Source organism: Alosa pseudoharengus, unplaced genomic scaffold (genome assembly GCF_046254945.1).
Source record: "Alosa pseudoharengus isolate Yale_2024_CS ecotype anadromous, Long Island Sound unplaced genomic scaffold, YU_APseudo_1.1 YU_APseudo_1.1_scf_2, whole genome shotgun sequence".
Taxonomy (NCBI): domain Eukaryota; kingdom Metazoa; phylum Chordata; class Actinopteri; order Clupeiformes; family Clupeidae; genus Alosa; species Alosa pseudoharengus.
In genome coordinates, this window is record NW_027468663.1 from 20,087,602 (window position 1) to 20,159,690 (window position 72,089).

Here is a 72,089-nt window from a genome sequence, read left to right on the forward strand (position 1 = left end):
CATGTAGGAGTGGTAGCCGCTGCTGAAGAGGCAGCCCCAGTAGAAGCAGCCGCTCCAGTCGTAGAGGAGGTAGCAGCCCCTGCTGCTCCAGAAGAAAGTGCACCTATGGAAGAGGCCCCAGCCGCTGCCGAACCCGCGGCGGAGGAGCCGGCAGCCACCGAGCCTGCCGCTGAAGCCGCACCCGAAGAAGCGCCTGCGGCCGAGGCCGAAGTGGCACCGGAGCCTGCCGCTGAAGCCGCGCCTGCCGAGGAGGCCCCAGCCGCCGAGGCTCCCGCGGCAGCAGAAGAGGTGGCTGTGGCCGAAGCCGCACCTGAGGAGGCACCAGCGGCCGAGGCCGCACCTGAGGAGGCACCAGCGGCTGAGCCCGCAGCGGAAGCTGTCGTGGAGGTAGTGGCCGAGGTCGCCGCCGAGGCTCCGGTAGAAGCGGCTCCAGAGGCTGCTGCAGAGCCTGCAGAAGAAGCCCCCACAGAGAGCTCTGGTGAGGCGCCAGTGGCCGAGGCCCCCGCAGCAGAGGCTGTCGCTGCCTGAGCCGGTCTGCACTCAGACAGGGAGGGTGGTTAGAGCCATGGTCCTTTCCCCACTCCCTACACCGCCCCCAGCCCCCTCTACATTTTACAATAAGCTGCAGTTGTGGACTTTTGATTCATTTGAATTTCACATTTGAATGGCAATTTCAGGGCACCTCATTTCCTTTATATTTCCCATACAAGAGAAATTGGGATGCTCGCTCTTGTCTCAAAATATTCTTTCTATACACCGGTATTTATCTTTGGGTGGGAGAGGCGAAGAGGAGTTTTAGGGAGAAAGGGATGTTTTTATCAGAACAGTACACAGTTAAACAATATCTAGGCAGTTTTGTTTTTCCACTGAAGACTAATTTCTGACTGTGTCAGAATGAATATAATGAATAACTAATGGCTTCTTTGGAGAATACAAACAGGCTTATTAGGATTGGGATGTGGTACAGCCTAAATGCTAGTCTATATCTATGCACTTCCACTTTCACAGGATTCTCTGCCCTGAACATGCATCTGAAGTAAAGTTTGGGTGTGTAAACATCCTAGACAAGTACTTGATATCAGATGATGAATGTGAAGAATTGATTGTGTGGCTGCACAATCCTCTGCTGCATCTTACTGTAAAAATGTGACCAAACGCTGTTTTCCCTGTTCTGGCTTCCCTGCTCCCTCCTGTCTCCTCTCCTGTTTCCTTGTAGAGTGCTAATTTCCACGATACCTCAAGTCCTTTCTTCACATCTGGACACACAAGCCAATATTACTGTACACCAGACTGATAGTAGTGAACTTTCTTTTGTAAAATCAACTTTCCGCTAGCCTTACCTCTCAGGAGCCAAAATGGTCGCTCTAAGGAGCCAAAATGGCCGCTCCTTACTTCCCACTCCCAGGTGTCCACTACCAGTCAAACGGCACCGCGCCTGCCTAAAGTGGGCTAAACAAACCTTGTCAGGCCTTTGTTTCCAAAGGACAACCTTTTTTTTGTTTTCAGTTTTTGAACCTGAGTCCCATGTGTCCTCCACTACAACCTTGAGGGCTGGAGCCATATTTTTCTTGGCGGGTGTGGAACTGTTACAGTGTCAGCAATGTCTTTCTTTGTAAATGTGAAGTCTGATGAGGAAAGATAATGTCCAACCACACGCCACTTCACATTGCTCAGCATAGGAGATTTTTGTACTGTGCCGTCTTTGGTCCTCACCTCGGCCGACTAACTCTAGATTATGATAGCCTGTTTGAAAGGCCAATGTTAAATCTTTGAGTGATAAGGGAAATTCCATTGATTGTTCAATAAAGTTGTTAATGTCAAATTGTTTTTTGACTATCATTTTTGTTTTAGTCTTTCTACATTCAGTAATATTGACAATTTTTTTTTTTTTATGGATTTCCACATTTTAAAAGTGTACACTTTTTACCCACTCCTTCCCTCACCTCCTAGGTCCTTAGTAGGATGTAATGCTGTGGTGTGTTAGTAGATTTACCTCTAGCTTTAATCCACTGCTCTGCTTTGCCTCATCCTCAGTAGATTTGAGCTACAAAGATAAATGTACTCCATGAGATGTGATTTGGGGATACACGGTTTTCCTACTCGTGTATCAACTGTATAGCTTTAAACTAGGGCTGTCAAAATAACTGATTCATTTTGATTAAATTAATTTGAGCTAAAATTACTGATTAAAAAAAATAACGCAGATGAATCGATTCTGTATGACCTTTGACACCGAGCCGTTCTAGTCAGTAATCATTAGACTGTAAAATGAAGGAGAGAGAAGAAAATGTGCTGCCTAGATTATTGATTGGAACATTTACTTTTAAAAAACAGCCTGATGTTGATTAAAAATAAAGTGCTCTGCAATGTCACCAGAGTTTGTCAACTCTAAAGTCGGACATCAATGCAAAGAAATAGTGTGAATATTCAGGGGAGTGTTAATTTATTTTCATTGTGTCCCCTCAAGGGCGTAGGTTTGGTCTGAGCTTTGGTGGGGACACTACCCACTAACACCCCCCCCCCCCCCCAAAAAAAAGCCACTCAACTCTTTCACCAGCCACTTTAGATATATAAAATGATTAAAATGTGCTACTGTACAACTACTATCCATCATTAAAATGTGCTACTGTCCAACTTGATCTAACTATACTGTGTAGCCTACATAATCTGATTTTAATATACAGATATGTAGGCTATATTTAACATTTATTTTCTATTTGGTCTGTTATGAAATCATGCATTGACCCATTTAAGCACAGCTCAGTTTTAAGAAACTTAAATACATGCATGCTTAGCATTTTGTGAAAAGAAATCATTAAGGCTACATTGACAAACTCTTAACCGTGAGCTGCCTGTATATTCTCTGATTCTAATATTTACAGATATTTAGGCGATGTAAGCGCAGCTCAGTTTTAAGAAATGGTTAAAGCCGAAAGACCATGTTGAATTTTGCTACAATTTATTTCAAAACCGGATTACTCTGGAACAACTAACTATACACGGGAATGCCTTTGTGTTCGCTAAGGTCTGCTGTTTATTCTGATATATGGCTTGTCATGTGTTGCGTGAAGAGTGTGTAGGCCTACGATATTCCACCGAGATGAATGGATGTGGAGATGGTCGCAGAGAATAATTAGGCTATATATGTTATTTTTCTCGCGAACTGTTTATCACAGCAAATCGTGGCTAGCTAGCACCGTTTAAAAGCTGAGAAGGCTCTTTCATGTGACACATGTGTGATGAGTAGCCTACTTCTCGTTCAACAGAGAAGAATGGGTGAATTTGGACGCACTTCATATGCCTTGTAAAGCTGAAGCGCTGCGCCATGCTGCGCAGGAGACTGCAGCTCACTTGTAGTTATTATAGGTAACTTCAAATAAGCGCGATTTACCCTTATAGGCTACTGCACATTACACGATCTGTACGAGATGATCCGCAGCACTGAAGTGAAAAATTATTTAACTCTTTGTGTAGAGCATGTGAGCGCTTTTTCCCCCATTTCAACCTGAATATTGGTGGGGACATTTCGGTCGTAATTTGACATTGGACACGTCCTTCGGTCCCCACGCAAATCTACGCCCCTGTGTCCCCTAGGTTATATCTGTGGCCTGAAATGCCTTGTATGTGAAAAAAAAACTCTTCCCGAAGCACTTTTGAATTGATTTCCTCAGCATATTAGGTCATATCATAGATTATTATGGCCATTATTTAAACGGTGAAAATAATAACAGAAGAGTTTTTTAACTTTAATGTCACTAATGCTGATTATTTAATGATTCATTTGAATTTAAATATTTAAAATACTTTCACAGCAAAAATTATATATGCGATTAATTTAGATTAATTAATCACAGAGTATGTAATTAATTTGATTATTTTTTTTAATCGATTGACAGCCCTACTTTAAACGTGATCCTACAATTTAATACAGTTTTAGACGACAAATATTCAGTGTTCCTCATATACTTTTAGTAGTTTAATATAAAACCATAAACAAAATGTAAGGCATGTAATAGATTTTTATTGGGAACATTTTAATATTTATAACGACAGTTTTGTTGATACTGATGGTGCCTCCCATATGGGGTTGTTTCCCTAGGAATAGACGGCAATCATATAGATCTATTGAAGTTGTATAATGGCTGATCTCAATCCCCAGAGTTCTTCTAGGAAGCATCTTGTATATTGGGTGGGATTTAATCCTTTGCACAGTGTAACTGTATTTTACCCTGAACTGCACACAAGTGAACTGCCTATAGGTCCAGTTTACAACAGGATGGAGTCTTACCTGCTTCTTTAAGCAGATGCTGGTGACTGTCTGTATTGTGTAGGTTGACCAAGGAGAGGCGTAGTAGAAATTCCTCAGTGATTTGATTGCAGGATGAGCATTTGAGGGGCGATGGGTTGACTAGGTGTGTTTAAGTTGGTGGTAGGTTGAGTGAGTGGAAGGTGAGTTTAAAGTAATTTATTTTCCAATTTAAATATGAAGTGATGGTCACCTCCCAGAAGTTTCCTTCTGCTAAATGTATGTAAGTTCACATGTGTCTTGGTGAATCTGGGTCTTCAGGGGTATTTTGGGAAATTGATATCAGTGTACATGATGCCGTGATTTCAGGACTGGTAAAAATTGAAGCTCGGCGACCGTGCTAGTGTTAAACAATAAATACTACACTGTCACCTACTGAAAGATTATATTACAAAAATACACTTTTTAAGTTGCAGTCTTCATTCTCACAGTACGGTGCTTCTGCTGTATATTGATCAGCAAAGCAAATCAGAATATTCTTCAGTACAAGGTTATGGGTACGAATAGTAGATTTATTTTTGGAGAGAAATTCAATTTTACAAAACATTACAGTATTTTTTTTTTTTTCAAAGTAGTATTTGTTAGTTATTGATGGTGGGAGGAGCATGATTGACACTTGGTTGAACCAATGTCCTTGCAGGGCTCGAAATGTCTGACCTTCTGAGTGCTGTGAAACTCATGGCTGGCTCTACAGCGGAGATCGCGGCGGCCTCTGTAGGAGACGTGCGGATGGTGGATGCCGTTCATATCCTGGAGGAGGAAGCCGCACACAGGGAGGAGGAGGCCGCTGAGGCCAAGGATGGACCCGTTGAGGCTGAAGAAGAGGACAAAGCTGAGGAGCAGATGGAGGAGGAGGCACCTGCTGCCGAGGAGGCTGAAGCAGACCCTAGCAGCCCAGAGGAGAAGGCGGCAGAGCAGGCACAGGAGGCGCCTGCCGAGGCCGAAGAGAACACGGCAGAGGCTGAGGAGGCCCCGGTAGGCATGCAACACCTGGCAGCCGCCTCTGCCACGGATGAAGACAAGGAGGAGGAGAATGCGAGCGAGTCCTGCCATTCCTGCCATGGCCAATCAGAGCAGGTGACGGCCAGTGGTGAGGCAGATGGAGATGCCCATTCGGAAGCAGCAGCAGAGGAGCCTGAGGCCACAGAAGAGGGCACGCCAGCTGATGAAAACGCTGAAAGTCCAGCAGAGGGCACAGGAGAGTCTGAATGATGGGCCTGCATTCATTTTTGAAACACAGAGCCTTCATCAACTTATTATTTAACTGAACTACCAGTGACTGACAGAGATAATCTGTGAACAACTGGCACAGAGTCACCTAATGTAGCAGATACAGTATATGAGACAATCATAGAAGTAATGGAGAAAATTGTATCCAAACAAGCTAAGATTGTTTATCGTGCAGCGCAATAACATCTGTTTTTCCAAATATAACCTACTGGTAAGAGTTCAAAAATGGCTGCTGTGTGATGTACATATCCTGGTAAATATGGCATAAGATGTTGACAGCCACATAAGGGGAAATTAGCATATCTTAATTCTGTTGCATGACATGACCGCCCTCTCTGTTGAACTCTCATGCTTCTTCCTGGCTTTCATTGTATGACTTTTTCTTCAGTGTTATGAAGCAAGATATGAAAGGATAGTTCTGAAATGGTGTCTGTACAACTGTGAGGGAGATGTGCCTTTTGGAGAATCCTTGCCATACACTGAAATCAGTAAGGATGCACCCCGAAGCACAGTTTGGACCCTTATGTCATTGCCCAAGTTAATGTTTTAGGGCCTATCTTCTCAGGTGATTGTCATCTGTGTGGAGATTATCAGCTACACAAGTCTACTAACTATGATGGTTTTCTGCTTTTATGTATAATCCTTAAAAGGTGGTTTATTATACATAGGTGTAAAGAGTAACTTACTTAAAAGTGTGATGTTGCAAACATTTAGTATCAGGATTTATGTCAACATATTCCTCAGTCTATGTGATTTGCACATGATTAATTTGCACAGACTGCAAACTGTCTCTAGAGACTGAATTAGCCCTCCTGGTCAAATGTACTTTTCATCATTCAGACCGAAGTCCTCAAGTGGACACAGTATTGTTTAAAGGTGTTGTACACAAGGTTAAAATACAAGGACATGTTCAGTATTATTAGGCCTATGTTGAATTTCTCTGATTCAAAGGGAGACGAAGTAAGATTAGGAGGAGATAATCAAATAATACATAGCCTAGTCTACTACCAGGCCCAAGATAATATACACTACATTAGCAAGTAGTGGTATGAACACAATTATGTGCAAGCAGGTCTAGTTTTCTTTGGAGCAAGATGTAACATCATGAAATGTGCGTCTTTTCATGTTTTGGTATTTTTTTGAGTTTTTCGATGACTTCAGGAAAAAGGTTTTTGGGTGACAACAGGCTCTAGGATAACTTTTTTTTCTTTAAATAAACGAGACTGAATTGTGGTTTGACGTTGGTCTGTGTTTCTGGATAAAACTGTTTGCAAAGGGTCTCAAAGTCAATGCACTGGTAAGCCTGTGGATGTACAGTAGATGGCGCAAAATAATCATAGCAGGCTCAACAAAAAGTGATTATCATACTCATTATTCAGCAAAGCGTTAGAAAGTCAAAATACCGTCTGTACATCAGAAAGATTATATCACTAGTCATAATAGGCCTAATAATTAGAGTAGCCTAAGCCTAGGCCTAACCTTAACATTACCAACATGTGCATTTCACTCGATTCTCTATAGTCAAACTGGTATGAAACCAAGTTATATCCTAAATGCGTATGTTTGGTAGTTGCAATAGATTAAAGTTAGATTGGGCCTACTACAACTGTTCATTTTGTCTAGTAACGGTGTGTGGTGGTGGGGGTGCTATTTGATGTGACGTCACAGTTTGTGTCACTCTTCGCCTAGCAGTGGGATTTTGACCTGAATGTGAAGCTCAAACTGATAAAACACGTTTCACGTCCCCTCGATATCACGAATGTTACCATTTGTAAAAACTCACTACTATGCTTGAAAGTATAAATTTAGTGTGGTTAAGCTACTACGCCGTGACCGCCAATTTACTAGAAAGCTGTCATCTAACGGTAACGTCAGTATTTCCAACGCTAGCCAGCTAGGCTAGCATAAACAGCTAACGCCAGCTAGGATAGTCACTTGTTCCCGTTCAGGAGGTTAGACTAAGGGTTGTCACAAGTAGACGGTTTCAGCCAAGGAATTGCATATCAGCAGACACAACGGGCATTAACTAGGCATTGATACGATCTATTAACTGCTCAAACACAACTCTAAAAGGTAAGCCTCTGCTGATTTCGGATGTTTTATGTGAGTTGTTTAGCCTACCCGAACGGGTAAATATCTAACGTTAGCGCCAAGCTGATAGCTAACCAAACACCTCTAGCATAGCTAGCTTGCTAACTAACATTACCTTGTCAGCTAACGTAATATTAACATATCAGATAGGCTGTGAGCTTGGTAAAGTAATATTAACTCAACCTAGACTTGAACTAGTTCCATCAACTTTGTTTTAAACGTAGGATAGTGTTAGCATGTGTTAACTGACGCGTAACAGTGGGTCTCGATTGTTGCGGGGCTAAATCAAAGGTCCACTGCGTCTGCGATATGTAATTAACATTTTGGCTAGCAAGCCATCATATGAATGTCTTCATGCATTGTTAGCTTGATAGCATAGCGTTGATAGCTATATAAATGAGTCGAACATTTTGTCAACTTGTTCGAGCTGGCTAACACATGCCTCTTTTAATTTGCATTCACGCAGTGTTAGTATTATCTGAGATCGCTAACCGTCCTGTAGGTTAACATGCTGTTGATGGATGACTTGTGGGGTTCTGCAGTTGAAGTTAGCCATCCAACATTCACTTTAATGTTAGATGATTAGTGTTGTTAGCAAGGTTTTCCACATCAGCATGGAATTAAGCACTATTCACCATTACCTGGCTAAACTAGAGACTTTAGAAGGGAGCAAGCTGAATTTTGAGTGTATTGCTTTTAGCACAGTGCTTAAATGCATTGCCCTTAAAGTCTGTGTGTAGCTAGTTAATCAGTAATAGTTTCTCTGAAGTAATTATATGTACGTCATTTAAGACAGCCTACATAACTCCACTGACTTTACTTTGATAAGTAGGATAGTTAACCAGGTTTGACAAGCATGAGCTTTGGTCTCAAAAGCCGTCACAAACGTACACTTTAAGCGACCAGTTTTAATTTATGGTTATAAAGTTAGCCCAGTTCGTGTTTGTGGCGCTTTCCTCGGGGCATTCAAGTTACATTTCATTAGCGTATGACACGAAATGATCAACGGTCAGCAGTTCCTTGATGTTGTGTGGATACACTGGCCGTGGTGGATTTTAACCACATGTCATCTCAGTATTATTTACTCATGTTTGATGAAGCTAGCACAGCAGCTTGTCCTCATCACTCATCCTCGGTGTGGGCTATTGCAGATGTTGCCAAAACACTGCTCAAGGGGTCAAACCAAGTATTGTGACTTTTGTTCCTGGCGAACTGTTATGTTTGCTTATCAGGATCTTTCATGTTCTTGTTTCAACCCCCCCCCCCCCTCCCAGGTAGCCATTAACAAATCTTAAGGTTTAAAATCCACTTAATCCATAACATTTTTCAGTTGTCCTCTGCCTAAACCCTTCAGTCATCCACTAGATAGATAGATAGATAGATAGATAGATAGATACTTTATTGATCCCCAAGGGGAAATTCAGGAAATTCACTTCATCATTGTTTGCTTTGCTGTGGAAAACTCACTGCACCACCCTTGTGGTGATGCTGTGTAGGTGACCTGATTGTATTGTTGCAGCTCTGTGCAGTTGAGGGGAAGTGCCATCCGTCTTAATTTAACCCCATAAACCAGATTGCACTGGTTGTCCAGGTGATGGGGTAGGGAGGAGGAGCAGAGGTAGGCCATGTGAGAAGAAGGGAAGAATGTAAGCACTGCCCAACCTCAGAGGGCTAGCCAGCCTGGTTGGTTGCAAATACATTATGGGAGTAGAGTAGTGATTTTAACCTTCCGAAACAGCATTCTGTGTACGAAATGTCCTCTTATAAAATCCTAGTTTAGCATGTTTAGACTCTTAGTTTATCGTGGTAAATCTTAGTCCATCTTCACACTACATATGGCTGTTTAAAGGGACACTTCACCCATTTGCATTAAGTTTAAGCTTTGTATCGTTAGAAACCCAGTCATGTTTTTGAATTGTCGTGCATCATTCCCTCATTTTCCCCTCAGATGGGAGAAATATGTATTTCAGTGTTGCAGTTCCTGCTTATGGCGCGTTCCAGTGCCCATACACACTAGTGGGACGTGGGACTTATCCTGCCTCCAACTAAGAAAAGTGCACAGGAATGCCTGTTGAAGTGGAACCTTGTCTATATCCCACCCCTTCTGCAGCAAAACATCGACATGTGAATACATTAAGCCAATCATGTGGTGTGTTGTGAAGACATCGTGCCAATCATGTGTTGTGCTCTTGCCCCTCGAGCAAGATTGGTGTCGTGAAGCCTTGCGCACGGGCATTTCTGCCGAAATAGATGCCCGATAAGTGCCCAAAAAGCGTTGCAATATGGCCGCCAAGTGGAGGGACTTGCCTAAAAGGACTGCTAAAAGTAATATCCGCCATCTTTTTTTAAGCTAAGCTAGCAGACTTGCTGTGAAAGCTGATAAGTAACAACGATGGTGGATGGTAAACTAATATGGCTAATGGGGATTCTGAAGATCTGGTGTGCGAATCTGATGCTCGTGATGAGACGCTGAACAGTTGAGGCACTGGTGCTGGGGATCTGTCTCCCTGGCTGGAGCTTAATGTTGGATATGCTAGCTAGCCTATATTGTCAATTCGCGGGACATCTGACATGGAAATATGTAAAATACTTGATTTACGGGCGAACAAATTGCAAATGCTTTTGGACATGTATCAGTTGCTTTTTGGTGTCAAGACTTCTCATTTTGATGACACTGGCAGTTTCATTGACATGAATACTTGCTTTTGAGGAATGGACTATCCATTTTGAGCAAGTGACGTGCTTTTGCTGGTTATCCACTAGGTTTTGCAGTTTGCACTAATTGTTTTGAGAAATGCACTAACTGCTGTGCAAATGTTAATAGTGATGTGAGAAAAGCACCAAAGCGACTGAGAAAAACTGTAATGCCAAAATGTTACATTAATGAGTCCCTCTGTGCTTGTGATTCAGTTAGGCTTCCTGGTGGAGTGGCTTGGTAGGGCAGCGGAGAGCACTGAAAGGCAGGGAATTATGGGAGTTTGGCTTACATCCACATGAGCAAATTTTAATACAGATTCATCTTCCCAGCGGTGAAATGCTCCTTTAAAGTTAAAGTTTGCTTCGACCTTTTATATTGACACAGTGTTATACTAGCATCGGTCGGAAATTATTATCCTACGTTGGATTGTGAGTTAACCTATGATCATTTCTTACCGGTCAAAGTCTGAATAACAGGATATAAGGCTATATCTAGGTCTTGGGACATTTGAGTGAGAAACTGAACTTGAGTTTCAAGTCAAGTAGTGTAGGTTATCTGAACAGTGTTTGTGTAAGGTTTAGATTTCCTTATGCTTCCTTGGATTTCACCAACTCCTATTCAAAGGAGAAGGTAGACCTATTCTGTGTCAGGGTATGGGAATGGTCTTCTGCAATGTGTCTCGATTAATATCCCCACTGTCTTTCACATGCCAATTTCACTATGTCCTTTCCAAGGTTAACATTAATCTAATGCAGTGTGTGTACATGTACCAAGGTTATGGTTGTATGCATTTTGAGGGATGGTCTAGCCTTGAACCAGTAGAGCCCATTACAGACACAAAAGCTCCGTTGTTGCAAGAGCATGTGACACATGTCCTCCTCCCTGACCATGTGACCAAAATGCTGAGTCGCCGTCAGAAAAGCCACCTCACCCACGGTGTGCTTGTCCAAGACAGGGAGGACCGAGTGAGCAACAGCCAGAGGCAGTGAAAGGAGGAGGTAGCGTGATGAGGATAGTTAGGCTTGCAGATGGACGGAGCAAGACGGTGAAGAGAGAGACAGAAAGAGTGGGAGATAGAGGAAATTACTGCACGACAGGGAGGAAACAAATAAGAGAATGGAATGGGGTGGATGAAAGGCAGGCTCTCTCTCTCTCTCTCCTCTCTCTCGCTCTCTCTCTCTCTCTCATATTACTTTTAAAGGTGGGTCAGCATGAGCCTAAACCATAAATTTACTTGGATTTTCTTTTTTTGCTGGAGAGATCCTTTAACAGAGTGGATTAATCAGAATGTTACCCAGCAGAATGAATGACCTCATGGAGAAACAGTGCCTCATTGGAACCTTGCTTTGGTTAGCCATGGTAGTGGCTTCTGTTGCCTCTCGCCATCAGCTTGTGTTTGACATGGTGGTAAGTGTCGAGGTGATACGGGTGATATAATCGTGTCTTGGTTTAATAATGGAAACAATCCAGCTCATGTTGGTCTGTATTAAATATTGATACAATGCAGAGAACAGTACACTCTGTGGCACAAACATAAAAGTATGTTCTCCAGATGAACATGGAGAAGTGTTTTTTTTATGCTTGTTTCAATAGCATAAGGTAATTTGTTAGTGTCTGTGTGAGTGTGTGTAAGGGAGAAATTTGGAGGGAAACGTGCATTTGTAGTTGTTCTGGCATATGCTTTTCATGCTGAGTCACATGGACGTGCCACTCCTCTTTGCTCAAACTCAGAACTTGTGACTTCAACCTCTGATCGGTCTCTGACAACTGAGCTTCTCTGAAAATGGAGGGAACCTGAATTTGATGGTATGGACAGAATTGAATTACCAGTGCTATGCTGTGACAGATGTTATAATTTAGTGAAACATTAATCTATAAGCCAAGTTTGTTATGATGACCCTTGGAATGACACCCAAGTCGCTTCAGCTAATTTGCATTGGAATTTGTCAACTGAACTGTGCAAGTCAACTCATGTTGCTGACCTTTTAACGATTATCAGTGAAACAACCAACGGCCAGTAGACCTGTCACTATCTTCCCTTATTGTTGAAAAAAGTGAAATTACACAAATAGCAATATGTCATGAAATCTGTAGTAATCGTAATGCTTATCTAGTTATGACCAAGTGGGATAGGCTTACAGGAAATCAGACGTAGCTTACTGACTGTACCTCCAAGTGATGTAATATTCAGATTATAGGTGTTATAGAGAATTATAGATGATCTTGTAGTGATATTTTGGTTGGCACTTATTATGCGGTGTATCTGAGTAAAGGTCAGATTCCTCATGTGAACTCGTCAGAGTTCCTGATATGTTAGCTAAGAGCTCGGATGCAGCCGATCTGATTGTTCAAAGCAGCCTAAAGTGCAGGCAGTGAATAATTCAGGAGAGCACCAGCCGCTGTGTTCATACCCTCTCCCGTCTCACATGAGACATAGCAGAGCTGTTGCGTCTAGCAGCCTGCCATGGGGTCCTTTGCAACTCCTCTTCATAAATAGGAATTTGCTGTTGCCAATATAAGGCTTACCATTTGTCTGTGTTCATTAACATGCCTGGTTTGTGTGAAAAGGGAGCGAAGGGGTCTTAAGTTGTTGGGGTTTCTGTTTTCCGAGAATATGGTTTAGGTGGGATAGGCATCCTTCTCAACTCTATCAAGAGTCAGACACTATGGAGACTAGCATTGGAAACCAAACTCCTGTGACCTTGGAGCTGCATTTCTATGGAAACAGTTTCCCTTACAAGTTACGAGTTTGTGTGTGTGTTTAATTGAACCTTTTCCTGATTTGGTTCTGAGTTCCTCTTTAGCCTGCTAGAGAGTATTTCCTGTAGACATGGGAGGTAGACGGAAAGGGGAGGACCTCTGTGTTATCAGTCTTTTGAAGTTTCTCTCTGTGAGATGCTGATTGAATGACCCTGAACTTGGGGTGTAAGAACCGATCAGTACATTTGAGTTTTGAGTTGTTTTGAGTTTTGAGACTGTATCAGTTTTTTAAGTATATTTCTGCTAGTTCTTGCCCTCCACTGAACAACAGAATGTTTCAATTCAATGCTTAGTCTAAGTTTTCTTTCTTTTTTTGTTTTAAGAGAGACTGTCCATGTCTTTCGGCTTTTGGTCGTCTTATCTAATCATCTAATCTAATCTAATCTTCTCTAATCTTATTACAGTATCACAATGCATTAAGCGAAACCCCTGTATTGTGACATATTGTGTTACTATTTGCTTGGCAGTGATGTTTTATTTGACATCTTTAGGGGTGCTGGAGGGTGCCGTGCGGAGCTGCCAGAGTGCGGACTGGCCGACGCTGTGAGGGCACGTGCACATCGCTCCCCGGGGCATGAGCCATGACGTCAGTGGTGCTGGTGGACAGCGGAGGATCGGTGGTGGAGTATGTCACGGTGGTGGACGACTCGCAACAGGTGAGTGAGGGTCTCATCAACGAGTAGTTTGTTGTTGATGAATAAGCAGGCCAATCACATGGGTTGGTTGTTCTGCTGTATCATCATTCATCGTTCATTTTCGTAATACACTATACTTCACTCTTCAGAGTTGATTTTATTTGCTTGAATTGTTTCCTTTAAACTGAGAAAAGTTGGTGTGTAGTACTTGTTGAATATTTTGAATGTATGTACAATTTATTGGAGAACATTTTGAGGATTACTTCGACTTGTATGAATCAATAGCTAGCGTTGTCTTTGCAATTTTATATTGGATTTTGTTTTAGATATTGCATAACATTTCCTTATCTAAAAGCATGGTTGAACCATGAAATACAAAAATGTCTATCAGCAGCTCTCCTTGGTTTATCTGATGCTAGTTGTCAAAGTTTAGCTTGATGATGCCAACAGAACCTCTCAGTTTAAACTTTGTACCTAAAACCAACACCAAGGCAAAGCTGCATAACTCTGTCTGTAATGAACGTTTTGATGTAGATGTGGTGTGCCATCTGCAGCACACATTTGTACACATTTTGCGGTGAGCCTACTTCTTTGTAACTTGTGTCGCATCATATGTACCTATTTTTTTCCCCCCAGTGTGTTCAGGAGTGTCACAACCTTAATGACGTAATCAATCAAATGTAAAATTTTAAAGACTGCAGAGTGTGTTCAGGAGTGTGACAGAAACGTAATGGCTTAATCAAATCCCTCTCTGGTCTCCATCTGTGCTGCTGAAGGAGGCCCTTTGTGAGGCCGAGGCGGAGTTTGAGACGGAGGGAGATGGGGAAGTAGAGGAGGAGGTGGAGACGGAGTACCCAGCCGTGATCGTGGAGCCTGTACCCAGCGCAGGACGCCTGGAGCAGTGCTTCGCCGCCCAGGTGCTCGTCTACGATGACCAGACTTACCTCATGCAGGGGGTCGCCCAGGAGCAGGAGGTGGAGACGGAGATGGTGGAGACCGGTAAGGGTTTTTCTCCCCTGCTCATTGCACTGGTTTCTCTTAGGTGGGGATCATACTGACCAGTGGCAATTGGCAGATTGTCTGGTTCAACTTTCAGAACGTAATGTAAGGGTCATCAATGACTACGTTTCCATGCACACCATACTCCGCTTTTATTCGGAATAATGACAATATTCCAATTGTTCGTTATGTAAACACTAGGCCTGTCGCGATATTCAATAAATCAATTAATCGCATGATAATTAAAATTAGCTCGATAATTTTTCTGGCCGCGATAAATGCCATTTGCATGCTTGTTTGTTTTCCTCGTCTCTCTCTTTCCCTCTCTCTCTCGGGTCCTTAGAGTAACGATGAGTGAACCCTCGTGTAGTCACTTGTCAGTCGCATGGTGTGTGGGGAGGCAGGACTACTGGCGTAGCCTACCACAGAGTGCAGCTAAAGGGCCGCGTGAGAAGTAGGCTATACCAGTAGGCACTAGGCAGAGAGAAAGCTAGTTGCGAGTTTGAGTAGGCTACGCCTAATAAAGACAAAAAAGATGGAATTGGTTTCTAAGCCAAACGCGACAGCTGCAGTGTGGGAGCATTTCGGATTACACTCACAGACAGTATAGTTTGCTTCATTGCTAAAGAGATGCTTAAAGAAAATTATCTCAGAACGACAATATTATCGCTTATCGCAATAATTTCTGAGACAATTTATCGTCCAGCAAAATTTTTTATCGTGACAGGCCTAGTAAACACCTTATTCCAGCTGCCATAACTCGATTAAGCTCATATTCCAAATACTAAAAACTGGAATAACACACCTAGCATATGCCTCTTTTGACCGGACTATTCTGGCATATAAACACATTAGTCGGGAAATGCCCCTTTCGGAATATTACATTCTGCCTGTGTATGTTCGTGCAAGGAATTTTGGTAGCTTGGTTTAATGCCCTGACACGATGCTATAGGCCTACTTCTACTGCATGCTGCTGATTTATTCAGCATTATTCATCTGATTAACATGGAAACATAAACAGGAATATTCCGTTTCTGCTACACATGGAAACATCTTATTCGGAATATTGGCATAACCATGGTGTGCTTCCTGCTCTTGGACACTGTATTTGTAACCTTAAGCTAACATGCCATCCTGTCTTCTGGGATTTTAGCACTTTCTATTATCACTCTCCTCCATATGTGGTTGGAGTAACTCACATGTTAGGTTTAGGGATGCACGATATATCGGCGGCCGATATATTATTGGCCGATAAGTGAAAAAATGTAAATATAATTATCGGTCCGATAACAGAATTCTGGCCGATAATTTGCGCCGATATTTTTTAAAGTCCTAATTTAGGCCAAGTAAGTAGGGGAGAACCGGCACAATTGTAACACTTTTTTATTTTTCCAATTCAAACTCGATTTACACAAAGACGATAGACTTGAGAGTTTTGAAATTTGACCAGAACAGAGTCGTACATGTCTACTCCATGAAAGTTAAAACAGAATTTAAAAAATATGTTATAGTTTGTCAATAATTTAACTTAACAGCCATAAAAAAGTGCGGTACAGTTGTAACAGCAGCGTCATGAATGTAACAGTGCTAAAATCGTGAATCCTATAACATATTTTAACACAAAACACTGCTGGGTTAAACAAAGAGCATCTGTTTTCATATAAAATCAAGAAAAAAAGTCCAAATGTATGACTGTTAAAGCTAATTTATTGCATTATTGATTAGCCATTGCAGACCATATTACGGTGTTATGCTAGCTCACAATAACCTTTAAATATGCTTATTTTGGCCATATCCACTTGATAAAACCAGTAAATATAGTTGATAAACTGCTTATTTCTTACATGTCTGAAGCATTTGGTCCAACAGTGATATTTCAAGTTGCTGTGTTAACTTTAATTGGGTGATGGCGGCACAAAAATCATAATCCATAACTCGCAATGAGAATGTTCGCGCATGCGCGATAAAATCAGTTCATTTTGCCATAGAGACTGGTGTTACAACTGACCCGCACAGGTCATGTTTTTATTTAAATTTAATTGCATGTGCTGTGACTACATAAATCAAATGGCACTCATGTTAACTTGAAACAGAGGGACTGAACATATGAATCACATGTGATTGAAGTCCACACGCTCAAATTTCACAAAGCAAACTTAAACAAACAGTTGCGGTTAAAAAAAAAAAAATAAATTGCGATGCTTGAATTTTGCACCTTTTTGCTTAATATCTCTGGTCGTATTTATAGTAGACCATTCATATTTGGATGGCTGTAAGATTATACATAATTACATGAAATGTGTCTGTTTACGTTTCTGTAGCTACACCATATCTTGAGAATAAAACACTGTTACATTTGTACCGCTGTTACAATTGTACCAGTTCTCCCCTAGCTCAGTGTCTGGCTACACTGAGCTACTTGAGCTTGGTTGGCTATACTTTTTTCCTCAATATAATGTCAGCGGTGTGAATGTATTTCACCACTCTAAGAAATATGTGGATATGCGTTCATTTTGGGAATCTGTGCATCTCAAAATCCTCTCGTGAATGATCCGCCATTTAACCTTACCAGAGCGGAGCTCAGCCCTATCTAGAGTCGTCTTGTGCTGATGTGTTTGCACTTTACCGCGCTGGTCGGGGAAACAAATAAACAAACTCGTTAGTGGGAACATAAGTAGTTCTGAGTACATAAGTAGGCCTAGTTCTAAGTTGTGTTTTAGTATTATATTTGCATTACTTTAGCTTGGGTTTTGTATTATTACCTAGAAATATGCTTTCTATATATGCTATATGCTAACCATTCCTGCTTCAGTTCCAGACAGGTCATCATAATAAGTTATTGAAACCTTCGGGGCTAACCCCTTTCATTTCTGCTGCAGCAGGTTGTGCGCAACAGAGTAGACGGACATAAGATACAGTCTGATGAGTTGCAGCTTTATTCAGTTACCCGCAGTTGAAACTAAACCTAAGTTTCCCTCACAAACTCTGATTTGGTCGCTATACTGTAGCTTATTCCCAGCTGAGCCGTTTATGAGTGTTTAGTCCTAAATGAAAACGATTCATACTCTCTAGCCACTCACTCGCAATTCACTGACGTCATGTTCACTTAAAGGAGCCACACATACTGTAGGGCTAGGCTACTGTTATGTTGACTGCTGTACTATTGAGGACTATTATGAGTTCTGTTCATCATTTGGTGGTAGGTAAAATTACTGCAATAAAATTATGCTTATTAAATGCTTTCCCCAAATCACTTTTCACAATTTTTTTTCAAGAGTAATATTATCGGTTATCGTATCGGTATCGGCCACAACAAACCAATAAATATCGGTTATCGTTATCGGCCCTAAAATTCCATATCAGTGCATCTCTAGTTAGGTTACTTACTTAATCTATTTTGTCAAGAACAAACATAGACTAAGCAAAGGTTTATGTCCATAGTTATAAGTTCTATAGATGTCTACTAATATATCATTGTGCACAGAATACATTGTGTAGATTTTAATTTACTGTCCGTCACACTTGATGCCAAGACTCCAAGTCTCCAATGGAAAAAATAAATAGTATGCATGACTTAAAGGCAGGAAGACACTCTTGACAATTAAACCTACCAACTAGTTCACATGGATCCCAGCCTTTCAAGAGGCACCAGTCCCTTGCTTCTAAAGGGTCAGCAAAATGCCTTGAACATGTCTTGTTATGCCTGTTGTGATGGTGACCTTCCTGTGCCTTAAATCTGTCTATGGTCCCATCACTCCTTTGACTCTCCTGTTTCATGTGCCCTCTGGTGGATAATTTGTGTAGTCTATTTCACAATGCATACAGGGTCCAACATGGCTTGCCTAAGAGGCAAGGCAAGACACATTTATATACAGTATATAGAGTATTTCATACACAGAGGCAATTCAATGGGCTTTACATAAGCAAAAGCATAGAATAACAACTAATTGCACAGGGGTGGGCAAACTTTTTGGCTCAAGGGCCACATTGGGTTTTGAAAATTGGCTGCCGGACATATTAATTGCTTACAAAATACTGCTAATTTGATGCTGTTAAACTAATTTATAAATGGTGTACTGTCACTTTAAGAGCAATTCAAGTTTCATTCTCAATGATCTTTTGCCATCCTACACATAAATATAGCCTATGGCTAGTGCTCTGCCTATGGCTGTGCCCTCTCACAGTTTATAAATGGTCAGAAGGAGATATCCCATAGAAGAAGATATAATCCCATTTAGTGATTTGTAAACATTTGTAAATGTTAGATTTGTAAAAATTAGAGAAATGTGGTCAGTTCTTTTCGCGTCATAAGAACTCCACCTGTTGCATTCTGTATCACTTGAATCACTTGGTCTTTTTAAGAAGGCCTGTGAAAAGCTCTTTACCGTAATCAACCCTACTGGAGATAAAGGCATGAATGAGTTTTTCTAAATCATATTGTGACATAAGTCATTTTTGGCAATATTGTTGTGGTGGTAAAAAGCTGATTTAGTTATTGGTTTCATGGAGGTGTTGAAATTTAGATCACTGCTAATCACACATTTGTCTTTGTCTTGAGTGTTTTTGGCACTGCTACGATAGTTTTGCCCATATTAACATACACAAAGAAGTTGCAACTTAAAGGATAAAGTCTGGATTTTTTTTTTTAAATTAGGAAAGGGTGATCACCCTGACACCTTTTAGCCAGACTTCTACAGAGTATTACACCTGAACAGATATATGATCTGCTTGTGAATGCCTTTGTTTCTCAGGCATAAGGCATGATCTACTAAGCTAGTACCACAGCTCAATGAAGACATGTAGTAGATCAACCCAAGAAGTGCCACAGACTGAGTGTTTTCTTGATGTATATTCTGAGAGAGGGGGAAAAAGTCCGCAACACCAGTATATGCTCCCAAGTTAAAGTTTATTTACCGTGACGTTTCGGGCCAACTCAAGCCCTTCATCAGACGTGTGATGAAGGGCTTGAGTTGGCCCGAAACGTCACGGTAAATAAACTTTAACTTGGGAGCATATACTGGTGTTGCGGACTTTTTCCCCCTCTCTCATCGTAAGTGTTTTGTCCAGCACCCAGGATTAGATCTGGATGTGCGTGCGTTTTTTCCTTTTTATCTTGATGTATATTCTGCCTTTCCGTTTTCTTGAATACAACATTTTCACACATCAGAATATGAGGATATTCACAAGTCAGAAATAGTTGTCCAGATTGCTGTACTGAATGAAGAAGTTTAGTGGCACATTTTTACATGGAAGAGATTGCAGGTTTTATAGAGTTGTTAAGTGCCTGACCAGTCTGATATCAAATTGTTGAAGGGATGGGAAAACAAGAGTCCTCCAATTGTATATTGTGATGAATTGTGTATAATTAAGTAAGTAAGCTTTATTTATGTAGCACTTTGCAGACAAGAGTCACAAAGTGGCTTACAGGAGAATAATGTTTGATACATGTATTTTACAGTTAAGACTTTTCCAAATTAGGGCCCACAGTCTTAAAACATATTAGTAAATGCTTGTATAACCATTTTAAAACTTAAAAGTTGTACATTAGGTTTTATATTATTTGAAACAGCTATGTTTTTTACACATAGTTCTTTAGTAGTAAATCTCTAGATGATGACAAACCAGAAATCACCCCATTTCATTCCTATCAGCAGTACAAAATCATACCTTGAAATAGCAGTAACAAGTGATATAAACAGTCTATAACAGGCTACTGCGAATAATTTCAATACATTTAATTTATTTGGAACTAGACAGTAATACCAAAGAAGACTTAGGGCCTACTCACTAGGCAATGTTTTGTTCTTCAAATAAGAGTGATACAGAAAGCAAAAAACAGAATGTTTGCCTTTATTCCGTCTATTTGTGTCGATATGTCTTTGGTGTGGATATTATTACAGAACATTTCAGACATTGTTTTAAAGACAGACATAATCAAGAGAAAACGTAAGTGAGGAATCGTTAAATCTCAACTCGCACCTCCTCGAATCTCTTCCCTCTGACGTATATCCGACGTAATCGTGAGTGTGCGGAGGATTTCCTGTATCTAGCGCGGAAGGATCTCGCGCAGCCTGAAGGCGTGTTGTGTGTTTGGCTGAAATTGAGGAGATTTCCTGTCGCAGCGGAGGGATCTCAAATTTGTGGGTCTGAGCAATTCTATGTAAGTCAATGTGAATCTGCACCTCTGGACGAACATGGCGACTTCACTGCATGAGGGAACCGCTAACCAGCTTGATCTGCTCATTCGGGCAGGTAATGTACAGAGACTAATTCAACTGCGTCCATTCGCCCCTGCATATAGCCCTGTCTGTGACGGGAGTCAGTTGCTGTGCTAAGATCGTTGGAGTTGTTGGGTAAAGTAATGGAGGGCAAATCAGGAAGTGATCACCTTGGTTGGCAACCTGCATGGCGTTGCTTGTTTTCTTCCTGCATCTTAAACAGTTAAAAATCGGGTCTTGCTTTGCATGTTTGCAATATGCCAATGAGGTGTGCACATAGCTGTGCTTGCATAGACTTTCAACATCGTTGCATGTGCAGTTTTTAATAACGGGTTATGTTCAGAGGGAGTGCGCCGCTGTGGAAAACCAGGAAGTGTGCGAGATGTTGTCTCTCCTACGTTTTGCCACGCTGTCTGACTCGGAAGGGCACCGTTTTATTTTTAGCTTGTTTCTTTCGTTGGTTTGACACCCGGATTTCTTAATATATCCGATTTTTTTGGTGTTTAAATGATGACCGTAATTTTTGTTACATTCTAAGTTCTTGAGCTATAACGTTAATTCCCCCCTTTTTAGAAGTAACGTAAAACGCTGAATAGCGGACTGCATTGTAAAATGTGAAATGACATCCTTTACACTTCGATGCCATTTATGTGTAGTTTACACCGTATTGTGTTGTTGATCTACTTTGTTACTTTCCCCCCCATCAAATCTGCTTTGTCGCTGAAGACTGGACTTCTCCCGTTATCTAAGCGTGGTCACTCAGCTTTGAATCCATAACCACGACGAGAGCCACACTTCACGGCCCACACAGTCACAGATTGATAATATAAAAAAAAAAAAAAAAGACCAGTTTGTCTCGATTTTCCATTTAATATTATATACGTATGTAGATACACATAGGGTTGGAAAATGTTTAACTGTGCTATTACGTGAAAACGTTATATTTCTTGTTGTCTCGATGGCGGAAGCATTGTTATTCAACCAGGCGTGTTTTGGTTTGATCGAAGGCTCAATTTGTCCAATTGAATTCGCCGTTTGTTGGAAATCTCCCTTTCACCCAATGTGACAACATGCTGTGGGAGGAGGCTTTTGCCGAATTGTCCACTCCTGTTCGGGGCGGGGATTGAGTGGCGGAACGCTGCCAGATCGTCTTCGGGAAGAACTGGAGGGAAAGACGTCTGAGTGTAAACACGGAAGTTAAGGGGGGGCAGCACTACTTTTTGTGCGAATACCATTTGTCTCTCCGTGAAGTGCCTTGGTTTGTGCTGTATTATTAGCACTTGTTGCTTTTTAGAGAGGAATTGCCTGTTAATTGGCAATACTATTTACAATTAAAAGACGTACCTTAGACTTAACATTAAAGCAATACATAGACATGCCTCAATCGTAATGTCAGCTTTGTTTTAATCTTTAGGGATATTATTGTTTCTTTTGGACGATGCATGAGTTAGTACACTTGGGAAATTGTCTTCATCCTGGAACACATTTATAGTTTTTACTAGAACAAGGGCCTGTGGATCTTGAGCTTCATTTTGCCCCTTCTTGATGAGATTGAAGGTTTTATACTTTTCTTTACTGCTCAGCCTCAAGGGTAATTTGGCTATGTGGATTTGAGCTGTTGCATCTGTTTGCTGCTTTGATCAGGGTCACAGTGTCCCACTTGTGCATTTCTGTGTGTAGGTGTGTAAATGAACAGAGTGTCTAAAGATAGCCAGCAAAAGCTCCAGATAGCCTAACATGGGCAAGTCAGGGGAGTAATACGAACCATTGGCGTTGGGATTGATGGGGGCAGGTGGCTCAGCAGCGGGGCTCTCAGACCTGACTGAGACAAGGAGTCCAGAGGGGGGTTCAACAGGCTACTGCTGCGGGCTCTACTGGAGCAGTGGAGGCTAGGACGCTTGACCAGCAGATATCTGCTCAGAGTGTACACTAACATAAATCTGTGTCTGTGAACACACTCTTAACAACAATAATAAACATTTATCAGGCAGTAAGCAGTATGCACATGATTGTACACGGAAACACATGTTGTCACTCTGAGACAATCTCATGGGCCAGAAGTGTGTGCATGTGTGTGCGCTTTCTCTACGGCCTAAGTTGAACATGAGAATGTGTTAGAGTGGACAATGTAAAGTATGCAAGTTTAAGTGTTGTCCTTGACTCATTTTGAGCCTCTGGTCCATCTCATGGTTTCAGTTAATGAGACTCTGGAAATAGTGTTGTCCTAATTGTGCAAGAAAAAAACCCTGTCCCAACCACTGATTTTTAAATATATTATAGCATTTATAAAAAAAAGGTTGCCAATATGTTCATGTTTGCTTTTACATTTGACAGAAAATTGAATTAGTTACTTGAACGGATCAGTGTTGTGCCACATACATTTAAATAGCATTTTACTCGCGTTGATATTTAGTGTGGACTGTTCATGAGAAGTTATTTTAATGTTGTGCCATATATTCACAACATAAGTTCAATTTTGCATAGGGTTCTGCATTTGTTTGTGTGAAAAACAGTCATTTCTTCTGGTTGCTGAGGAAATTACTGTATGGCAAAAATGTACTACTGAAATACGTAGCTTTTTCTGACTTTGCCATCCAATCTGTGGCTTGGAGGTACAATACAGCTTGTTATGATGTCCCTATAATGAAATGGATGAGTTCATTTCTAATAGAAATGTACTGTACTGTACTGTACTGTACGGCCGTTTCCATAGGTGCCTGTGAAGACATCTGTTGAATCCGTATCATAAAACTGTTGTGCTCCCTCCTTCTCTACTTTATAGTGGAAGCATCGGTCCATGGCTCCAGCGTTGACAAGACGATTGAGGCGGCGGAAGCACTTCTTCACATGGACTCTCCCTCCAGTCTCCGAGGAGACCGCAGTCCAGGTACAGTCATCAGACAACCCCCCCCCCACACACACACACACACACACACACACACACACACACACACACACACACACACACACACACACACACACACACACACACACACACACACACACACACATCTCGAAGCTCACCCCCTGAACCCAGACCGGCTCCGGTCAGCCTCCGGAGTCCTGAAACAGCTGAAGACGCCCCAGCACAGCGAAACGAATCAGCTCGGGATTATTGCTGCACTGATATTCATGGCTCAGAGTGGAATTTATGAGTCTCTCAGAAATCCTTCTTCAGGGACTCGGCAGAATAGGCTTTAAGGAGGAGATAGACAGACAGCAGAGGGGGTCCCTGAATTCATGCAGAAACACTAAGACTGATGCAGAGTGACAAAGTCCTTTAGTCACTTGTGAATATTGGTGAATTTAGCGGTACTGGAAAAAGTGGATTTTATTAAACGTGTATGCTTTCACAGGGTACTTTACCTCCAATATACCTGAATCTCATTTGTTACTGTCCAAAAGCACAGCCCAAATTCTTTACATATTTTCAACTACAAATACATTGTATGCTCTGATATTTATGGACCTGGAAAGGCCTTGCTTCCGCATTGGGCTGTTGCCGAGGTCACCACGGTAGCCAGCATTCCACTCTCCTATGTCATTGACATCTGTGGAGTATTTTGGGATGGATCCATCTTGGACAATCTGAACTCGTGTTGAGTTACACAGTGAGAGATGGGAGAGAGCCCCTGCTTCAGAATTTTGATGAGCTTTTATCACCTCTTATGTGTTATCAGTTAGTCAGGCACATCACTGTGGCCGTGGACTTAATGTAAATCCTCATTTACTTAAAAAAGTAATTGTTGAGTTAAAAATTGTTTGCACAGTTGACTTTGGAACTCATGTATTTAATACAAAACAATTGTGTTATAGCAAGCATTCTGTTTTTCAATGTTCCCTCGTACAGAAGTGTTTGTGCCCCCCTGTGCCAATTCGCCAGAGATGATGCACGCAGCAATGCGGCCTGACATGCCAACAGAGGTCGTGGTGGAGGTCAGCACAGAGGAGTCCGAACCCATGGACATGGGGGTCACGATGGAGGAGACTGAGTTGGAGACTGAGCCAGAGACAGAGCCGGTCAGGAAGAAGAAGGGTGAGAACGCTACAAAAATGTGTGATGTGCAATGGATGATTTGTCAATGAGCACGGTGAAGGTACTTTATCGATGGATTGGGTACTCAGTTTTGATCTTTCGCACACAGACACGAAAAAGCACTCCAAAGGGGTGTACTACGAAACAAGATAAGTGATATGTTGAAAGTCTCTGCTGAGGTGCGATCAAATTGGGCAAGCAGAGGTAAACGTTAGTGGCTATTGCCTTGTTGTTTTGTGTGTTACAATTGAGAATTCACACAACATTCAGATTTAAAAGTTTATAGAAGTAAGTCTGCTAGGAATGTTCGCTTCTACCTGTCAAATTTAAAGCAGTTCAGGCTTTATGCTCGTCTACTAGCTACAACACTTTCACTGGGGCTGCTTCAGCCACAGACCTTTAGCTGTCTTCAATAGACTATGTGCGGGACGATCTAGTGACACATTTTTTGGATGCACGTTTTTTGACATGCCAGTTGGACTACTCAAAATAAAATCACCTCTACTTGTTCCAAAAATAATTTTGACCGCCGCGCAGCGAAGCGGCGGTCATATAGGTTTAGTCAGATTTTTTTTTTTTTTTTCTTTTTCGCATGTCCAAATTTCCGTCAAGGATTCCCGGGACCCTGAAAGACCGGGGTACACGAAACTTGGTGGGCATGTAACCCCACATGGATAGCATGGAACCATCATTTTTCGTTTTGATCTGTGGCCCCCCCGCTGGACTGGACCCCCCAAAAGGAGGGTAGGGCAGACACAGTTTTCTGTGAATATCTCGAGAACCGTAGGGTTTAGGAGGACCATTTTTGTTTTGTATGTTGATCTCAAGGGGCCATGTCAACCCATTCCATAACCACTCATTTCATGTATAGCGCCACCTAGTTAAAGACAAAAAAGTAAAAATGAGGTGTTGTAATCGCAGGTATCTGTGACCTAACATAGTCAAAACTGCACGAAATTGAAAGTGTAGGATCATTATGACACCCTCTGAATGCACGCAAAGTTTCGTGGAATTCCATTCATGGGGGGCCGCACAATAAATTAATTTATGTTACTATACACCAACTGGCCTGTAGGTGGCCGGAGACAGTTTTCTGTGAATATCTCGAGAACCTTAGGGCCTAGGAGGTCCACCTTTTTTTTGTATGTTGGTCTTAAGGGGGCATGTCAACCCATCCCATTACCACTTATTTCATGTATAGCGCCACCTAGTTAAAAATTAAAAAGCAAAAAATTAGGTGTTTTCATCACAATATCTCTGGCTTACATGGTCAAAACTGCACGAAATTTAAAGTGTAGGATCATTATGACACCTTCCGAATGCATGGCAAGTTTTGTGAACTTTCGTTCATGGGGGGCCTTACAATAAAATCATTTATGTGTACATTTAGTGACCATACACCAACAAGGATTCCCGGGACACTGAAAGACCGGGGTACACGAAACTTGGTGGGCATGTAACCCCACATGGATAGCATGGAACCGTCGTTTTTAGTTTTGATCTGTAGCCCCCCCGCTGGACTGGACCCCCCGAAAGGAGGGTAGGGCAGACACAGTTTTCTGTGAATATCTTGAGAACCGTAGGGCCTAGGATGACCAATTTTTTCTGTATGTTTGCCTCCAGGGGTCATGTTAACCCATTCCATGTGCACACATGTGCATAAACAGATACACACGTACACATATACATTCACAGTAATCATACGTATGACACATACTCACAGTAGACATATACGCATGCATACATATGCACAAACACACATACGCAGACAAACACACAAGCACGCACACACACAGACACACACACACACACACACACACACACACCCACACATAAACATAAACGTGTGCACGCACACATGCACACAATTCAAGAATTTCTCAGAATTATGAACAGGCAAGATGGGGGTGGGGTTGTATAAAATGAATTTTACATGTGAAATCTATGAACTAATCATGTTTTGGTACTTGTTGTCTAGCAGATACCAGTGAGAATTGAGTGTGGATAATGCAATTTAGTGAGACAGTTAGAATCATATAGGCCTTTCAGGGTGATTTATTTTTGTGGAAAAAATGTGCTGGACTGGGCGGCGGTCATATTTTGTACCGCTCTGCGGTACATCTAGTTATCTGAGTTCCAATGCATATTTAGAACCTCTTACAAAAAGGTCCTAAAAATCCATCAATGGCATGACCTCTCTTAATGATGGCTGTTTAAAAGTGAAATTGCATGGAACTTTTTTGTTTGTTTTTGTACACACGCATATGCACACAGCGTGTGTGGCATGTAACTTAGCTGACACAATGTTACCGTTTACTTTGTTAGTGACTGTCCAGCCCACACAAATAACTCGTGTTCAATAAAACTCAGCCTGTACTCTGTGCACTGCACACTGTTATGTAACCAGTCCTGTAGGGCCAGGCAGTGTATTGTTTCCGCATCTTCACAATGTGTGCATGCACATTACAGGATGCGCGATGTCAAGTCAGGCAGATGTACGCAAACATGTCATGCTATCAACTGTTTGACACACATTGAAAATGAGTCAACGTAATTTCCCCCTTAAAAGCAACAGAGTTTTTTTGTACCTCAAAATAATGTTTTCAAAATTGTTTCAGTGGTTCATCAACTCGTAACAGGGTGAACGGCACTTCTGCATTCGCTTCGCGGTAGTGTTAATTTGTCAGACGAGACGAGAGGAAATATGTTCGTCAACAACCTTTTTTTTCATGACTAAGACGACGATGACGAGACGTCACTAATGTCCTGAAACACTGACTAAGACTATCTTAAGATGCATTATTGTTGACGAAAAAAGACGAGACTAAAATGTTTTGCATGAAATAAAAACTAAGATAAAATCTCTTCATTTTTCGTCTACATAATGAGACAGAAGACAGAATATCTAGCTGTTACGTTTTCAAAATATTCCGAATGAGTTCATGCTCCTGTAGGCTAGTCTACGTGCTGTTGCTGCAACCCTGTGGCTGCAACACGAAACTACATGGAACAAGAACACCGGACATTTTTTGCCAGAGTTAAGCTAACTACCTAAGCTTTATGACACAATGCTACATACCCAGAAGTTGAAGCTTCTCTCATACAAATTAACATCCCCCAGAATGTCCATACGAAAATGTTTAGCATGTAATGTCAACTATTTGACTAGTTACACTGATGATGCAAAGTTTGCTAGCAAGTAAGCTAATATGGAAAGTTCGCTAGCAAGTTAGCTATAGCTAAGATGGAGAGTTTGTTTGGGGAATGTGTTGCCTTTGGGTGCATATCGCCATCTAGCGTGGCGGAGTAAAACATTAATACTTGGGTCTACGACAGTGTTTCTCAAACTTTTTCAGACGAAGGACCACTTAACTAACCCTAGCTAAAAAAAAAAAAAAGAAAGATTAGACCTACTTCAAAAGTATATTAGTCTACACAATAGGCCTACTCACTGAACCACCTTGCTTATTGTCTTTGCACTTTGCTTATTGTGTCAGAGGATTCATATGATTTGAACTGGCATATCTTACATAGACCGTGTTGCAGAACTGTTTGGATTTACATACAAGTTGGTTCAATATTGCAAACAACTCATCTATATTATATTTTACCACGTCTGCTCGCGGACCACTTGGGATAGCTTGCGGACCACCACACTTTGAGAAACACTGGTCTACGAATATCATGACAGTGGTCCAGTCAAATCTTTTACTGTCTGTGGTCAAATCCCAGCCGAGCTATAATTGTAGCTTGACTTACCTGTGCATGTAAACATACTGACTGACAAAAAATCAGAATGAGTAATTATAACAGACGAGTAGCTCTGTGGACACACAATATTGTTGGAAAATTGAGATGTGTGAAACACTATTTGACTCAAATGGTAATCAGAAATAATTTGTTATAAAAAAAAAGACTAAAATGTTTTGACTAAAACTGACTAAGACTAAGATACCTTTAGTTTTCATTTGACTAAAATGACGAGACTTTTAGTCGACTAAAACTTGACAAACAAAAATGATATTTGAATGACTAAATATGACAAAGACTAAAAAGGACATTTCGTCACAAGACTAAGACTAAATTAAAAATAGGTGACAAAATTAACACTACTTCGCGGCCCTCTATCGGCTATAACCGCACTATGTAAGTTTGCCAGATCGGGTAGCGGATCTGTAGTTCGATGGAATGAGACATAAGAAACAACAAATTTGACTTGCATCTGATGTCGCAATACATCATACTTTCATAAAATTATGCAACATACTCTACCTTGTCTGTGGACATCATTATTTGCAAAGCTGGTGCTGGATAAACAAATAGTGTGCGTGCGACAGAGGAAAAGTGCTTTGCTGTTGCTTTCAAAATCACTTCAGAAGAGGAATCACAGCAGCAACCCGCCTTTCTGTTTGATGCACTTGCATCAGTAATATTGCAAATAAAATTCAACTCAGGTTTTCAGAGGAAATATTAATTTTAAGTATTATGTTTTTTGTTCTTTGTGCAGATGCACTCCCTGTCCAAGTAATCTAAATTAATTTGTATGTCTGAATAGACCTATTGAAATTGTTTGAATAAATGTTTATTTATGTTCAATGTTTTTCAGCTGGTCGGAAGCCAAAGACGCAAAACACATCCGTGTCAAATGGCTCTCCAGACCTCGGCATAAAGAAAAAGCCCAGAGAGGGAAAGGGTAAGTGTTTACAAATGGGACCCCACAGTACACCAGGGTAATCTAAAGGACAGCCTTAAGTGCGCCACATTCTCGACGCACCCGACCTGTAGCGCGACAATGTGACGTCACAGAAGCGCCGTAAACATTTATACTCGCGCGTGGTGGTTGCAACACTAGTTGCAATATTCTCCTCAACAGAGGTGTCGCTGTTGTGAAAAGATTAACGCTAACTACGTTAACACAGCAGAAGAAGCTGCAGTAAGAAACACTAGTAGCTAGCTTCTGTGATTATGGTGCTTCAGACTTTGGTTGCTACTATTCACTACCACCATCATTATCATCTAGTTTCCAAGGTGTGCGCACAGATAGATAGATAGATAGATGGATATATAGATAGATACTTTAGTCATCCCGAGGGAAATTTTAATAATTGAAACGGTTTAGTTAGCTGGCTAGCTAGCTAGCAGCTGGCTGAGTTTGTGTAATTTCCTGAAGTGGAAAGAGATTTTGTTCAGGCCTTAATAGATATCCTTTGTTTCAAAATAAATCGTTTCTATTCTTTCCTCTTAATTCCATGTGTTGCAACTCTCACTGGTAACTTTGTTAACTTATCCAGCAAACTATTAAAAATTCACGACTGTAACAAAACACTGCAACTCTCGCTTGCCCTCGAACTAGTCCGTCTTCCTGTTTCCGCTTTGTCGCGCTCGTCTGAAAAAAAACACTGTAAAGCAGGGGTGGTCAAACTACGGCCCGCGGGCCAAATCTGGCCCGCCACACACTTTAATCCGGCCCACCGAGCATTTATTAGGTTATCATAAATCCGGCCCGCCACGCACTTTAATCCAGCCTGCAGAGCATTTATCATAGACTGCTTGCTATTTTTTTCCAGCGATAGACGACGTTGTGGCTAACTTTACTGCAAACTGCTTTACGCTCTTCTTAGAGAATGTTTACAATGTCTATCAACAGCTTGTTACATCGAGATACATAGTATCTCCATTGCAGCAGATCTAATTTACGTTATGCTACTCCATTTAATTGGGAACGCATTTGAGCGTGCACAAGAGGGAGAGAGTGCGACAGGTTCCAGCTGGCTTGTCATTGTTGATAATTGATATCTCCTTTTTATAAGAAACTTTTAAAAGGAAATCGCGATGGCAGCAGTAGTTCCCACTACTGACCATTTATAAACTGTGAGAGAGCACAGCCATAGGCTATATTTGAGTGGAGCTGGCAAAAGAGTCTTAAAGTGACAGTGCACCATTTATAAATTAATTAAACAGCATCAAATTAACAGTATTTCTTAAGAAATTAATTTTTTCTACAACAAAATTACTTTGTCATTATTATCAATTAAATGACACAAAATGTTCTATAGACTGCATTTATATATATATTTATATGTATACTGCATTTTTTTTGTGTGTGGCCCGCCGGCCAATTTTCAAGACCCAATATGGCCCTTAAGGTTTGACCACCCCTGCTGTAAAGGGTCTAAGTGTCTTGAAAAGCGTTATTAAAAAAAATACATTATTATTATTATTATTATTATTAGATTTATGCTATATATGTTTTGTATGTATTTATTTTTTTTTGTATTTGCTGTCTTGTTTTTTTAGGCAGCACCACGTACCTGTGGGAGTTTCTGTTGGACCTGCTCCAGGACAAGAACACGTGCCCCAGGTACATCAAGTGGACCCAGCGGGAGAAGGGCATCTTCAAGCTGGTGGACTCCAAGGCTGTGTCCAAACTCTGGGGCAAACACAAGAACAAGCCCGACATGAACTATGAGACCATGGGACGAGCTCTGAGGTAAAGCACGCGTGTGTGTTGTGTGGATGTCTGAACTAACATAGCATGTTGTTTATTTAATTGATCACTTGGTATAGTGATTCATTTGAGTGTAACAGCCTCCAACAATAAGAATATGTATAGTTTATGAGGTTAGAGTCTGCTGGGAAGTTTCTGTACCCCTGAGGTCAATGCCTACTCCTCCTTTCTCCCCGGCAGGTACTACTATCAGCGTGGTATTCTGTCCAAAGTGGAGGGTCAGCGTCTGGTCTACCAATTCAAGGAGATGCCCAAGAACATTGTTGTCATTGACGATGACCAGTCGGACCCAGGCGGGGGCGATGAATCGGCAGCAGCAGCGGCGGGCCTGGAGAAGTCGTACGAGCGTGTGTCCCTGGCTGGCGGTGAGGCCCTGTTGACCTCTGACCTTTCAAAGGCACCTGGGATTCTCAGGGGCACCGGGGGTCGCACGCTGATCCACACAGCCTCCGGCCCGGCCAAGGGCAAAGCTGCCGTCACCGCCGCTACGCTCACGGCCACGCCCATCCAACACATAGTCACCGTCTCCACGGCACCAGACGCCTCGCAGACGCAGCTCACGTCCCACGCCACAATCATTCCCACCGCCTCGGGGCCCAGGTGTGTGTGTGTGTGTGTGTGTGAGAAAGAGAGAGAGAGAACTATTTGACATTACAGCTGCATTTGTAGTCGAACTTTGTTTTCGTTTTACAACCCAACTTGTATTTGTGTTGCACATAGATGCTTGAACAGTGCAAAAATCTTAATGAAGATCTAAGCTTTGATAAAGCCTGTGATTTGTAGCTGCTTGTAATCATAGTTTATGGACTAGTACATAGTCTAGTGATGGCTGCCAGTAATTTCTCATTTCTGCTCATCTTATAGGACGGTACGTGTGGCCATGCAGGTGCCTGTTGTCATGACCACAGCCCTCGGTCAGAAGATCTCCACGGTAGCAATGCCATCCCACAACCCCTCTCTGTTCACCTCAGCCCCCACCTCCATCGCCACGATGACGGGCACCAACGCGCCCAAAGTGCTCATCCAGACGGTGCCCACCATGATGCCCGCCACGGCGGAGAACGGCGACAAGATCACTGTGCAGCTCGCCAAGATAATCACCATCCCCGCCTCCCAGCTGGCACAGTGCCAGCTGCAGGCCGCCCCCGGCAAACCCGGCTCGCCCGCGGGCATCAACCTGATGGGCACTCCACTGGCCATGCGGGCGCTCTCCCCGGTGTCGGTGGCACCGGGCACCCAGGTGGTGCGTCTGGCGATGCCCGCTCAGCAGGCCAGCGTGCCCGTCCAGCAGCCTCGGCTCCCACTCAGCCTGGCGCCCACGCAGACCATCTTCGCCACCAGCAGTGCCAGCAGCAGCCCCAGGGTGTTCCAGACCCAGCCGGCAGTGTCCGCAGCAGCCAGGGTAGTGGGCACCGTCGTGGCCACCGCCTCCGTCACCCCAGCCGTCAGGCCCGCCATCGTCTCCGCCGTCCAGACGCAGGCACCACAGTCGGTAACCATTTCCACGGCGAGCATCCCCACAACGACGACGACGGCGGCGACGGCGGCAGCAGCGCTGATGGTGTTGCAGGACACGTGCACGGAGCAGCGAGTGGCTGTCCAGGGGCAGGAGCAACAGGCCTCAGAGGCGTCCCCTGTCCAGGGGCAGGAGCAACAGGCCTCAGAGGCGTCCCCTGTCCAGAGTCAGGAGGCAGAGTGCTGAGGGACAGGGGAGGCTCGGCACACAACGTGTGTGTGGATGGCTAACAGACTCATGTGAAAAGGATTGTATCCAGACACACAAACACACACACAGACACACATATCCGGACTGGACTTTGTTCGCCTTGTACAGTTTGAGACTCTTAAAACAAAACAAAAAAGCTTAATTTCTGTGAAATATGTGACTATACAAATTCAACAGTAATTTGCCAGCCAAACCCCTGTAAAACATCATATTCATAATGATCTGTCGTCAGAGACCTGACACTAGAACCACATTTTTTTAAATCCCATTTTTGTAAACACACAAACTCTCAGCGAGGAATAGGAACTCAGCTGAAATCTCAGCAATTTACAAAAAAAGGGACCAATACATTAGACTTTTTTTTTAATCCATTGACACTAACGGTATCAAGCCGGAAAACTATATGACAAAAACAAAACACTAACAAATAATCATACCAAATGTGAACTTAAAAAGGGAGGAATGGACTGAAAAAGGAATTTGCAACACTTTTTGTACAAAGTTTCTTTTTTTCCCCTTCTATATTGCATATGATGCAAAAACCAGCAAAACTGTTTCAACTATCACTGTGCTCACAAAGCATCAATGGTCTTGATGCCACGTGACCTACACAGGACAGAACTGACAAGTCTGTTCCCGGCCAGCCCCACCAAGGGAAGCTTAAAGGGACTTTGTATATACTTGCTTACGTTTTATGGTAATCGCAAAATGAAGCAGCCTTAGATTGATTTTTTTTTTTTTTTATGAAACAAATAAGCTTATCTGGCTTTTTTTGTGTTCTTTTGTTTTGATACCTTGTACCAAGCACAGTATTACTACAGGACGCAAGATTTGTAAAACAGTTTTGAGTTGAAGACGATGGTGGGGTAGGCTGTCTGGTCTCATAGGACGTGACTGCCACTGTATATCAAACCTCGGTCTGCTTCAAAAAGCTAGAGGACGTTGGCAGCCAGGTTGCCTCTCGTCTTTGCCTCCCCCATGTTGGTCTGAGAGGTCGTGCTTGGTGGCATGAGCTGCAATGGCCACTGATATTCTGCTATCTTTTTTTTTTTGCATTCAAGTTTATTTCCCCTTTAGTTTCCAGAGAAGGGGAGAGGAATATGTTTGCATTCAGAATGAACTAGTTTGTATATTCAACATTTGAAGTATATTCTATTTTGTTGTACTCTTGTTTCAAAGTGTATTCAAGTAGATTTTACTTAATTATAAAAAAAAGATATTCTAAGTACTTTGTTTGTGGTTTGGTTTTTGAAACAAATGTAACATCCATGTTTGTACCCCAACATGCAGTGAGTTAACCTCTACGGGCTGTATTTTGGGTCACCAGCGCATGGCGTAATACTCGTTATTCACCCGCGGAAAGTTGAATTCGGTATTTTGCACGTTTATTTTTTAAGCATTGCGCCCAGGGGTGTGGCAATTAACAACCTAGGGAGGGGACTCGCGCATTGTCTAAAAATCGCTATCATACACCACCTAAACCTGGTCAGAAGTCAATGGCGAGTTGTTCATATGCTATTTTAAGAGCGCATGTCAACAGTCATATTGGCAGGTGCACGCACCATCCTTCTATCATTCATGAACGCACACCAGCGCACGTCCATGCAAAGCATTGCATTTATTTGACATATCGCGTGTTGCGCCGTTAAAGGGAATGACAGATGTCATTCTCATTGGTTTAAAATGATGTTACGCCCCAAACACACCCATATGACTGATTAAAAGACCTAGGAACACCTTGTTACGCCATGCGCTCCACTTTTGAGAACGAAACCCCTCCCAATGTGAACTGGACATCCTACTAAATTTGAAAAGACTTTTGACGAGTGACGATGCACTTTAGAATGTCATGATAGGGCCCTACAAGTTCCAGCTTTACTGATTAGACTTCTACTTGCAGCCTTTCACCACAAGGTGGCAGGCTTGTACAGCACGCTCCACTACACACCAGTCTGCCACATTCATAATGTGGTGTCTCCTTTGCAGTGAAATGTGCTGAACAAGACATGCAGAAGAATCTGCAGTGTTTTCTTCAAAACCCCCACCCCACACACACATACACATGCACACTCTTCAAACAATCAAGGATGATTTTTGCAGTTTAATAGAGTAATATACAGTATTTGTAGCCATTTCTACGAGAGGAAGTGCAGCCCATATTTAAACCACTCATATTTACACAGTGCTCTCACAGGTGATACATCTATGTTACCCCAGTGTGTTGGTTGGAAGTTTAAAATATGAAAATCACTCTTGCACTCATTCACAAAGGGGGAAAAAGCCATTTTATTTACTGTGCACATAATTGCATCAGTACTCCCATTCCTCCCTGTACAAAGGCCTTTAGGGCAAGGCCACTACTTGGCCTGCCCTGTCCCCTTGAAACTGTTATTGCACCATCCAACTACGCTGCTCAAAACTGTATTGAGGTCACCACACAAACATGGACCTTTGATGCCTCTAGAAACGGCTTCACTGGATTCTCTTAGTTCACACACAACATGGTCCCATAGGGGATAATGGTGTCCCAGAGTAAAACAGCCTGATGTCAGGGCGTGTGTATGCATTGGTTGGGGCTCTGAAATTAAAAGGAAGACACTCCATTGCACCTCCCATATGTTCAAGTCAACAGTCTACTCTTTTACTGATCATTGTCTTATACAGTAACCAATAATGCATCGAGAATGAGGAACTGTTCTCAGAATTTGGAAAGGACAGGCAGAAAATTACCAATTATTAGCTTGCCTATTGCGATGCATAGAATGTGATGTTAAACATCCTGATGTTTGCAGATTTTGTTCAGAATACTCTGGGTCGTATCCTTTTCATAAAATAATAGTATAACATTTGTATTTCACTGTGATCTGTAAATGATCAACAAAAAGACCAGAAATTTACTTAAATACAAATAGTCAGTTTAACCAGTGGCCACTGTCTGCACATAGCACAAAGCCACTAGTGTGTGACCTAGCAGAATTGTTGAGGCCGCAAGTCCAGCTTGGTTGCCCTTTAATGGTAAACTGGACCTCCCTGTTAATGGAGGAAGAATGAGTAGGACCACAGAACATACATTATCATATCCATTTAGATCCAAATGCCTCAAGTTAGAGCACCCAATGCCAATCCATCTCTTTCTGTTAACCTTAAAATGCACTTGGATTGGTTATCTACACAGGATGAGCTAGTTTGTTAGCAGTAGCTCATCCCAGGTGTTATGTCAGAACAGTAGAAGGATCTCCTAACTTTAGGAATTCTACTAAAGGTTCCACGTTTTGACTATAGACCTTGGGTCCCTGACCCCACCTCTGGTCAGTCTGTCATACCCAGTCATATCCGGGTCACTCTTCCTGTTTTTAGCATTGTTCACTCAGGTGAGTGGGAGAAGCTGAAGTCGCAGACCAGCGAGAGGTGGTCGGACGGGTAGTTGTAGGACGGCAGCCGGTCGGGGCCGATCTGCTCGGCTGTGGGGAAGTCCAGCAGCGTGTCCACGGTGAGGTGCTGGCGTGAGTACCAGATGTAGTCCAGCGTGTGGCAACTTTCGCCACTGGGCCGGATCTTCCAGGTGGTGTAGGGCGGCTCGGTCTGGCCGTCCGAGCTCAGCTGCTTGTAGGCGCTGTCCAGGCCCAGGCTGGAGGTGGCGAAGCACCGGTACACCTCCTCCGACGGCTCGGCGTTGAAGTCTCCACACACCAGCAGCGGCACACCTCCGCCCACGCCTACGCTCCCGTCCTCTGCCACCAGGGCGGCCTCCTGGGTGATGTTCTGCAGGTTGCGGAGCAGGTCGTGGCCCTGGGCACTGCGCAGCCGTTCCCAGCCGCTCCGCGCCTTCAGGTGCGTCACCGCCACGCACAGGGTGCGCCCGGTCGCCCGGCAGCGCAGCGTGCTGACCACCGCCACCTGGTTGGTTTTGAGCTTCATGGCGGCAAGCTGCAGGTGCACCGTTCCCAGCAGCTGGAAGCGGTCGCCGCGGAAGAAGAGTGCGCAGCCGTCGGGGCCGTTGTTGTTGACCACGTCCAGGCACGGGGACCAGGGCTTGGGGCAGAAGCTGCTCTGGTAGCCCAGGCGCGCCAGCACGGGACGGAAGGTGTCGAAGTAGTGGTCCACCTCCTGCAGGCACAGCACGTCCGGCTGGTAGGTGAGGATCTCCTCCAGGATCAGGTACTTCCGCTCGTTCCACTTCAGAGCCTCCAGGGGGCACCTGACGAAGTTGTCCATGCCTTCCCCTAGAGCTGCAGCAGAGATGAGATCAGACCAGACCAGACCAGACCAGGGGAGAAGCTCATTACAAAGGCTCACCACACGCTTTCAGCTGTTGTGGATTTTCACAATACATCATCAGAATACACTGCAAATGTGGGGTGTTCTTTCTACTTTAAGCATGTTAGGCTTAGAAAACACAAATAATGCCTAATAGCTGAAATGATAAGGGCTGGCCAGCAAAAATATAGTAAAAGAAATATAGAAAATATAGTGACCGACAAGGTCTCTTAGTTCTGAGTTCTGATGTACTGAACTATTTAATGAACTGGAACTTTAGCTATACTGATATTAGTTGTTCAGTTTAAAAAAATCAAACTATCATGCCTGGGTGCCTGGGTCAACTAACCTGACTCTCGCCAGATGAATTTCGTTCCGCCTAGCTCCTCCCAGCTCCGCCTAGCTCCACTCACATCCATCTGGGATCGCTTCCGTTTAGAATGATTTCGGCACCAGATTTTATGGTAGAGCCAATCAGGACGCAGGGCGGGAGTTTCATAGATGTGATGTAGCGTTGAAGCGACTGTGAGACTGCTTTCAGCTTCACGGGTTGGCTTCGATGTGAGTGGTTGAAGTAGCACGTCAATAGATGATGGACAAGTGGCTTATCCAATCATATGCAATTATCATATGGATTTTTGATAAGGCCCAGCCTTCTGAAACACCACTCCAATGGATCGATCCCAGATGGATGAGTGGAGCTAGGCGGAACGAAATTCATCTGGCGAGAGTCAGGTTATGGGTCACCCTGACTTATGCTGGAATTTTCCAGCTCTATGGTTTATTTGTTAGATATAGTTTCAGTAAATTGTGATTACTGAACAGCCCTGATCTAATTATGGTGACGACATCATCCAAATCAAAAGAAAGTCTAATAGTGAGTAGAGTGTGACGAAAAATAAGAGATGAAGAACTATCCAGAAACGGGAAAACAGAAACATGATCTTAAAGACCAGTTGCATAGGGACATATGTTCAGTCATGAATATGGTTTGATTTACACCAGAAGAACCATAGATTGTTCTATATATACAATCTATGAGAAGAACAGCATTGTTATACTGGTTCTCCAACATTATTGCAGAGGTTTGATGTTGAGGATTGCTCAGGTTCTTTGTTTCGAAGATTATGGTACATCAATAATTATCTAAGGTGGACCTTAAAGGAACCGTATGTAAGAAATGTATTTCAATTAATCATAAAATGGCCCTGATATGTCACTAGACATAAAGAAATCATGTTCATTTCAAATACTTATATTACTGACAACAGTAGTCCGGCCAGGATATTGTCATTTAAAAAGTGAAGTTGCAGCCCTCAACTGATGTTGATGATGTTATGTTGTGCTTTGGCCTGATGTGCCACACTCCACCTATCTACTAATGACAAAGTCAGTAGTGTTTCGGCATCCAGGTTGCCAGCTCTGCCAGTCAGGGGGGAGGGGGAGGGGATACACCGCTCTACAGTTATTTGAAAGTGATTGCAGTACCAGTTTTGGCCACAATCTTACATAAATTCATCATATATAGTTCCTTTAACTAGCATACAAAAACAAGTATATTAAGAGTTACGATACTAGACTACTCTTACGTAGCTAAAAACCTGCTCTATCTTACCTTGGGCGAGGATATTCCACTGCATGACCCGTATTGGCTGCTGGCGACGGTCTCTCCCATCGGTACTCTGGCAGATGAAGGCTCTGAGCAGCCGGGCCGGTCGGGTCCGCAAAGCCTCCTCACACTCCCTGAGCAGCTCCACCGGGTCCACGGGATCCAGTTCTTGGTCTGGGTCCTGGTCCAGCTCGGCTGGGGGGTGCTGAGACAGAGGGCCACTGCTCAGGGTGTGGGTTAGGGCACTGTACAGGCGGTTAGGGCTGTTGCCCATGGGACATGCTGGAGAGACAGAGAGAGAGAGAGAGAGAGAAAGACACTTGTGTTTCAATTATTCTTCAATTAACACTATATTAACAGTGTAATAACTCACCACATTCAGTTACACAGTAAACACAATATCTTAGAGTCTGATTTATATGACACTTATTCAGTCGTTTAATGAAGTTACACATATCCAATCAAATGTGGAGGTCATTAAGTCAAACTTGATATAATGATATTTGTTTGTTTCAGAACAATGATAATCATATTTGTGATGTGGCATGAGCTAGAGCTAGAGAGCAGAGAAGGGCAATCCGTATACATGGCTATATCTCTCATTTGTTTCAGAGTTCAAATCTTGAGCCTTGAGCCTTAGTAAATGTTACTAGTCCATTTGTTCATTATGTAATCTTCAATTAAGAGGGCACAGTGTCATAGACATTTACTCTGACTGACTAATGTTGCAAACGTTGGCCAAAATCACTGTTAGTCCACCCTAAGCCACAGTTGAGCCGCTGCCCAAAACGTTTCACACTTTCTCGTGGCTCTCCTGAACTGAGCTCAGGATTATGCTGAGCTAAAACTCTGGGGGTCAAAGGTTGAAGAGTGATTTTGGTCAGCTGTTGGTCACAGGTCAATCACCACAGACATTGGCTGACAGATGGACACACGTTAAAGAAAAGGCACAATCTTTAACAACAAGAATAGCACATAACAGAACTGGTCTGAGATCAGATCATCAGATAACAGACAACACAAGCTTATTACTGAGTCCTGATAGACCACTGGAAGAGACTAATCACCATCTGTGATGACACTGGCAAGCAGGAAGTGGCTTTGGTAGGCATGAGTCAGGCAGAAGATTTGATTGCAACCATCAAAAATGAATGAATGCAAAAATGAATGAATTCACAAACTTCCTTTTGAATTCTCATTCTCATGAATTTCATCAGACTGGAAAAACTGAGTAATGTGAAATGACTTGACCTGACTGTTGCACTGTGGCAAGGCCCTTGATAGCCTGAAGCATGTTTTTCAGAGGCACATGTCAAACTTCCTCCCCACACAGAGATGTGCTCAGTCATGATTAAAAGCTTTAGACAGAAGCCTCCAACACCTCTGAAAGTATTAAGATGGCAGCCAACATTGTGAATCATATAATAGCAAACCACAAGCAAACCAAATAAAAAACATGCCCCTAAAATGTATGCAAATAGTTACACACACACAAACACCCACACCCACAGTATAATAGCTATTGGACACTGTCAACATCATAGCCTTTCTCTGATGGTAGCTGATCCATTCTCATTCTTCCCTTGAAGCTAAAATGCATTTCCCATGTGTTCCTCCGGTTGGAGTCTGCACCTCTAACCTCAGCACTCCTGCCAGATTGACATGAATGTTTCTGAAGAACAGTGGCCACTGGCGATAGAAGCTACAGCATTTCAACACTTCTACTTCAGCACCATACAGTAACACAAAGAGCCTCACTTACCAAGAACTTCCATTGTGCCGTTTTAGTTTCCTTTTTAGGTTAGAGCATGCAAGGCTTGTGAGTTTGTGAGTGTAACAGATGGCTAAAGCAGTGACTGTGAAGAGAGAGAAAGAGAAAGAGGGAGGGGGATAAGGAAGAGAGAGGGAGAGAAGGAGAGGGAGAGAGAGGTAAGTAATGAGTTAACTCATTGCTGTCTCATCTCTAAGCTGGGTGACAGCTGAGAGAGATTACAGATGATTTAGACATCAGGAGGAGCATATGGATGCCTGACCATGGCAACAGGTCAGGAGGAATTGACAGACAACCCAAGCACACAGCCACCTACAGATACACAGATATTAGACCAGCTCAGCACAGACACAACAATATTAACACACGTTCACAGTTTTGTTATACCATGAACAATTATTTACAGTTTTTTTCAACTGCTTACACACTAAATCTTTGCTTGTCACACAATTTTCTAAACATGTCCTCCAAACATCATAACCCGACACCAAATCTGCAAAACCATACACTAATTCTCAGTGTTTGACTCAGTTTTCAATTGACTAAAACACATTTTGCAAAACACCACACACAATTTTCTACCTAACACACAAAAATCTAACAGGAAGTAACTTGATTTCGTTCTTCAAACACAACCCATCAAAATGCCACACTAAATCACCAGTGCTTCACTCTTTCTCTTCACATGTGCAAACACTCTTTACTTTACTGAACACCATCCAATCATTGCCTTAGTATAGGTCTATGAATAGATATACTCTCTATATAGGTATAGACCCTTTCAATCTGCTCCTAGAGGATTTCCGGTTGAAATATTCAGAACCAATGCAGATACTTTGAAAATTACAGTAATCGGACTTTAGCTTATAGTAATGTAATGTTCTACAAAAAGTTGACTTTATGTAAAATTTGTCTTTTTACTCTATTTTTGTTTGTCCCCATGTTACAGTACCATTAGCTCAATAAATTTTTCTGTGCCTCCAGAAATGCCTTAGGAACGCTTACTGTAGAATTGTTTGTTTCTGCAGTTGAAAGGGTCTATATACCCCCCCCCCCTACACACACACACACATTTGTCTTTAGAAAAAAAAAAAAATCAGTGTACATCTCCATGTACATCTGGTGGTCACTGTATTCTTCTTTGCTTTTTTTCTTGTTTGCTGTAAAATACTGTATTCACAACAGCAAATTATTTGGGAAAAATCACTATTTTTGGTTTCAATATTGCTTGCATTTTTACTGTGTATTTCAACTTCTTTTTGTTGATACCGTAACTTTCACTCTTGTATGGAAATACATACTGTATAGAAAGCCTAAGACAGAAGAGCTTTAGGTTTTGGGCAACAGTGTGTACATGATGTATCCAAAATGTCATATTATGACAAAAGTGTTTGTAATGTGAGGCGAATGTTTGCTTTAAACATGTGTTTTGCTGGAGATTTGGGGCATTTTGCATTTTGTGTGAGCAGTTGTGGATTTTGTGTGTGGAGTTTTGAAAAATAGACACAGAGTTTTGAAAACATGTGTAAACAATTGAAAAAACTGTAATATAGGCGTTCCCTTTATAATTAAAACATATTTTCAAAACCATTTTGTCAACAACTGTCTGCAATTGAGTTTTTATTATCTTTCTATTAGTATAATTCTTCTAATCAAAGATCATATATCCCTTGCTGTTTGGTGTTCTTTATAAGGCATAGAGCAGCACAGGCTTTAATACTTTACTATGTGTCTGACTGTGACAAACCTCTGTTCCCATAATATTATGTCAATGTTAATCTCATTTGGTAAGTATGCTCCTTGTTCAGTCAAATTCAATCATGTGCATTCTCTTTTTAGTTAATAAAACTCTAATCTTCTTATTTCTTGGGCTAGAATAGGTCATTTCATTCATGACTGTTGTGTTATTTTTAAAGAACAGCATAAAATGATTAAGTGTATGCAGTCTGAAAATACATTCCTCAATGATGGTCCCATTAGGGCTGGGGTGGGTAGGGAGAGGGGGGCAGAGTCTGTGGTGGTGATATTTTTATCCTGTGACCCACTGCGGTCAAAATGTCAATATTACAAGCAACATCAGCGTCATCCTGCCACACTGTTTACCAGTCATTTTCCAGTTCTGCAATTTGGCTTGTGACCTAATTCATCCTGAAAGACAGCAAATATGTATCCTTGATCATGTGAGATTTGGTGTGTGTCTGCAAAATTCTTCATTCCATCCATTGTTCCCCGTCTCCTGGGGGTTTGGTGTGATTCCAGTTTCTTATCTCACGGTCAGAGAGGAACCAGTGGACTGTTTCGACACTGCTGGCCTTGCTCTATATATCCATGCTGCTGATTTTCAACACAACAGCACAAATGCTACTTAAAAACGATCGATCAAGTTTGGACAGGTTGGACGCTGCCATCGCCGACTTAAAGGCACCCATGCCTAACCCTAGCACCTTCCAGGCAGCGCTGCCTTGAAGACAACGTGGGGGGCTTAAAACACCAAGAAACGTCCAGGACCAACTGCAGTCATCATATGATTGTTATGATAACCATAACAAGGGTTGGATCCTGTTATAATGATCCAGTGAAACACTGTTCAGACAAGCCTTTGTGATTTTGTGAGCAGCAGAAAGAAATGTTTCTCAGTCCACAGTTCAATAAACAAGGCTCACCACTGATCACAGGACAGCATGCAGCATTAACCAAATACACAAAAGCAAGCTCTAAGCCCTACAAGTAACTTGGACTCAGATTTCAAACATGGTGTTATGTTGCCTGTTTGAACAATGTAACGCTTTACATTTCGCATAGGTCCTCAAGAAGTTGTTTCATAACCTAAGAACATAACACCAGTGTTTCAGTAGGGTGTGCCAGTGATTTACTGCCTTAAACATTGTTTTGTTGACTTCATCCAGAGAGGAGCAAAGTGCAATTTCCTTACCCGTACAAAGTTGTTCTTTTCCAAGCACTTTTTCTTTGTCCTTGTCAGCCCCTGTTTGGTCACAAGTGTGTGTGTGGGGGGGGGGGGGCAAGTGCAGCTGTGCCCTTGTTGACTGTAAGCAGTTTAGGTTCTCTCTGTACTTCACACTCAGTTCGACGGCAAAGTTTCCACAGACCACAGGTTTGTATTGGTAGAGGTCTGCCAGTCATGGCAGAGATTCACAACACTGCCACCTAATGGAAATAAACGCAGCTCCAAGATTAGAAGAGTAATGAGCAGTTTGCCTGTGTGTGTGTGTGTGTGTGTGTCATAGTGTGTGTGTGTGAAATATGGCCATAGCCGGAAAGGCGGGTTTATGTTTTTTTTTCCATTCTAAGTTAATGTCAATATGTTATTTGGTTAATGATCTGAGTCCATGTTCTATGAATAATGATCCTTCTGTGATTGGGGGCCAAGCAGCGAAGCTGCGAGGACCTCATTGTGTTTCTACGTTTTCCTATTATTAGGGGTCCGAGCAGCGTAGCTGCAGGAACCCTATTGTTTCTGTACCGTTCATTTTTTGGCCAAAATTCTGTAAAAGTCATACTGCAGCCTAAACCGTAACTCCAAAACTCTTGAAATTTTCAGGTATGGTTACCAGTACCCCCCTCTACCCATAACCCAAAATTTGGGGTACTGCACCCAAAGGTGGCGCTATTGAAAAAAAAAGTTAATTATGCTTATTTCTCCTTACCAGATTCACCTAGACTCAAAATTCTTTCAGAATATTAATCTCTAAACTCAGATGCATCTTTTTGGCCCTGGTCTTATGGTCTACAAATGTTTACTTTTTCCACAATTTAATGGAAAAGCCAAACATTATAAAAAGTTTCACACTCTTCAAAAATAATCGAATCTTCACCAAAATTCTCACAGACAATGTTTAGACCAAGCCTCACAAAAGTTATCGCTCAGAATTTTGATATTTTGTTCCATTTCAGAGATATAGGCCAATAAAGTTAGACCACTTAGGCCTTTTTTCCTAGATCACCTATATTCCTATAAACCGTAAGTCCTAGAAACTTGACTTTTTCAAGTATTGTTACCAGTACCCCCCACTACCCATAACCCAAATTTGGGGTACTGCACCCAAAGGTGGCGCTCTTGTCAAAAACGCTTATTTCTCCTTACCAGAGTCACCTAGACTCAAAATTCTTTCATCATATTAATCTCTACATTCAGATGCATCTTTTTCACCCTGGTCTTATGCTCTAAAAATTTTTACTTTTGCCACAATTTCAGAGAAAAGCCAAACATCATAAAAAGTTTCACAGGCTTCAAAAATTATCAAATCTTCACCAAAATTCTCACAGACAATGTTTAGACAAAGCCTCACAAAAGTTATCAAAAGAATTTGGATACGTTGTTCCATTTCAGAGATATAGGCCAATAAAGTTCGACCACTCAGCCCATTTCTCCTATATCACCTATATTCCTATATCAGTAATTTTTTTTTCTTGGATAACAACCATACAACCATCATTAGGTGGATACCATTAACAGTGCACATTTTCAGATATGTACTCTTTTTTATAAAGCCCTTAATTCTATTGTCAAATGTATGCTAGGAATTTTCTTGATGTTGTGTGTTTGCCAACACACATTTTCACCATTTGAACGTGACTGCTCATTGTGTATGATTGTCAGTGGCTGAGTGGGATAATGCCTAGTGCTGGTGTTTGTTAGGTTGAGAGTTCGAATCCTGCTAGAGCTTTAGGCTCAAGATGCACATGCTATTGGTTATTGAAGATTCACACTATTGAACAGCACCTGAATGACATCAGACAATTAACATTCACACTCATTAGTTGCCAAGAATCAGAATGCCGACACACTCTATGACATATAGGGGAACTTCTTTGTTTACTATTTTTCCTTCATCATTAAGTCTATCATATTTATATTTCATCCATTACTGTTCTTCTCTATAAATGTCTAATTGCCCCAGAATATCCAAAAGTTTTCAGGTGTACTCTTTCAGGAAAGCCCTTCATTTTATTGTCAAATGTATACTTGGAGTTTTTCTTGTGTGTTTACCAACACACATTTTTCACCATTTGAATGTGACTGCTGAATGTGTATGATTGTCAGTGGCAGAGTGGGATAATGCCTAGTGCTGGTGTTTGTTAGGTTGAGAGTTCGAATCCTGCTAGAGCTTTAGGCTCAAGATGCACATGCTATTGGTTATTGAAGATTCACACTATTGAACAGCACCTGAATGACATCAGACAATTAACATTCACACTCATTAGTTGCCAAGAATCAGAATGCCGACACACTCTATGACATATAGGGGAACTCCTTTGTTTACTATTTTTCCTTCATCATTAAGTCTATCATATTTATATTTAATCTATTAGTGTTCATCTCTACAAATGTCTAATCGCCCCTCCATGCTTGGAGTTTTTCTTGTGTGTTTACCAATACACATTTTCACCATGTGAATGTGACTGGCCAACATGTAGGATTGACAGTGGCTCAGTGGGATAATGCCTTGTACTGGTGATCCTTAGGTTGAGAGTTCAAATCCCACTTGAAGCATTAGTGGGTTGTGGATGTTAGCATACTACAATAGAATGCTGTTGGGTTGTGGAGGATAACACACTATAACATTACAGCTACTTGTCAATATGGACTTGTAGTGCAAGGCAAGTATTACTGTATAATTATAAGCTGTAGCCTATAATTATTTGTCATTTCTTATACATATTTAGTCGTCTCTTCCACTTGACAGAACAACTCTATATCGGTTGTCACGCATGAAACAATGCTGCAGAAACACGAAAATACGACTTTGAGTTTAGTAGGCTATAATTTTCAGTTCCTGTTTATCTATTGCACAATGGGTAATAATTTAAAGGAATCATGTTGCAGTCTTGTAAATAGTGACCCTGCAAGATCCCTAGTCATTGCAAAATCATAGTCTGTGACTTAAAACTCTACTACTTGTCTTTAGATGTGAGAGGGTCTGAGACTGTAGTCTTTCAAAAATCTTTTCCAAATCTTTGCAAATCTTTCCAAAGTTTACCTGCTGGGAAACCCTGTAGCTCCGGAGCAGGGGCTCAGACCAGGATAAATTGTTTGCTCGCCCTCAGTTCGCTCTTTTGTTCATCTCAACCCAGCACTCCAGTGTGTCCTGCTCTGTGTGCGTCTTTGAGTTAACGTAAGTCATCACTTTAATCACCCTCACTATGACTTTTGTGATTTTTATCAGTTTGTAGAGTAGCTCTGCCATCATGTGTAAAGTTAAGGTCTTTGTTTGTTGGTTTGGTGTGTTGGAGTCCCATGTGAGAGATGATTAGGTGATGTTGGTTGACTTGGGATGTCAAGTATTGTTTAGTTGTACCTTATATAGCCATATGATTTCAGTTTATTGTTCAAATGTCAATTGGTTTGTTTGTGAGTTGGGATCTGTACTGATTTACCCCATTTCACTGATTACTCCATTTTCTGTTTGTTTCCTCTTTGATGCAGCACACATACAAGTAAAGAACAAAAGAACAGATGAATTGAAACTCAAATAAAGTTAACTTGTGTTGCACCGAAACCTGCCATCTCCGTGTCATCACTCCATACCATTGAGCCTTCTGAGTCACACCATTGAACAGCACCTGAATGACATCAGGCAATTAACATTCACACTCATTACACACTGCTGGTGTTTGTTAGGTTGAGAGTTCAAATCCTGCTAGAGCTTGAAGTTTAAGATGCACATGCTATTGGTTATTGAAGATTGACACCATTGAACAGCACCTGAATGACATCAGGCAATTACCATTCACACTCATTAGTTGCCAAGAATCAGAATGCCGACACACTCTGACATATAGGGGAACTTCTTTGTTTACTATTTTTCCTTCATCATTAAGTCTATCATATTTATATTTCATCCATTACTGTTCTTCTCTATAAATGTCTAATTGCCCCAGAATATCCAAAAGTTTTCAGGTGTATTCTTTCAGGAAAGCCCTTCATTTTATTGTCAAATGTATACTTGGAGTTTTTCTTGTGTGTTTACCAACACACATTTTCACCATGTGAATGTGACTGCCTAATATGTTGGATTGTTAGTGGCTCAGAGGGATAATGCCTAGTGCTGGTGTTTGTTAGGTTGAGAGTTCGAATCCTGCTAGAGCTTTAGGCTCAAGATGCACATGCTATTGGTTATTGAAGAGTCACACCATTGAACAGCACCTGAATGACATCAGGCAATTAACATTCACACTCATTAGTTGCCAAGAATCAGAATGCCGACACACTCGAAGACATATAGGGGAACTTCTTTCATTAAGTCTATCATATTTATATTTCATCCATTACTGTTCTTCTCTACAAATGTCTAATGTGACTGGCAAAAATGTAGGATTGACAGTGGCTTAGTGGGATAATGCCTTGTACTGGTCATCCTTATGTTGAGAGTTCAAATCCCACCTGAAGCATTAGTGTTAAAATACTGTTGGGTTGTGGAGGTTAGCATACTAGAATAGAATGCTGTTGGGTTGTGGAGGTTAGCACACTATAACATTACAGCATTACAGCTACTTGTCAATATGGACTTGTAGTGCAAGGCAAGTATAACTGTATAATTATACGCTGTTTATCTTATTGACTCCGACACAGAACCCACCACCACAAATACAATTCAATTCTGTGGGAAACACTGCCTTCCATTATCAAACCCTTCATCTTATCCACAACAAATAAATAGTCCTGTAGAATCAAGTATCGTTAGAATACTGTTGGGTTGTGGAGGTTAGCACACTATAATGTTACAGCACAGGGTAATCCTAATTTTATGCATCAAATTTATTCCAATCCAACTCAAAAGTTTTGAACGACACAAAGTGAAGATTTTATCCAGATCAAAACCAAGAATAGATTGTGATCTAATCCAATTTCAGGATCCTTGTTTCCCTTTGAACAACCCATTTTCAAGATTTGATCCAATCCGATAGCTGAAATCCGGTAACTGAAATCCGATAACCGAAATCCGATCACGTTTCTTTTGAACAATTGTGCCCAAACAATCAAAGCATATGTAAAACTAAAAAGCTATGCTATCATGTTTGTTTTGCTCGGACCCCGTAAATCACCGCTTGCGGTTATATTTATTATTATATGCAATGGAAGTCAATGGCAGCCCATAGAACCGTCTGGTAAAAAGTTGGGAAATTTGGCACACTAATTGGGGACGGTCCCATGATTCATGTCACCAAGTTTCATGTCGGCAACTCGAACCCTCTAGCGCCACCAACAGGCCAAAGTTGGAAGTGTGTTCACTCACGCAACTTTTGACCCGTAGGTCCGATTTTCAAAAGTCAGGTATCGTTGGAATCCTTGGACCAAGCCGAGTTCAACCCTATGACGTCATTTTCCGCCATGATGGATTTTCCGCCATTTTGGATTTCATCACATCACACTTAAAATGTATCAGGGGTCACATACTTTCTCTGATTCCCACCAAATTTTACACAGATCATCTTCAGACCAAGCCTCACAAAAGTGATCACTTTTCGTCTTCGGAAGTATTACCGTTCGCCCGTAACAGCCAATCAAAATTTGCAGCGAAGCCGCCAAACCGGAAGCGAGCTCATATCTCAGCAACCCTTGCAGTCATCAAATCCAAACTTGGTATATAGACTCATGACCCCATCAGGAGGACGCTCTAGAAATTTGGTGACCTTTGACCTCTAGGGGGCGCTGTAAATCAGTAACATGCCTTTTGGACTGTAGCTGCTGTTGTGCCTAGAATTACAATGTACTAGTGGTGTCTGGTAATACTGTGGAAGATCCTTATGTCGACAGATGGCAATTCATGACATCAACATAACTGATTTGGCCGCTATATTGGATTTAATCAAAACCACTATCAAATTTCCCTAGGTCACAAATTTCATCGGATCCTCACCAAAATTTGCTCAGACCATCTTCAGACCATGCCTTATCAGTGCTTTGATTTCCATAACAATTGACGGAAGCGTTTGCCCGTAGCAGCCAATCGAAATTGGTGGCGAAGCCGCCAAACAGGAAGTGAGCTCATATCTCAGCATCCGTAGCATCTATCAAAACCAATTGGTGAGCAAACTAAGTACATTGACTCCTGACCTAATTGGGAGAACACACAACCAATCTGGTAACCTTTGACCGCTAGGGGGCGCTGTAATTAGCAAAACCTTTTTTTGCCCGTAGCTGCTGAAGTGTATTATTCTGCCATGGAAGTCTATGGCAGCCCATAGAACCGTCTGGTAAAAAGTTGTGAAATTTGGCACACTGATTGGGGAAAGGCCCATGTTTAATGTCACCAAGTTTCATACCGGCACCTCAAGCGCTCTAGCGCCACCAACAGGCCAAAGTTGGACGTGCGTTCACGCACGTAACTTCTGACGCCTTGACTCGATTGTCAAAAATGAGGTACCGTTGGAATCCTTGGACCAGGCCGAGTTCAACGCACCCGATGACGTCATTTTCCGCCATGATGGATTTTCCGCCATATTGGATTTTATTGAAAGTGAAACTAATTTTTCACAGGTCACAAATTTTGTCCGATCGTCACCAAACTTGACATACATGATCTTCAGATCAAGCCTCACCAAAGTTGTGGTAGTTTGTCTTCGAAATTAAAAACCGTTTATCCATAAAATCCAATCAAAATTTGCGGCGAAGCCGCCAAACAGGAAGTGAGCTCATATCTCAGCAACCCTTTCATGTATCATATCCAAACATAGTATATAGACTAGGGATCCCATCAGGAAGACGCTCAAAAAATGTGGTGACCTTTGACCTCTAGGGGGCGCTGTAATTAATAAACATGCCTTTTGACCTGTAGCTGCTGTTGTGCTTAGAATTAAAATGCACGAGTGGTGTCTGGTAATACTGTTGGAGTTCCTTAAGCTGACCCAAGCAAACTTGTGATGTCATAGTAATTGATTCGGCCGCCATATTGGATTAAATCAAAAACACAAAAAAGTTTTGGCAGGTCACAAATTTCATCTGTTCCTCACCAAAATTGGCAGAGACCATCTTCAGACCATGCCTTATTAGTGCATTGCTTTCTGGAACAATTGACAAAACCATTGGTCTGTAACAGCCTATCGAAATTTACGGCGAAGCCGTCAAACAGGAAGTGAGCTCATATCTCAGCAACGTTTTCATGTATCAAAACCAAACTTAGTACATGTACCTCAGATCCCATCGGGAGGACGCTCAAGAAATTTGGTGACCTTTGACCTCCAGGGGGCTCTGTAATTGGCAAAAATGCTTTTTGGCCAGTAGTTGCTGATGTGCATTATTCTGCAATGGAAGTCAATGGCAGCCCATAGAACCGTCTGGTAAAAAGTTATACAATTTTGCACACTGATTCGGGACAGTCAAATAATTAATTTCACCAAGTTTCATGGCGGCACCTCAAGCGCTCTAGCGCCACCAACAGGCCAAAGTTGGACGTGTGTTCACGGACGTAACTTTTGACCAGTTGACCAGAATGTCAAAATGAGGTATCATTGGACTCCTTGGGTCAAGCCGAGTTCAACACACCCTATGACGTCAATCTTTGACCTCTATGTTTAAATCACAGCAAGTGTGATCATATCTCAGTCGATCTTTTATTTTTGATGTGAAACTGATTACAGCAAGTTCTATCGAGTTCATTCTAATGAGTGCGTGCAAGGGTGGGGCGGCGTGGGATGGGCAGGGGCGGTTGCGGCGATGGGCTGGCTGGGGGAGGGGGCGCCGACACTCAGCCCTTGTTCAGCCCCACAAAATCAGCTATGTTTTGATGTGAAACTTGAACTTGTAACTCAGCCAATCTTGGGTTGTTTGGCATTGAACTTGCTGTGACTGCTTAATGCTATATGTCTGATACAACGGCCTTGAGTTACATGGCAAATCCGGCCTGCTGATCTGCCTGCTTGGCCCCCTCATTGCTGCTTGCAGCTATATTTTTCCTTGTGTTGATATCAGAAGTTGGATCCAGGATGTGAGAAGATGGCTGGAGGACTTAGGGGCAGGAGCCATTGCTAAAAAGCACTGTCATATTGCATTGCATAAATAAATACCATCACAGGTATATAACAGAAAAGGAATAACATTTTAGCGCAGCGCGTCAGTTGCGTCAAACAATAGAATTCTGGCGACAAACAGATTAACTTAATTAGCAAACATTACATCAATAAACATTACAAAGGCAGTGAAAGGAAATAAACTTACATTTCACAGACGCACATGCAATAACAAAAGTATTCCTCAGGAATCATTTGCTCATTTCTCCAACAAAAGATTGCCGCCGTAGCCATTCAAAATAAACCCGCACCTGCGCAAGAGGTGCCATTTCAATAGAAGGCCGAGATCGCAGGTGGGGATTGCGGAGGCGGAGACGCTCGTTTGAGCAAGGGATTTTTTACAGGGTCAAAAGAGTATACTTATACTTACTTATCTGAAAAAGAGCCAACCATGTTTGACAGACTGGGTTATGGGGCCATATTGTGGACACAGCGGCTGTATCTGCCCCAGACCTGTGTTTGAGAGTACAATGTCTGTGGTGGCATTTGGGATTTCTAAGGGGGCACCATTTTTTTATTGATAGAATAAGCCCATGCCCTTTACAGACACAATATTATTGTCAGAAGAAAGAAAACAGGAAAGTGTAATGTGGGTGTGAGGGGCCAGTCCAACAACATAACATTTGCCATAAACAAGTTTTATTACCCTTGGGGACAAGTTCATTATTCAGATGATAGACATCTATATGCAGATATATGCAGGATATGCAGAAAATGTGGGTGGAACAGTGGACATCAATGGAATTCAAATACCTGAAACGGAGCTAAACAGGTTTACAGTTTATGCTCATTGTTTACACACTAAAAATAAAGACCAAAACTTAAAACCTAAACAAACCAAACCTGAGGCGTGACATTGCTAACCCTCTAACAGAGATAAGCATTGTCACCTGCCCTGGTTCGACATTTACCTGCTCTTCACCTCAGCTGTTACTTACAGCTGGCTCTGCTACAGTAGGCTAGCATGTTAGTATGTTAATGGAGAGCGTAGGCTAGAGCCGTGTTTCCCAACCTTTTTTCCATGAAGGCCCCCTTGCCTGTGTCTAAGACAAGCCAGGGCCCCCTACACCCCAACTCCTACCCGCATACACACACAAAAACAATAAAGTGATTAATTATTAAAAACTTATAAGTTCAGAGGTCAGAGGTAATAAACAGCTACATGAACTGAAATGTGGAACAAAAATATGTTTTAATTTGGATTATACAGAATTTTGATTATCCAATTGGGTGTGTTATTGGGATTTTATACATTTAATGTGCGCAAATATAAATTTGGTAACCTTACAACCTCAACCTCAGGCAACATTGTGCGGACCCCCTGCAATCTCTGGCGACCCCTAGAGGACGATTGTAGCTAACATGCTGTTCAGTTTCCCCACGTGTGTTTTTAAAAGTTTTCCTTTGTATCTTTATGGACCAAATGTGGGGGTGAAATCAGTTCCTGCCTATATGTTTGTTTCTTTTTAACAATAATGTCTAAAACAACTTATGGGTTTAGCAAATTACAACCATAATATGGACATAAATGCATTAGTATAGAAAAATAATTCTAGATATAGTGGCCAAAGTAACAAATGTTCAAAAACTTGGTTGTGCAATATCTGCATGTGCTTTCTGGGTATTCCTTTATGTGGCTATATTACCACGGTTCCATTTGATCATGTAATGCATTCAGAGTAGCCTAAAGAGAGAAGGGGGGGGGGGGGGGGGCATGATTCTTCCAGTTGGGTAGGGATAGAAGGTGGCATGTATGGCAAGCCCTTTTAACATTTAAACGCTAAGTTTGACTATCCGGAATTAACATTGTAGATATCAACATCGTCTTTCTGACTAGTCACAATTACATTTTGGATAGTTGGAATTGTCATTCAAGATATCTTTAACGTAATTGTGACTATTCGAAACGACAGATAGATATCTGTAATTCAGTTTTGACTAGTCAAAACTCAATTACAGATATCTGCCATCACGTCATGGAAAATGACATTCAACTCGTCACACATCTTAAACGACAATTGCAGATATCTTTAATTCAGTTTTGACTAGACAGAATGAAGATATCTCAAACGTCATTATGACTAGTGCAATCTAAAATAACGAGGGCTGTCACTTTGTTCGAAAATCGATTGGACCAAACAACACAAGTTTCGAAAACTAAAATAGGGAATTGATTTTAACCAAATATGTACACTATTAATTTTAAACGAATTAAACAAATAAAAAAGATAGATGTAACAAAATTCACAAACAAGAATATAAGAATATAAAAGAATTCAGAAGTGCAGTAAGCATTGCGAAAGCTTAAAAGAAAATTCCCACCAATTTTACGCACCGGAAACAGCCGTTTCAATCAGCTGCTGTGCTGCTCGTGTTTTGCCAAAAAATGGAGGACAACGCGATTAACCTGTGCAACATACGAGTGATAGGCCCCAATAACTTGAGGAGTTCGATGTGGAAGTACTTCAGATTTTTGGTATATCAAACTGTGGAGAAGAACAAAGCGGTAGGCTATGCAAACTCTGCAATCGAGTTCTACGTAGGCGAAATTTGTTTGACATTTCTAATCGTAAACACAGACACAGCTACGTTGAAGCGTGCAGTCATGTTTGTCACTGATGTAGTGGCAGTCCATTCAGCTTATTGTTTCTCGAAAATGTTGCACTCCTGTTTGTCATGTCATTGTGGATGAAACTTCACACCAATAAATCAACAGAAATATTGCAGGCTTGCGTCTACAAGCGCCCTCTTTACGTTCGTCCTAATGCCTGTTAGTTGTTTGTGGATTGGCCTATATTTGGCGTTGAAAATGGAAACGTCTTTAGACATAAAAAAAAATCGATTTTACAATCGATTCAATGAACACAAAAGTGACAGCCCTAAAAATAAATAAAACTCAGGAACTCAGGACTCTTGACATTATCAACTGGCTTGATCTAAATGCACCAGCGTCATCATACAGGAAACTCCATTCATAACAATGGTGTTGGCTGTAATCGAAAAAATCAAAGCAACATTGAATCATCAATTCTTGCTTCCAGCTCCTGTCTTGCACGGGCTACTGTATGTTCTGTTGGTGACCTCAGTGAGAAGTACTGTTAAGATGCTCTTAGCCGGTAATGAGAACTGGCCCAGATAGCAGACAGGCATTGAAACTATGTAGAATCAACATTGCATTGTCAACATTAAATCATTGAATCAATGTCGGATTTCGATGTTGATTTAACATCAGTTTGCACCCTCAGTTAATATTGAAACAATGTTGATTTATTAACTATAGACCAGCGGAATTTCAATTATATTTCAATTAAAATAATATTGAAACAATGTTGAAATTACAACCAAACTAAAGATCAATGCGATTTCAATGTTATTTCAATTCATATTAAACCGCAGTAAACCATTAATCTTGCAAAATATTGGGAAATTCATACCCTGCTTTATCTACAGCCAGGATACATTTGGCTAGGTATGTCTGGTTTAAGCTACACAACCTTGCATAAATAACCACTGACAACTTGTTATCAGTTTGAAAAGCAAGTGCATTTATTCACTCTTCATTTATAAATTCCCGTGTGCTGAGCTTCCCTGCCATCCATTCAGTAGGCCTACGGTTGCAGTCAGATCCTCCACCATCCAGTAGAGTGAAGCGGCACCTAACATAAACAGAAGAAAGATAGACAGTGTTAGATAAATATGTTCAACTGAAGGCTACTTACAAGTGAAACTTTAGAATAATCATATTCAGTCTATGTACATCGTAGCCTACAGTCTAACTTACAAACTCATTCATGCTAGAGTCAACTTAGGCTAGCTGGTAACAGTAGCTGCTAAGCGTTCACGTTAGCCAGCAGCACATCATCTTCAGCCTATCATTTTGACAGTAAACTCAACAAACATTTTATGTAAATCATATGAATATAATAAACGCTAACTTACTGACAACTAAAGTTAAGGAAGGCCTAATTATAAATCAGACTGGGAGTAACGTTAACATAACATTATGATTAACTGCCATAACGTAACGTAAAACATTGCTAATTTGACAACAGCAACGATAATATCTAGAAGCCTAAGTTGACTCAAGCATGAACGAGTTTATAAGTTAGACAGTAGGCTACGATGTAGACTGTAAACATGCCCGAATTGAATGTAGTACAATTTCACTTTGAAACATTATCGTTAGATAAATAAATGCTTGCTTACCATTAAGGTGGAGCGGCGAACTTGATAGAGAGCTGAACACTGTTGACTGTTGCTCAAAATGATCTCCCGCCGGACAGTTCAAACGTCGTCGCGCGGTTAAAAAAAAATCCACTACTTTTCAATCACCACGTCAAAATTTCCCAGTAAACCATATATCCATGACTTTTCAATATCTTTTAGTGAACTATGTATCGATGCTCTATCGATTATGGCAATATAAACTATAAACCAATGTTGTTTCGATGTCTCTCTATCTATGCTCATGCACTGTCGGGGTTTTGTCAGGATTGTAATGCTGATTCAATGTCTATTTATCATTGAGATTTCAATCTCAACCAAAATGATGATTTGGATGGAAATTCAACATCATATCAATGTCACCTTGCTATCTGGGGGAGCACTGGTAGATCTATGAGTGTTTTCACGACGCTCTTAAGCTACGATGGTTTCGGGAAACAGTCGGCAAATCTTAAAGGAACACGCCACCCAATGTCAGTAGTAATATATGTTCTTACCTTAACTTTCACGAGTTGAGTCATACCTCTCCCGTGTCCGTACGTGAACTCAAACGCTCTGGTGCGCGGCTGGACTGTGTTAGCATGTTGCTATGCTAGCGGGCTTTGACGGCAACTAAGCGTAGAAGTAATCAAAAACATCCACGTTTTACCGACTTAAATACAGTTGCACGAGTAGTTGATAGAAATGCTACGGCCACGCAACATGAAACGTGGCGATTTTCCAAGCGAATAAACCGGAGAACTACAATGTGTGGCGCAATAGCACTTGGGAGTACTTCGACCTAGCGTAGTAGTATTGTTAACACCTAATTGTAGATCCTATCCACCACAGAGTTTAGAATCCATGCTGGATCGATTCTCAGCCTCTCCCTCCCCTCTGAGCGAGAGAGAGGCACACACACTAGAGATGCGCTGATGGGCTATTATTTCAACCATAACTGCATAGCAAAACTTATCATCCATCAGCCATCCATCAACACCAAAGTTTTTTGACCAATCTTCGAAACGGCACCCGCCCACCATCCGCTGGTTGTTTTAATGTAGGGGGTGATGCGCTGCTGACGTGAGGCTAGAAAGCCCTTGCCTGTTCTAGGAAGACTGATCCAATGCAGCAAATATATTAAAAGGCTAAAGTCGTACATTGGCTATGTTGTAGCCTATCCCCAGAATATCAGCAGCAAACTCAGTCTCTGTCTCGCAAAACAGTCTCCAAATAAAACGCACATCGGCCTGTTGCCTATACTGCCAGCTTGTGACAATATATCGTCCAAAATGCTTGATTGCATTGCATTCTCCACATTTTTAGCTACATTTTCATGTACCACATCAGCATTTTTGTTCAGTGAATCTTTTGTAAATTGCTTTAAAATGAATTGCGCTGTCTGTCTGAAAAAGAGCGCTCGTGCAGTCAAAATGAATGGGAGTCTTCAGAACAGGCTTTCAGTCACCCTGACATAACAGTGTGTAAAGTAGCCTATAATGTGAATGACTTGTTATTTTATCAAGGATTTCTTTCTTTTTGCAAAAAATAAAGTACAATAGGCATTAATTAGTAGGCCAGGAGCATGTTGAAATTATGTGGCAAATTGCGTTTTTTATTACAATGATAAAATTGTAAAAGGACGTGACCGAAGCTGAGGCAAGCCAGGCAATAGGCCTATAGGCCCGACGGTAATTGTAAAGCAATTTACAAAAGATTCACTGAACAAAAATGCTGATGTGGTACATGAAAATGTAGCTAAAAATGTGGAGAATGCAATGCAATCAAGCATTTTGGACGATATATTTTCACAAGCTGGCAGAAAAGGCAACAGGCCAATGTGCGTTTTATTTGGAGACTGTTTTGCGAGGCAGAGACTGAGTTTGCTGCTGATATTCTGGGGATAGGCTACAACATAGCCAATGTACGACTTTAGCCTTTTAATATATTTGCTGCATTGGATCAGTCTTCCTAGAACAGGCAAGGGCGTTCTAGCCTCACGTCAGCAGCGCTGCATCACCCATATAGCATAGGGGAGAACCGGCACAATTGTAACACTTTTTTATTTTTCCAATTCAAACTCGATTTACACAAAGACGATAGACTTGAGAGTTGTGAAATTTGACCAGAACAGAGTCGTACATGTCTACTCCATGAAAGTTGAAACAGAATTTAAAAAAGATGTTATAGTTTGTCAATAATTTAACTTAACAGCCATAAAAAAGTGCGGTACAGTTGTAACAGTAGCGTCATGAATGTAACACTAAAATCGTGAATCCTATAACATATTTTAACACAAAACAGTGCTGTGTTAAACAAAGAGCATCTGTTTTCATATAAAATCAAGAAAAAAAGTCCAAATGTATGACTGTTAAAGCTAATTTATTGCATTATTGATTAGCCATTGCAGACCATATTACGGTGTTATGCTAGCTCACAATAACCTTTAAATATGCTTATTTTGGCCATATCCACTTGATAAAACCAGTAAATATAGTTGATAAACTGCTTATTTCTTACATGTCTGAAGCATTTGGTCCAACAGTGATATTTCAAGTTGCTGTGTTAACTTTAATTGGGTGATGGCGGCACAAAAATCATAATCCATAACTCGCAATGAGAATGTTCGTGCATTCGCGATAAAATCAGTTCATCTTGCCATAGAGACTGGTGTTACAACTGACCCGCACAGGTCATGTTTTTATTTTCATTTAATTGCATGTGCTGTGACTACATAAATCAAATAGGACTCATGTTAACTTGAAACAGAGGGACTGAAGATATGAATGACATGTGATTGAAGTCCACACGCTCAAATTTCACAAAGCAAACTTAAACAAACAGTTGCGGTTAAAAATAAATAAATCGCGATGCTTGAATTTTGCACCTTTTTGCTTAATATCTCTGGTCATATTTATAGTAGACCATTCATATGTGGATGGCTGTAAGATTATACATAATTACATGATATGTGTCTGTTTACGTTTCCGTAGCTACACCATATCTTGAGAATTAAACACTGTTACATTTGTACCGCTGTTACAATTGTACCAGTTCTCCCCTACATTAAAACAACCAGCGGATGGTGGGCGGGTGCCGTTTCGAAAATTGGTCAAAAAACTTTGGTGTTGATGGATGGCTGATGGATGATAAGTTTTGCTATGCAGTTATGGTTGAAATAATAGCCCATCAGCGCATCTCTAGTGTGTGTGCCTCTCTCTCGCTCAGAGGGGAGGGAGAGGCTGAGGGTCGATCCAGCATGGATTCTAAACTCTGTGGTGGATAGGATCTACAATTAGGTGTTAACAATACTACTACGCTAGGTCGAAGTACTCCCAAGTGCTATTGCGCCACACATTGTAGTTCTCTGGTTTATTCGCTTGGAAAATCGCCACGTTTCACGTTGCGTGGCCGTAGCATTTCTATCAACTACTCGTGCAACTGTATTTAAGTCGGTAAAACGTGGATGTTTTTGATTACTTCTACGCTTAGTTGCCGTCAAAGCCCGCTAGCATAGCAACATGCTAACACAGTCCAGCCGCGCACCAGAGCGTTTGAGTGCACGTACGGACACGGGAGAGGTATGACTCAACTCGTGAAAGTTAAGGTAAGAACATATATTACTACTGACATTGGGTGGCGTGTTCCTTTAAGAAGTTCGTAATAGGGAATTTATAACACTCTTAGGCTTAAAGGAATTATCCGGAGTAAAATGCACTTTAGATCAATTTACGGATGATTGGGAGTAGGCTACATACGTTGAGTTGACATCAAAATTATGTCATTCGGATGTGTTTTGAGAAAGTTCGATTTTACCGTTTTTAGTCAAAACTCGTTAGCGTGGAAGTGAGAAGGGCATATTATTTCGCCTCTACAAAACGCTATTTTTATACCTCTTCTACAGTTCCAAACAACATTACACTTACGTGGTAGTGAGTAGAGGGTCCCTAAAGCCAAACCGAAGTATCCCGAGGTCTTTATGTGGTCGGATAGAGAGTCCAGAATGAATTTCATCAAGCCAGTAGGGTCATTCCATGTGAAATCACCCAATTTCAGCGCAATTTGGCAGGTGACCCTCTCCGAAAAAATCTGAAAAAAATGACAGGTGTTTGTAGACCAAATCCATGTATAGATCTTAAATAGTATATCTGTATAACTAATCGTTGCAAAACTACAGCCCTTTGAAACTTCAAGTCATTTTAAGCATTGTGGTGAACAATCCTTTTTGTTCAACTTCCAGCATTATTGGCTCTTTTGGTATTTCACACACATTAGTGAAACTATGTGAATAGAAGTACATTTTCCTGTTGAATTAAAACATCCAATCGGATCAGACGTATCTTGTATACTTTCCCCTCTGCAAAGCTCTGACAATGGCTATAAATTCATAATGTGAAAAGACATCATCACCTTTGAGGGCTTCTCATTCAAAAAGTATGTGACACAAATTCATCAGATTTTTTTCCTACACATATATGTATTATAAGGTCCTGTCCATGCATTAACTTTGGTTGTTAACATTATCATATTGTCAGAGCATAGTGTTTTTAAATGATCTATATTGCAAATACTTTACAATGTTTATCTAAAGACTTGAACAAATATGCCAAAGAGAAAATGTGATGATTTTGAAATATTTGTAACAATTTTAATTGCATTTCATTGACATAAAGCGAGTGCCGTTTTACCTTTATCACTATAAAAGTTAGCCAGTTTAAAATTTTTCACACAACTATGACTTGTATGTAGAAGAGTGATGTGGGATAAATGCATTTAAACAAGATTCCACAATTATTTTGCAAAAATATGAAATTAATAGCTCCCGGAAGTAAAAATTTAGGCGTCACGTCACTGTCCCGACTAAGTTCGTATGGCATATAAACCACAATTCGTATTAATACAAGTAGAAACATTTTAATCGCATACAAATTCTCATGTTACAGCTTTGATAACCTCCGCCATCTTGGTCAGACTTTTTTGTAACTCCCGCCTCCAAACACAAACACGCGGACCTGATTGGTTCGCGAAAGGTCCTCATTTGAATAAAGTTAAACTTTCGCCAACTTTGTTTCGCCTGCCTCGGCGATTCGCTCTCATCTCGCCCAACCAGGGCGAATTTCGTCTCTATTCAACCTCAATGAGAGCGACGCGGCACCCAAATGGCCAGCATGGCCCTGATACCAGCCTCAAGTTTCTTGAGAACTTTAATCATCCAATCGGAAGACATGGAACCGTTTATGTGTGGTTGCCCTGCAACAAGTTACCCCACGTGAAAATGTAATTAATAATTTGCCCGGATTTGTTGTGATCATAATATTGAGATTCAGGAATATGGCGATAGAAAAGTGCCATAAAGCACTCGAGCGATAAAACATGCATACGGGTGTATTATATTATTTCACACTCGTAAATATTCACTGCGAGCGTGCAAACTCTCTGCGCGCACGCACTCAGAGGAAACTGTTCCCCGAGCGAGGAAAAATATGCTGCGAGCGAGGAGGAATCTGACCAGCGCTCACTCGAAAATCACTCAGCTCTCTCGAAGTTGATGTCTGCTCGCGCGAAGTGAATTTCTGCTCTACTTGGGGGCGGTAACCAGGTTTGGTACTAGCTCTGCTGTGATTGGCCGTGTTTGAAGAGTGAAAATTGATTGACAGCCCTCCTCAGTCGAAGAAGACAACCAGAGATGAATCTTCGAGACAGACAACGGCATCTGGCAGTGGGCAGAGGTTTCTTCAGGTAAGAATCCCGTGGCTGAATTCGGGAATTTGTGATGACCGAAAAACTGTGGCTTGTGTAAAATTTCATCTGAGTATGTTTCTGAGAAATATGTTAGTGTAGCTTAACTTCAACATTCGTCTTCTTTCTATAGTCTAGAATGTTATTACTTAGTCTGTAATGTTAACCGCTAGCGACTAGCTAACGTTAAGTTTAGTTAAGCTTAGAAGCTAGCTCCATGTCTGGCTGGCTGCTGGCAACAATTAGGTCATTAGGCTAACTGAACTATTGTAAGGTGAATGTGCACATTCTGTTTGTTAAATTAGAGAAAAAAACATTTCTGAGAAATATGTTAATGTAGCTTAACATCAACATTAGCCATAGTCTAGAACGTTATTACTTAGTCTGTAATGTTAACCGTAGCTAACGCTAGCGACTATAATGTTAACGTTGAGATTTGATTGACAGATCTCCTTTCAGAAAGCCCGGAAAGTTCCTGAAAAAAAAGACGTTGAACTTTTCCTCTGTCACACGCACTATTTGTTTATCCAGCACCAGCTTTGCAAATAACAATGTCCACAGACAAGGTAGAATATGTTGCATGATTTTATGAAAGTACGATGTATTGCGACATCAGATGCAAGTCAAATTTGTAGTTTCTCATGTCTCATTCCATAGAACTACAGATCCGCTACCCGATCCGGCAAACTTATATAGTGCGGTTATAGCCGATAGAGGGCCGTGAAGCGAATGCAGAAAGTGCCGCTCACCCTGTTACAAGTTGATGAACCACTGAAACGATTTTGGAAACATTATTTTAAGGTACAAAAAACTCTTTGGTGTTGCTTTAATGTTTAAAGGCGTTTCGAACTCTGCGGCTGAGCAGGCATTTTTCAGGTAGGATAACCTGGATTAAATCAAGTATTTGCAATGGATGAAAATATGTTTCTGAGAAATATTTTGTGTAGTGAAGTAAACTTAATAATCAGCATTAGTCTTCGTGCATTCTATCTAGCTAACGTTAACTTTTCAGGTCATTAGGCTAACTGAACTATTTTAAGGTGAACGTGCATATTCTGTTTGTTAAATTAGAAAAAAAAAAAGCATTTCTGAAAAATATGTTAGTGTAGCTTAACATCAACATTAGCCGTAGTCTAGAACGTTATTACTTAGTCTGTAATGTTAACCGTAGCTAACGCTAGCGAATAGCTAACGTTAACTTTAGTTAGCTCCTTGTCTGGCTGGATTAGCCTAATATTAGGTTATTAGGCTAACTGAACTATTGTAGGGTTAACGTGCATATTCTGTTTGTTAAATTAGAAAAAACACATTAATTGATCGTAAATACTATTTTAGAAACTTGCTGGTTGTAGCATTGGTCAAATAGTTGATTTTTACGCATTTCTCCTCACACCTCATTTTTGTGCCCTTACATCTGTGACACAGAGTTTCTGTTCCAGTATCCAGTATGGAGGTATGTCGGTCAAATTTACACACTGTGTCTCAACACGCATTGAAATTATTCATTGCTTAAATATCAGCATGTCCTGTGTAGTTTTAGCTTTAACTCTTATGTGTTTATTTTTTCACTTGCATTCTCTCTTCTCAGGACACCATTAGGAGACAGATCCTGACCCGGCTCCCAAGTTTGAACTGGGACTCACAAGAGAGCCTATTGATTTGGATTATTTTGAGTTTATGTGTAGACAGGAGTTGTATTTGTGCAATGCGCTGTCAAGGCATGTTGATGTACCAACGGACATAGTACAGGCCCTAGAGAACTTTTTTAGGCATGTTAGGGACCACCTTGAGAGGCAGCAGAATAGTAGTGTCCAGCCTGATACAGTACCTGGGGAGGTGGGGTGTCCTAGGTTTGATATTGATAGGGAATGCTTGGAGGAAGTCTTGGAGCTAAACCTCCCTGTTCCCTGCATAGCAAAGATGCTCGGTGTATCAAGGAGGACAGTGTTTAGAAGGATGGATGAATTTGGTCTTTCTGCTAGACGTTACCATAAAATTGATAATGAGGAGCTGGCAGGGGCGTCACTAGACCTTATTCACTGGGGCACGTGCCTTAGTAAAAGTCTATTCTAGCGCTGCTCTCGATGGAAATGGCATTCATGAGCGCATCTCCGTGCCTGCTTTAGTTATGACTCGAGCGTGTCACTTACCAGCCAATAAAAAAAAAACAAGGAAAAAAGAAAGGTGCCATAATAGCCAATCAGGAAATAGCACCTCTGTAGCTGGGTAAGATTGAACGCAACAACCAATGAAAATCGTTTACATGATTCTTCCGAGTATTTCGTCCGCTGGAGCTCGTCAAATCACTTTGAGCACAGAGTAAGTCGTCCCCTGTTTTAATGTTACAACAAATTCACAACTTGTTTGACAGAAAAAATGACAAGTTGATCGCTGTTAGAGAATGTTGCCCACATAATTAGCATCTGTTTTTCAATGCTTAGCGTCGTAGCCTAAATTTAGCAACAGTTTACCAGCTTGAGCTCTCTCCCTCACACACACACTCACACCATGTGTAGGCTGCATGCACATATGCGGACAATTAATAATGATTTATACATATACTGGAGAGAGAGTCCTGTAAAAGTAGCCTATACTGTTTGTGAAGCTGTCCTATTGTAAAACTAAACATAGCCTTCTGAAAAACTATTCAGAGATGGACATCAGACAATTCTTCCTGAACAGAGGCAGAGGGAAAGGAAAAGTGAGGAGAGATGAGGAGGACGAGGGAGGTATGATAATTGCCCACATTAAAGGTAACATTTATGCTGATAATAGCCAGTGCTGTGATTTGATCAATGGTTTAATGGCAAACTTAAATAAGTTTGCTGCATTTGTAAATGTAGCCTATAATAATCTACTCTGATTCTGTGTAGATTATTAGGCTACAACAATTGAGGGAGAGAGTGCTAGAGGAGAAGGAGGAGGAGGAGAAGGTCGAAAAGAAGGAGAAGAGAGGGGAGAAAGAGCACAGGCTGGGCAGTCCAGTACCAGGCAGGAGGAGGAGGAGGAGAGAGACAGGCAAGAAATGGATGAGGACATGGGGGCTAGACAAAAAAGCCATTTATTTCATATTGCGCGCATTTAAATGTTTTTTTTTTTATGTATTGGGAGTTGGGGGCCTTTGCCCCAGCAAAGCTCTAGGTCTAGAATCGCCTCTGGGAGCTGGATAATGTTGTGCAGACCATAAAGAGTGAGATGCCAACAACAGGCTACCGTATGGTCAAGGGGAGGTTGCGGTCTATGGGTATCCATGTTCAGTGGAGGAGAGTGACTTAGTCTGGTCAGTTTAGGGCAAATGGCTGCAAAAAAAGATTAACATTTGAGCCAATGTTTTTCTGTTCATTTAGGGCCTAATAAACAAAAAAAATGCAAGGAGCCCAAAAAATTAAGTGGGGGAAGGCCCTGAAACGGCCACGCCCACTTTTTAGACCCATAATTCTGTATCTCGGCTCCTGAAGGTCACAGAGAGTTGGTTTTGGGCGTAAAAGATGCAGAAACACCACGTTTATATTAGTGTTATGAACAAGCATAAGCCGTAAAACCTTTACTTTTTGAGATATTCACGAAAAACAAGCCACGTTTCATGTATCAGCTCCTGAAGGTTGCAGAGAATCATATTACGTTTTTATTAGGTATGAATCTCATCTTATATCAATGTTATGAACCACCAAACTCCCTAAATGACCTTAATTTATTTTAAATATTGATGCAAAAAATGAATTAGAACTGTCGCAAAAATCTGTATTTTAGCTTTGAGAACCACCTAAATCTATGGAATTTAGTTACCAAATTAACTTGGATGGATCAGATGAATCTGGGATAGAAGAAATGTACTTGGCCTCTACTGTTGAATTTTCGTTCGAAACAACGGTATTGTATTGTTTATCAGACTATATTTGTGTTTAACTTGTGTACTAAAAAATCTGTGTTCTGCTGAGGCCCCCAAAGTTCTGCTGTTCCCTGATTTGATGATCTCCATTTGACTGAACTGGCATGTGCTTGACATGAAAAATGTCATGTAAATGTGTGCAACGTTTTCATTTTTAAATCCACCACAGACACTACAACATAAACAGGATGATAAAATAACAACTCCACTAATAAGGACAGTAAAAGATACTAAATCAAGTATAGTATAGTATAGTATATATACTCTTTTGATCCTGTGAGGGAAATTTGGTCTCTGCATTTATCCCAATCCGTGAATTAGTGAAACACACACAGCACACAGTGAGGTGAAGCACACACTAATCCCGGCGCAGTGAGCTGCCTGCATCAAAAATAGAATAAACATGGGTTGAATTGCATTCCATTTTGCCATGGTACTTCAGTCTTAAAATTCAAATGGCAATTAATTTTGCATTTCAATTTTCAATATTCAGTTTCATCATTTAACTGTCAATTCGTTTTGCAATTTAATATTTAAAGTGCAATGTAGGATTGCATTTTAAAAAACATATTTGGCAAAACTGTCAATGCCAGCTTGAAAAGATTTTGGATTATTTTGGGCAAAACGTTTTGCCATCGTTTTGAGGCATTTTATTCAAATGGAAAAGAAATAGCGCCCCCGTGATTGCATTGCACTTTGGTCACGCTCTTTGTGTTGCAAAATTCAAATGGCCATTCAATCTGCCAAACGCATTGCAATCTGTCAAGTCACTCGTCAAGGCGGGAACTAGGCTACGTCACTTCCGTGTTTACGTCTTCTTACCCATAGATATATCTATGCTTCTTACCCAGTTAGCGTTTGCAATGGAGGAGTTTGCGGTCTCTGGCCGACAGACCCGGCTGTAGAGTACAGTGACAGAGGGGGCATTTGCGATTTTCAAGGGGGCACATTTTTTTTATTGGGGGGGGGGGGTGTTGGCGGCGCAAACATATCATGTCACAGTTGATGAATAATGTTAAAGGAACACGCCACCCAATGTCAATAGTAATATATGTTCTTACCTTAACTTTCACGAGTTGAGTCATACCTCTCCCGTGTCGGTACGTGCACTCAAACGCTCTGGTGCGCGGCTGGACTGTGTTAGCATGTTGCTATGCTAGCGGGCTTTGACGGTAACTAAGCGTAGAAGTAATCAAAAACATCCAAGTTTTCCCGACTTAAATACAGTTGCACGAGTAGTTGATAGAAATGCTACGGCCACGCAACATGAAACGTGGCGATTTTCCAAGCGAATAAACCGGAGAACTACAATGTGTGGCGCAATAGCACTTGGGAGTACTTCGACCTAGCGTAGTAGTATTGTTAACACCTAATTGTAGATCCTATCCACCACAGAGTTTAGAATCCATGCGGGATCGACCCTCAGCCTCTCCCTCCCCTCTGAGCGAGAGAGAGGCACACACACTAGAGATGCGCTGATGGGCTATTATTTCAACCATAACTGCATAGCAAAACTTATCATCCATCAGCCATCCATCAGCACCAAAGTTTTTTGACCAATTTTCAAAACCGCACCCGCCCACCATCCGCTGGTTGTTTTAATGTAGGCTAGGCTATATGGGTGATGCAGCGCTGCTGACGTGAGGCTAGAAAGCCCTTGCCTGCTCTAGAAAGACTGATCTAATGCAGCAAATATATTAAAAGGCTAAAGTCGTACATTGGCTATGTTGTAGCCTATCCCCAGAATATCAGCAGCAAACTCAGTCTCTGTCTCGCAAAACAGTCTCCAAATAAAACGCACATCGGCCTGTTGCCTATTCTGCCAGCTTGTGACAATATATCGTCCAAAATGCTTGATTGCATTGCATTCTCCACATTTTTAGCTAAATTTTCATGTATCACATCAGCATTTTTGTTCAGTGAATCTTTTGTAAATTGCTTTACAATTACCGTCGGGCCTATAGGCCTATTGCCTGGCTTGCCTCAGCTTCGGTCACATCCTTTTACAATTTTATCATTGTAATAAAAAACGCAATTTGCCACATAATTTCAACATGCTCCTGGCCTACTAATTAATGCCTATTGTACTTTATTTTTTGCAAAGAAAGAAATCCTTGATAAAATAACAAGTCATTCACATTATAGGCTACTTTACACACTGTTATGTCAGGGTGACTGACAAGCCTGTTCTGAAGACTCCCATTCATTTTGACTCTACGAGCGCGTCTTTTTCAGACAGAGCGCAATTCATAGCAGGCCATCGGACAAATATGACGCCTCGATATTAAAGAAACTCCGACTCCATTCATTCTGAAAGTCCACCGCACAACAGTGCAACGTGCATGTTCACATTTTTAGTAACAACCGCCAAACTTGCTTGCTTGCCTTAGCCTACACATCTAAGTTTTCCGACTATTTTTCTTACCTTCTTTTTCCGCTGTGGATGTTATTGAGTTTGTAGAAGTTTTAGCTCTTACGTTCTGATCATCTCGCACTGCCATCGCCCGATGTCATTTCTGAGTCATATCACTCTCTGTCTCTCTTTTAAATGCCTATTCCCTGAATGGTAGGCTACAATTAGGCTATGTGTTTTATATATAGGCTAATATCGAAACAAAATAACCCAGGCAGTCTCATCTAGGATATAACACAGGTTGAAGTCAACGTCAAGTTGGTTCTATTTAGGGTGAATGTGTGTAAACATCTGTAGATGACTCAGAAATGACATCGGAAGACAAGGAGTGAATAGTGGCAAGAGACAAGCCGAAGGCTGCTGACAAGGGCCCGACGCTATTGTAAAGCAATTTACAAAAGATTCACTGAACAAAAATGCTGATGTGGTACATGAAAATTTAGCTAAAAATGTGGAGAATGCATTGCAATCAAGCATTTTGGACGATATATTGTCACAAGCTGGCAGAATAGGCAACAGGCCGATGTGCGTTTTATTTGGAGACTGTTTTGCGAGACAGAGACTGAGTTTGCTGCTGATATTCTGGGGATAGGCTACAACATAGCCAATGTACGACTTTAGCCTTTTAATATATTTGCTGCATTAGATCAGTCTTTCTAGAGCAGGCAAGGGCTTTCTAGCCTCACGTCAGCAGCGCTGCATCACCCATATAGCCTAGCCTACATTAAAACAACCAGCGGATGGTGGGCGGGTGCGGTTTTGAAAATTGGTCAAAAAACTTTGGTGCTGATGGATGGCTGATGGATGATAAGTTTTGCTATGCAGTTATGGTTGAAATAATAGCCCATCAGCGCATCTCTAGTGTGTGTGCCTCTTTCTCGCTCAGAGGGGAGGGAGAGGCTGAGGGTCGATCCAGCATGGATTCTAAACTCTGTGGTGGATAGGATCTACTATTAGGTGTTAACAATACTACTACGCTAGGTCGAAGTACTCCCAAGTGCTATTGCGCCACACATTGTAGTTCTCCGGTTTATTCGCTTGGAAAATCGCCACGTTTCATGTTGCGTGGCCGTAGCATTTCTATCAACTACTCGTGCAACTGTATTTAAGTCGGGAAAACTTGGATGTTTTTGATTACTTCTACGCTTAGTTACCGTCAAAGCCCGCTAGCATAGCAACATGCTAACACAGTCCAGCCGCGCACCAGAGCGTTTGAGTGCACGTACCGACACGGGAGAGGTATGACTCAACTCGTGAAAGTTAAGGTAAGAACATATATTACTACTGACATTGGGTGGCGTGTTCCTTTAACCGTGACCGCGAGTAGGCCTAGTGTCCGCGAGACCCAGCTGTGTTCTTACATTATTAAGGCTCTTATGTTGCTGCTGATAACTTTGCCAACCAGCGGCATCTTTAGTAGCACCCGCTCCCCCCAGCAATCAGTAGCCTACAAGTAAGCATCGTATACAACAATTCAGCAAGATAGATTTGGCCAAACGTAGGCCCGGAGCGACCGCACCCCCCGGTCCGCTTATGAGGCTAGCCAGACCACGGAGGGGAGTCTCCGTTGTGTGTGTGTGTGAGAGAGAGAGAGAGCAGGGCAAGGAAAGGCTGAGGTAATAGGAGGCTAATAGGAGAGGAGGCTAAAGGCTAATAGGAGAGGTAACCCTCTATTCCATCCATTGGTATCCACAGAAGGTCTCCCCACCGGCTAGCGCCCATTAGCTGTAACGTTAAGGCCTCAGAAATCTTTGAACGGACCAGGTTGACATCAAATCGGACAAGTAGGGCTAGATAGCCCACTCTGTCATCCATTTTCAGTAATCTGTCCGTTGAGTCAGACTCGTTGACACGGTGGTGTTCTATATAATCAGCCAGAGACCTTAGTGCAGCTGCAAACTCCTCCATTGCAAGCGCTAACTGGGTAAGACGTAAACACGGAAGTGACGTAGCCTAGTTCCCGCGTTGACGAGTGACTTGACAGATTGCAATGCGTTTGGCAGATTGAATGGCCATTTGAATTTTGCAACACAAAGAGCGTGACCAAAGTGCAATGCAATCACGGGGGCACTATTTCTTTTCCATTTTAATAAAATGCCTCAAAACGATGGCAAAACGTTTTGCCCAAAATAATCCAAAATCTTTTCAAGCTGGCATTGACAGTTTTGCCAAATATGTTTTTAAAATGCAATCCTACATTGCACTTTAAATATTAAATTGCAAAACGAATTGACAGTTAAATGATGAAACTGAATATTGAAAATTGAAATGCAAAATGAATTGCCATTTGAATTTTGAGACTGAAGTACCATGGCAAAATGGAATGCAATTCAACCCATGTTTATTCTATTTTTTAACCCTTAGAACCCTAAGCTGTTTTTAGGGCATTTTCACTACCTTCATTCATAAGGATTTTTTCTGGTCATTGTAAGTGCCACACACACATATTATATATTGTTTTTTTCAGCAGAGTCTAGGCTATTTAGATCTGCCATTATTTCATGTATTAGTAATAACATTGATTTTATTTTGTTTTTTAAAGAATTAAAATACAAAAAGCATATTATACAAATTCTTATATTTTGACATGTATCTCACCACAGCAAGCTCATAGCTCTACGTGCATTTCATGTGTGTATCAGGCAATATCATTGCCATGTTGGAGGGATACTCTGGGGCTGAGCAATTTACAGAAATATGTGGTGTGTGATTTACGGAAATAAATGCCATTTTTTATTTAGTGATGAAAAATGACCTTTCTGCGCTCCATATCTGTGACACGAACTGATCTGACCTGACTTGACCCGAGTTTGCGTGTTAGCCTGCGTGTGGCTATGGTGTGTAGGCACTCATAATGATTCTCAACTTATTACTGGATTGCCATGAACAAAGTAAAGGCAAAAAGGTGTTTCTTTGTTGAACAAATTGGGATGCAATGTGAGCCTTGAATTGGATGCCATGCAGGAATTTGCTAGGATCTCAAAACCGGATTATGAACATGCTTTGCCATAGAGAAACACAGCGTTGGATTATGCTTTGCCACAAAAACAGACAAAAACGTGGTAAGTCCAGCTATATGAAGTTATTATTTTGCTGTCTATTCGTATGTTTTATAACCCAGAATGATGTACTTGGTATCAAATGATAGCTCTGTGTCTCCTCTCTCATCTGACATGCGTGGCATATCTATTCGATCACGGGTCCGCGAGTAATTCAAACGAGAGTAATTAGTGTGCAGCATTGGCTTGTGTACATGACGTTATTATTTTGCAGTCATATTGTCTGTTTTTATAAGCCAAAAGGATCGATGTACATGGTACCAATGGATAGCCCTGTGTCTCCTCTTTCATCTGATATGCTTGCCATATCTATGCCATCACGGGTTCGCGAGTAATTCACACGACAGTAATGGGAGCGCAGGTGAACGCAGAGAAGTATAGACTGTTAATATGATGCAATTTGATTTAATTTCATGATTTTTTTTTTATTTTCATACTTGATCGTACAGACAAGTGTGTAGTCTCGTTGGAAAGCCCCCTTTCTGCTCTGTCACGCAATAAAGGTTTCATCTCGCTGCGATGAACGGTTCCGGAGCAATGTAACATAGAAGAAAGGGTGTGTTTTTTGACGCACTTTGCGTGAATCGGGTTCTAAGGGTTAACCAAAATTATTGGAATTGATTTTAGGATTTCATTGTCACTTTGCAGATTAAAATACTATTTGTTGGATATTATTGCATATTGCAATATTAAATTGCATAATGAATTGCCAATTGCATAATGTAATGTCTTTTTGAATTGCATATTGCAGATTGCATTCTCATTTGAATAAAGCTACTCATATGCTTCCATATTTCCTCGCCCCGCCCGCTCTCTCTCGTAACGAGCCCACTGCTCCTCCTCTGCATGTGATTTAACAAATTATTCACGATTGTTGTTGCCACATAGAAGCACTGCATAGAACACAGTGGGCT

At 41.5% G+C, this 72,089-nt stretch overlaps 2 protein-coding genes across 9 annotated transcripts; one reads left to right on the forward strand and one right to left on the reverse strand.

Annotated features, from left to right (window-relative positions):
- The first annotated feature begins 7,345 nt into the window (after positions 1-7,345).
- Positions 7,346-34,432, forward strand: elf2b (E74-like factor 2b (ets domain transcription factor)). 5 transcript variants are annotated; one of them, XM_076294071.1, is made up of 10 exons: positions 7,346-7,609; positions 13,577-13,741; positions 14,497-14,719; positions 23,720-23,824; positions 24,788-24,973; positions 29,580-29,666; positions 31,271-31,463; positions 31,662-32,081; positions 32,346-33,099; positions 33,139-34,432. In XM_076294071.1, exons 2-10 carry the CDS (start codon positions 13,667-13,669, stop codon positions 33,181-33,183), a joined length of 2,088 nt encoding a protein of 695 aa, XP_076150186.1. In that variant the 5' UTR covers positions 7,346-7,609; positions 13,577-13,666; the 3' UTR covers positions 33,184-34,432. The 5 variants fall into 5 exon arrangements, with proteins under 5 accessions (XP_076150186.1, XP_076150183.1, XP_076150184.1 ...); XM_076294068.1 differs by having other exon boundaries at positions 7,347-7,609; positions 32,346-34,432; XM_076294069.1 differs by lacking the exon at positions 7,346-7,609 and adding an exon at positions 10,899-11,732 and having other exon boundaries at positions 32,346-34,432.
- An 856-nt stretch (positions 34,433-35,288) lies between these two features.
- Positions 35,289-43,968, reverse strand: noctb (nocturnin b). 4 transcript variants are annotated; one of them, XM_076294073.1, is made up of 5 exons: positions 43,777-43,968; positions 40,836-40,929; positions 40,325-40,456; positions 39,080-39,355; positions 35,289-37,436 (listed from the first exon to the last, which is right to left on the reverse strand). In XM_076294073.1, the coding sequence occupies exons 3-5, from the start codon at positions 40,365-40,367 to the stop codon at positions 36,571-36,573; spliced, it is 1,185 nt and encodes a 394-aa protein (XP_076150188.1). In that variant the 5' UTR covers positions 40,368-40,456; positions 40,836-40,929; positions 43,777-43,968; the 3' UTR covers positions 35,289-36,570. The 4 variants fall into 4 exon arrangements, with proteins under 4 accessions (XP_076150188.1, XP_076150189.1, XP_076150191.1 ...); XM_076294074.1 differs by lacking the exon at positions 40,325-40,456; XM_076294076.1 differs by lacking the exons at positions 40,325-40,456; positions 40,836-40,929 and having other exon boundaries at positions 43,777-43,967.
- Between the last annotated feature and the right edge of the window lie 28,121 nt (positions 43,969-72,089).

What these genes read in the sequence shown, in the direction of transcription:
- noctb (XM_076294073.1), bottom strand. Translation starts at nt 40,367, where the DNA reads ATGCTTCAGGCTATCAAGGGCCTTGCCACAGTGCAACAGTCAG. An exon ending in TGCCACAGTGCAACAGTCAG is followed by an intron (nt 39,356 to 40,324) that starts GTCAAGTCATTT and finishes CTGTCTCTCCAG; the next exon opens with CATGTCCCATGGGCAACAGC. An exon ending in GTGGAATATCCTCGCCCAAG is followed by an intron (nt 37,437 to 39,079) that starts GTAAGATAGAGC and finishes TCTCTGCTGCAG; the next exon opens with CTCTAGGGGAAGGCATGGAC.
- elf2b (XM_076294068.1), top strand. Translation starts at nt 13,667, where the DNA reads ATGACGTCAGTGGTGCTGGTGGACAGCGGAGGATCGGTGGTGGAGTAT. An exon ending in CCGAGGAGACCGCAGTCCAG is followed by an intron (nt 23,825 to 24,787) that starts GTACAGTCATCA and finishes TCCCTCGTACAG; the next exon opens with AAGTGTTTGTGCCCCCCTGT. An exon ending in ACCATGGGACGAGCTCTGAG is followed by an intron (nt 31,464 to 31,661) that starts GTAAAGCACGCG and finishes TCTCCCCGGCAG; the next exon opens with GTACTACTATCAGCGTGGTA.